Source organism: Balaenoptera musculus, chromosome 16 (genome assembly GCF_009873245.2).
Source record: "Balaenoptera musculus isolate JJ_BM4_2016_0621 chromosome 16, mBalMus1.pri.v3, whole genome shotgun sequence".
NCBI lineage: Eukaryota > Metazoa > Chordata > Mammalia > Artiodactyla > Balaenopteridae > Balaenoptera > Balaenoptera musculus.
In genome coordinates this window covers 46,966,961-47,027,908 of record NC_045800.1, presented here as the reverse complement: position 1 = coordinate 47,027,908, position 60,948 = coordinate 46,966,961, and the positions used below count along the sequence as shown (strand labels likewise).

The 60,948-nt window shown below is 49.3% G+C and overlaps 1 protein-coding gene across 3 annotated transcripts; it reads right to left on the bottom strand.

Moving 5' to 3' along the window:
* Positions 1-3,610: 3,610 nt before the first annotated feature.
* TMEM72 (transmembrane protein 72) lies at positions 3,611-28,059 on the bottom strand. 3 transcript variants are annotated; one of them, XM_036829769.1, is made up of 5 exons: positions 27,773-28,059; positions 14,356-14,422; positions 10,756-10,827; positions 8,990-9,129; positions 3,611-7,554 (listed from the first exon to the last, which is right to left on the bottom strand). In XM_036829769.1, the coding sequence occupies exons 1-5, from the start codon at positions 27,840-27,842 to the stop codon at positions 7,076-7,078; spliced, it is 828 nt and encodes a 275-aa protein (XP_036685664.1). In that variant the 5' UTR covers positions 27,843-28,059; the 3' UTR covers positions 3,611-7,075. The 3 variants fall into 3 exon arrangements, with proteins under 3 accessions (XP_036685664.1, XP_036685665.1, XP_036685663.1); XM_036829770.1 differs by lacking the exons at positions 8,990-9,129; positions 27,773-28,059 and having other exon boundaries at positions 14,356-14,371; XM_036829768.1 differs by lacking the exons at positions 10,756-10,827; positions 14,356-14,422; positions 27,773-28,059 and having other exon boundaries at positions 8,990-9,884.
* Positions 28,060-60,948: the final 32,889 nt, after the last annotated feature.

Here is a 60,948-nt window from a genome sequence, read left to right as displayed (position 1 = left end):
GTCAAGGCTATGGGCTGATGAGGTCTGTGGCCAATCTAAGACTTTGTTCTCCTGATGGCATTAAGAATTTTGGTTCTGGGAACTTCCCTGGTGGCTCAGTGGTTAAGAAACCCCCTGCCAATGCAGGGGACACAGGTCCGTTCCCTGGTCCGGGAAGATCCCACATGCCACGGAGCAGCTAAGCCCGTGCGTCACAACTACTGAGCCTCTGCTCTAGAGCCCATGAGCCACAACTACTGAAGCCCGCGTGCCTAGAGCCCGTGCTCCTCAACAAGAGAAGCCACCACAATGAGAAGCCCGTGCACTGCATTGAAGAGTACCCCCTGCTCGCCACAAGTAGAGAAAGCCTGCGTGCAGCAATGAAGACCCAACACAGCCAAAAATAAAAATTAAAAAAAATTAAAAAATAAAGAATTTCGGCTCCAGAGTCTGGAATGAATACTGGCTCTATGGCTTTTTAGCTGTGAGCCAGTGTGCAAGTTACTAAATTCTCTGTGCTATGATTTCCCATTTGCGACATGTAATTGTAAAAGACCCTGCTTCATAGGCTGTGAGGATTAGAGGAGATGCACCTGCAAAGCACTGAATGCCCCGCACACACTCAGGTCTCGCTTCTGTCCGTTGTTATTGTCTTTGTTGTTGATAGCGCTCTCTGCCTTACGCTTTTTGTACTGCACAAAAATCTTCTTTGTTATGTATGGAGAACATATCGACGGGCTTCAGATTCTGATGGACTTTGCCATGCTTCCCTTGTCCCAGGATAGACAATTACATACCTGGTAATATTCTAGTCCTTCTTTTGAAGCTCAACACAAATCTACTTTCCTAGGTCTCCCTCTGAATTCATCTCTCGTGGCACATTGTCTGCAATTTCATCATAATGCTTATATCTGCCTCATGTCAGCCACACTTCCATCTATGGGGTCAGGCAGTAAGCTCGACTCACCCCTTTAGCCCAGCACCTTGCATAGTGCCTGGCCCACCAGGAAGAGCTTAATGAATATTTGTTGAGTTAAATGGACTCTTGTCCCTAGCAACCTATTCTCTAAGTTTATATTGGTGCTGCTGATCGAAAAGAGAGATGTGTTCCACTTTGGAAAGAGGAACCCACGATTGGGAGCTGCAAACATCTCACCGAGTTTCCTGGAAACTGGATACTGAAGCGATAGTGGGCTTCTGGCCCCCTCACCCCCACTCTGTGCCATGCGCAGCCTCAGACAGAAGCAGCTGTTTAGGGACAAATGAATCATCACAGGCATTGCCTATTTACTTGTCATCTTCTCTTCAAAGAGGAATTTGATTTGAGACTCACAAAGGCTTTCAATATCCATTAGGTGGTAAACATTTCATTGGATGGCCTCTTGCACCTGCCCCAGTATACATCAGTGCACTCCCGCAGTTCTAATGCTCCCAGCTGCCCCAGATCTCTGTCTTAAGAAGTTGTACAAATTTCCCCGATGATCATGTTGTTAAAAAACAACAACAACAACGAAAACCACACAGCCTATCTTTAGACTCAATATTGGATTTTCCTTGGACCTGCTCTGAAGTCTGGGCACATACTCCCTGTTAATGTGCCCAGCTCGGCATCCTTGAGGCTTGGAGCTGGCAGGACCCTTAGAGATGATCTCATTCTCTCACATTACATATGAGGAATGACCCAAGGCCCCAAATCTCAGCAGAGCCCAGTGGGACCATTCTCCTGGCCTCCTGGAAGCTTCTTTTTATAAAGTGTCTTCACCCTTATCATAATGTGAAACTCACAGCATAATGTTCCACTGAAATGAAACTTGGCTTCTCTGAATTCCACTTCTCTCCTGTGCAAAGGTCTTGACTTAGCAGTTTTTCCTTCTTCTCCAGACAATGATGAAATAACCAGCCAGGCAGATCTCATGGGGGCAGCCCCTACCCAGCCAATGGGGACAGTCCCTCTTTGTCTCCCAAGAGCAGTAGTTTTTCCTGCTCTCTCCAGGTGGCCAAATAGCTGGCTTTCCATCCACAGGACAGCAACTCTAATCTCCAGCTGATCCCAGGGTTTTGAGGGGAAGATGCAGGCTGGATGACTGACCAGTTTGCAGAGAAAGCTTGAAATTTTGTGCAGGCAGGGGATGGTGCAAGAGGTTCTCCCATTTGGATATATCAAATAGTATGTTTCCTTTGAGAGAGGTGTGGAATGGGGTAGAACACCAGGAAAAGAGCCTCAAGTTTGTTCCCAGGACATATATACCATTGGCAAGGTTTTGGCTCCAGGCTGAGCTGAAAGGGTAGGTGGGACTTCGAGACAATAACATGCAACCTGCAGAAAGGAGCTGGCAAAAGATTCCAGAATGGCTGTAGGCACCTGCATTCCAAAAATGGAGCATTCAAGGACCAGGAGGGCCAGGGAGCTGATGTTTACTGAGTCCCTGCCAGCAACCAGGTGCTTTACTTCACTTATATCATAATATTTAACTCTCAGTCAATTCTTGGAGGTAGGTACTTTTATTATTTCCTTTTTACAAACGGAGAAGTGGAGGCTCAGAAGGGTTACATGAGCTCTGGCCACATAGCTGGTGAAAAGCAGATCTAGGGCTCCAGCCTACATCTTGTGCACTTGATGGTCAAAGTTCTCATCAATGCATCCCATTTCTTCATGGTCATGGCACAAAAAATTAGGAGCAAGACTTCTAGATTGGCAGTGCAAGGAGCTCGGGGGACACTCTCCCTACAAACCAACTATTTAACTGGAGGAAATTAAAAGTATCAATTATTTAAAATCTCTGGAAATTGTCCTAAGGGCATATAGCAAACGGAGAAAAATTCATTCAAGAAAATCTACTAAATCTTGGTGAGAACAGGGCGGGTATATGGCATTTGAACCACTACCCATTCCCTTATTCCCTCTCAGCTCTATCTCTTGGAAATTATTCCAGGCACTCCACTCTGGGCGGGGATGGCTAATAACATGGGGGCTCCCTCTCCCTCCAGCGTTCACTTTACATTACAGTTTTGCCCCAAGCATTTGACAAATCCAATAACCTTTCGTGATAAAATCACTCAACAGTGTGGAGATAGAAAGAAACTTCCTCAACCTCATGAGGACATCTACAAAAAACCTAGGTAGCATCATATTCAATGGTGAAAGAATGCTTTCCCCAAGAATCAGGAACAAGATAAGGATATCTGCTCTTGTTCTATTCATGTTGTACTGGTGGTGGTAGCTAGGGAAATCAGGCAAGAAAGAGAAATAAAAGGCTTCAAAGGACTCTATCAAGAAAGTGAAGAGGGAACCCATAGAATGGTAGAAAATATTTGCAAATAATGTAACTGGTAAAAGTCTAGTATCCAGAATATGTTAAAAACCCTTACAATTCAAAATAAAAGGGCAAATAACCCAATTTTTTTAAAAGGGCAAAGCATTTGAATGGACATTTCTCAAAGAAGATATATGTGGTCAATAATTACATGAAAGGTTGCCCAAAACCATTAGTCATTAGGGAAATGCATATCAAAACCATAATTAATGAATGACTATAATAAAAAAGTCAGACAATAACAGATGTTGGTGAAGATGTGAAGAAATCAGTACCCTCATTCACTGTTGATGGTAAGGTAAAATGGTGCAGCCCCTTTGGAAAACAGTTTGGCAGTTTCTCAAGAAGTTAAACAGTGATTTACCACTTGACCAAGCAATTCAATCCCTAAGTATATATCAGGGAAATGAATATATATGTCCACCCAAAAACTTGTACGTGAAAATGTTCATAGCAGCATTATTCATAATAGGCACAAAATGGAAACAACCCAAACGTCCATCAACAGATGAATGGATAAACACAAGTAGTATAACCATATAATTGACTATTATACAGCCATGAAAAGGAATAAAATAAAGATACATGTTACAACATGGGTGAACCTTGAGAACATTATGCTAAGTGAATAAAGCAAGTCACAAAAGACCACATATTACAATACAGGATTCGATTGACATGAAATGTCCGGAATAGGAAAATCTATAAAGACAGAAAGTAGATTAGTGGCTGCGTAGCATAGGAGTGGGTTGGGGTGGGGAATAATTGCTAATGGGTAACAGGCTTTTCTTAGGGGCGATGAAAATGTTGTGATCTTAGATTGTGGTGAGGTCGGTCATGAACATAATAAAGGACATTCAATTATACACTTTGGTGAATTTTATGGTACTTGAATTATATCTCAATCAAGTTATTTTAAAAACTAAAAAAATCCTTTAGGACTGGTGGGAGAGAGATTGGAACACTGGTGGGAGAGAGATTGGACCCCCCAGGGCATGGCTCCTCGTGATTGGGAGTCCACTATGGCTCTCTAAGCTGGAGGGTGGTATCCACACCCTTTCCAGGCTCAAGCCCTGGAATCTGGATTTGAGACCTGCATTGGCCTTGCCCTGGAGACAAGCCTTGGTGATGTTTTCTGTGTTTCCTTACTTTGGGGCTTCCTCACTGAGAGGTCCCCACAGTAATAGGAACATGCACTCACACCGACTTGGGTGATTTGTAATCTGAAAAGCACTTTCCCCATCTTTCTTGGAGGACTCATTGCACCCATCCTGAGAGAAGTGCTGTTACTCCCACTTACTAGGGGAAACTGAAACCAGAGAAGTGATGGGGCTTGGCCCAGGTCAATCGACGTGTTAAGGGCAGATTTAACGATCCCCAGCCCAGGGCTCTACTTCCAATAGCTCTGTTCTACGTCTACGCAACATCTGCTCTGCCTTCTGCTGAAAAAGGAAGGCGGGCTACAACAAGGTCAGCCCCTCTAGTCTCTGTTTCTCAGCAAGGATGGGTGTCATTACACATTTGTAGGGATAGCAGTAGCTAAGGATGTGGTTATAGCGTCTTGGGCTGAGAATCAAATGGAGACATGTGGTAGTCGCCTGCTTTTGAGGAAGGTGCCACGTTTCTTGCCTGGTCCACTGACAGAGATGAGGGCTCTGGTCTATTGAATGATCTCACCCAAACCTTTTTTTCGGGGGTGGGTGTGGGGTCAGCAATAAGAGTGTGGAAGAGCTTTACTTTGTTAACCTAGGTAAGTTCATAATCGCCTCAGCCTCTAATGCAACATACCCAGCGGACTCCCTTAACTGATGACAGCCACCAGGAAGCCTAGATGTCTCAGAATCACACGCATATCACCCAGAACTCCCAATGCCCACCTTACCTCTAAGACACATCCCAAACGATGCTATAACAGAGATGTTTATTAAATGGGGTCTGAAAGCTCGGACGTTATGCTTCCCAGTTTGCTTCTTACAGCCTACTCACCCGTCCAGCTCTGCTGACTTGGGCTGAGAATGGGGCAGGACCGTCGGGTTCCCCAGAGGCCTGTGCCACGAGGGTGTCTGTGCCCATCGTATCCTCCTCTCCACATGACAGGTGGGGATCCTGGCTCCTCCCCACTTGGGACTCCTTCCGTGCACAGCAGGCCAGCCTGGGACACCTGGCCCATTCGGAATCAGGGGCCATCCCCGCCTACCCAGACCCATGTTCCATATTACTCATTCTCCCCCAGCTGTGACTCTCAGATCCTGAACTTCTTCCTCGGCGGCAGCTAAAGAAACACTATTGCTTCCACCTCTGAAGGCTTGTGAGAATGTCTTTTCTCACTTGGTTTTACAGAAGAACTGGGTTATTGCAGGGAGAGGTCTGCTTGTTTGGGATACCTGCTGCATTTAGGCACCAAACTGATACTAGCTTCTGGTTGGCTATTTCCATACATTTGCAAAATAACTTGTAGGGAATGTTGAAAAGTGTACAAGAATGAGCACACGTTTCTAATCTAGACCTTAAAGCGTGTGCTCTGAGTTTTGCTCTACAGAACCCTGGTGTTTGCTCACATGCACGAATGAAGAAGCATTATAATTTCTCATTAATTAAGATTGCCTATGAAGAATAATGTGTCTGCTCTGCCTTGTAACAATCCCATGGACCACAGAACACTTTATAGAAATACATATTGCAAATCCTTAACGAGTATCTGATTCATCTTTCTTTGTTCATTCTGGGTTAACTGTCACTTCCGTGGCCCTGTGGCAGAGACCTAGCCTGCTGCCTGCCCACTTTCCTGTCTTCCTTCTTTTCCCGCTCTTCCTTCCTTCTCTCCCATTTTCAACAAATATACATTTCTCACCTATTCTCCCAACAGTCACCAAGCAGGGCAGAGCAATGTGTCCGTATTGTGTGAGTCTCCAGGGCACCGCCTCTGTGGTCCCTGCATACAGCAGGCGTCTTGTCCTGTGTGTTGGCATTCATGGCTGAGGACTGTCAGATTTCAGTCTCTTTCAGTTTACATCATCTACTTGGAATCTTGAGAGTCCATGTAGTGAGGATGTAGGGAGCCCTCAGCGATGCTTCTGGAATGAATATTGCTCATCTGGCCTGGCTCTCCCTGCAGTGAGCACAGAGCCGCATTGTCTCAAGTCACTCTGTGACTCCTGCTGCCCAGCGCCGGCCCCAGAGCGCGCAGAGAATTCGGCCCACAGCTCGGCGCTGCTCCCATCCTGAGGGCTCGCAGCCTTGCCTTTTCTCCCTGCTCCCTGTCCTGAACCATCTCGGTTGGAGTTCAGGACCCATAGCTGTAGTCTACACCTGCCTCTGAGATGTGTAAGCTGCCAACGCATCCCTGGCCTTTCAGAGCTGAAATGTTACATCAGAGATGAGATGGGCCGTGAGTCCTTGCTGAGTGCTGGGTCCTGTGTCAGGAGCAAGAGAAGCCCCAGAGCTTCTGGACTGACGCAGCCTTGTGTGATGTGGGAATGATGGTCTCCTTCGGGGAAAGCACAAGGATTTCTCTGCTCCATGTCTGGGAGAGAGAAACTTGTGAGGGTTCGAGGCAGTGCGAGCTTCGTTTGAGCCACCCTCAAGGTCTCTGCAGGACCTGTCATGTGGCTCGATGGTCCCAGAGGCCCAGATACCATGGGGATGTCTGGTCACCCGTTGAAGAACTGACCTGTGAAGACCCCGAGCTCCCCGGAGGGCCCCTGGACATCAGGAAATTCCAGGCAGGGCTGTCTATCTATACAGACCCCTTGCTGAGCATCCCCCAGCCTGGAACAAGCAGCTCAGAAGAGGCTGGTGCCCGTGAGGGAAGATAGGAAGAGTGGGGCCTCGGGGGGAGGGATGATGGGGGTGGTGTCAGAGGTGGTCTCCTCTGGCTCGCCGTCCCCATCGTCCAGGTCTTCGGCCAGGTCCGGGATCATTCTGACCATACTGTCCTCAAAGTGCACCTGCTTCTTCTTGGCCAGTGGGTCAGCTGGCTCCAGAGTCAGCTCCGTCAGGGCGTCTGGGTGCTGGAGGGCGTTGGGCTTCCTGGTCCCTTTCAGGACGCTCTTCATGTGGATGAAGAGGGAGCCAGGCCCCTCCTTGAGGGCCCCATGGAAGGTGTACGTTTGCTCGGTGTCCCCAGAGCCGGTGGTACTCACGGCGCTGCCAGAGGGGTCTGTGTACTGCTCTGGGGGGGGCAGCACCTCTGTGGCAACTTTGCTCTTTTTCCGCTTGCTCAGCAGGAAGTAGGCCAGGCCAGTGATGATGAGCATAGAGCCTGGAAGAGATCTGGGAGGTCAGGACGCTGGACGTGTCCTGGAGAAAAGCCAGAGGCTGTCCGCGCCCACCGTCCCAAAGGGCCACTGCGGCACGCCTGTGTGGCCACACTCAGGCCCCCAGTGCTCCAGCCCTCACACCTAACTTGTCCTCACAGACCCACATCAGACCCGTGTGGCAGGCCTGATGCCCGGCCGGGGGATGTCAGTGGGGCCAGTGCTGTGCTGGGGCCCTCAACCTGACAGTTAGCCAGGAGACCCTGTGCCCCAGGCCCCCTTCTTGCTGACAGCAGATCCTGGTGCTGCCCGCCTGTCCTCCCATCACCACGCTCAGCCTCCCTCTCAGGGACGGCTTGTTGGGGCTGGACCTGCAATGCCTTCGACAGAGCTGGACTCTATGTTGGATACTGGGCCCAACTGCTGAACTGGGCTTCCTTCCATTCCCAGGGGTAGGGAGATCCTGTTTTACTGCCCCCTGCCCTATAAACATGGAGGAAATTGCAAATCCCTGTGGGTGCAGCTGGCATGGTGTTGGCTCCCCTCCTGGCCCCTCATGCAGCCTCCAGGCCAGAGGCCCCTCTGTCTCCTGCTGGGATCCCCACCCTGTCCAGAGGAAGGGGTGAAGGTGGCTGTCCCGCCTGCCAGGGCCAGGGCCTCCCATGCATCTCACGCTCTCTAAGGAGTGGGAGGCCGTGGCTCGCTGTGGCCTTGGCAGTGCCGAGTCCTGCTCAGGAGTCCAGCGAAGGCTGCACGGAGTGTCCCTGAGAGGCTACGACAGGTACTTTAAGAGAAACAGCAGGAAGGAAGAGGAGGCTCCACCTTTCCACCTCATCTCCAAGGGCGGTCAGCTTCCTGGCATTTTTAGATGGGTTGTGAGGAGGGGTGCAGCTTTCACAGCTAAGGAGGAGGGAGAAGGGTCCTAGCAGAAAAAATCATTGTCAAAACCCAGGAGGTGGAAGCATCAAGTGCTGGCTTCTGAGATCAGAACCTGGGCTGACTAGCAGGGTGAATGGAGTGGGAGAGGAAGATGGAGTTGCAAGGGTCTTTGGGGATCCCATTTGGTGTGCCTTTCAAACCAGGTTGAGGAGTTTGGACTTGAAGGGGTAGGTGCTAAGGAGGCACAGAAGGGTTTGGATGGAGAAGTGACTATCTTGCTCCCTCTGAAAGCTCAGACCACACACAAGCATTGGAGGAAAGGTCAGTTTGCTTCTGTGGGTGTAGCCTCTGGACACCTATAGGAAAGATGCACTTCTTGGGACTTTCCTGCCACTTGATCAGTTCCTCATCCCTATGATCTATGCTAGAAAGGGAAGATGGGCTAGTGGGGCCCTGGAGCCAGCGTCACTGCAGGTCCATGAAAGCGGGATGCAGCCCCTTCTGCTCAGAGCCTACCTGCAGTGGGGGCTGCCTGCCTCCACTACCTCCTGGAGCTCCTACCTGGGATGGTCACGTGCCAGACCAGGACAGGGTGGAGGAAGCAGGCCACAGAGAGCAGCATGTAGGCCAGGAACCTCTGGAAGCAGCCCAGCCAGTGGGCCTTCTCCCTTGCTCTGTAGGCCAGGGACCCTGGCTGACACCTGGGGGGAGGAAGTCCAGGATTGGCAGGGAGTAGGCAGTGACCCAGAAAAGCCCCAGCAATATATAAAGCCATCAGAGTCTGGGATTGGGTCCTATTACGGCCATGTTCCCTGCGGTGGCCTCTGGTTGAACACCCCCAGGGGCTGAAGTCCTCACTGTGGGTTCCACAGTTAGGGGCCTTGCCTGAGCCTCTCCAGAGGGTCTCCAGCACTTTTTGTGAAATGCAGCCCAGACATGCCTGTTTGGCCCAGGGGGGAGGAAGGTAAATGCTCTCAGGATGCTGCAAAGGCAGTGGGAAGAAGAATAGGAGACTCAGAGGCACACTGGGAAGTCCACAGTGCAGTGCAGAAAGTGTGCAGTATAGGAGACACCTGGCTGGGACAGTTGTAAGGGTTGTGCACTGCACAAAGGGGCTGGCCATATGGGTGAGAGGGCTGGAATCCAGCGGCACCCTACTCAAAGGAGCCTTGGCTAGGCATGAGATGGCACTGGCCCAAGGAGGCTTCTCTGTTAACTGGCATGCAAGGACCACACGTGGGCCTGGCAGAGGCCTGAAGCTGAGCAGGTTTCCTTAAGGGAGCTGTCTCCAGGTTGCAAAGGAGGAAAGTGTTTGCCTTTAGGTCCATCTCCTTCATCCTCTGAATTGGCTTGGAGTGGGGCTCTGCACACCGCCTCCTGCCCCGTCTGGCTTTGGAGGAGCGGTGTGAGCTGGTGGATGACGTGTTGGACCAGAGCACAGCCCTCCTTCCACATTCTGCGGCCATAGCTCATTGGTGCCCCCTGGTGGTCATTATTTTGTAACAAACCCTGGCTGGGAGTGGAGGGACGCCAGAGACGGTAAAATGCCCCTTCAGGCCCTGGGCACCTCCCTCCCCTGCCCTGAGAAGTTGCAAGGGTCCTTTAGCAGTGACATTCAGCAGAAATGGGGGAGGCCTGCTGCCTCAGGGCTGGTAACCCTGGGAGGCAGCCAGTGGCCTTGCACGATGCCAGGACAGCTGGATTGGAAGCCTGGCTCTTTTGCTGACCACCTAGAGACCCAACTGTCTAGATTCTTAGAACTGTGGCCAGGGGTCAGTCCTTGGCCACCCTGATGACAGCTTCCATGAACGGAGCATGACTGGGCAGAGGTATCGGCCTCTGTGGCCTTGTGGCCTCCTAAGGTCCTGCAAAATCTGCATTCCTGCCTCACAAACGGGCATAGAGGCGGGCCCTGACTTGTCCCTGGGTCCCAGCAGGAGGCAGAGTCAGTTCTCAAACCCAACTCTGCACGCTCCAAGCTGGCTTTCTGTGAGGTACTCGCCCCGTGGTAGATGACTCAGACAGGGGGTACAGTGACTGGCTGTTTCCAGAGGATGGGGATGGACTCTGTCGGGGGACTCTGGGTGGGGTCAGGCCCTGAATGGACGTGTCAGTCCATTCCCTGGTTGGGAGAAGGGAAAAGGGGACCACTGAGCTCCACGAGCCTGAGCCCATGTCCAGGCTGGGGCTCGCGGCAGGGTCGGGAGGGAACCCGTCCATGGCTGCTTTGGGAGCAGAACATCTACGGGTCGTGGTCTCACGGGTGGCGGCATCTGGGAGTGTCTGGGGCTGGGGGTGGAGGTGGGGCCGCTCTGGAGGTTACTTACTGGAAGCAGATGGCCAGCAGCTGAGCCACGAAGTAGGCCCCTTCGCTCATGGAGACGGCGGCTCCTGTAAACCTGTGGCGGAGGCAGGTGAGGGAGGCCAGGTACCCTCTGACCCTCCCTTCACTTTCCTTGGCTGTCTTCTCACAGTGCCTTGGCCTCCTGGGCCTCTGTGTATAGCCAAAAAACTGACCAGGAGTTTCTTGACCTAATCTTGTCACCCAGTCAACATGAACCAGAAACTGTCTGGACGCCAGGGCCTGTGCTGGGTTGGGCTGGGCCTTGGGGGTGGGGGGTAGGGGTGGAGGCCGGGGCCCAGAGATAGGTGAGGGAGCTGCAGGCCAGCAGGGGAGACGACCTTGACCCCTACACTGTTGCTTGGACACTGGCCGGCATATCCCTCTACCCAGTGTCACCAGGACTGACACCGACTGCTGGTTGTCTGAGCCTTAAAGCTGGATCCCTTCCTGATCCCCTGCCTTCTCATCATCCAAAGAGTCTCCAACAGGGGCTGACTGTGTTCCTTAGACAGCCTGAGAATCACTCCCATTCTTTCTGGTCTCACCTGTATTGCCTGAGTTGGACACTTCCCCCTGAATCCTTGTACCAGCTTCCCCTTTTGGCTTCCTTGACTCCCTGACCCTCACCTCCTGGCCTCCTGTTCCTCCAATCTATCACCACCAAGCTGCCCGAGGGCTCCTTCTGAATCTGATATTCCTCCCCTTCCAGACTACTTCAAATGCTCCTCTGCTTCAAGTGTGGTCCGGGGATCATCCAGTCAGAATCTCCTGGAGATTCCTGGGCCAGCCCCAGACTGTATATATCAGAATCTTTGGAGGGGAACTTACATTTTTTATTGGAGCGTCTCACTGGCCTATAGAAATGAAATTTCTTAGCATGCCTTTGAAAGCCCTACATGAAGCTGTTAGGTGCCACATGGCCTTTGCACAGGCTAGTGCCTCTTGGAGGTCTCCTCCTTTCTTCTCTTGTCCATTTGACAATGTTAGTTATTTCTCTCTTTCTCCCTCTGACCATTTAGTACTTAATCTCTACCTTCTCCCACTTTCTCTATCCCTCCCAGTATCTGCCTGGTTCTTACTCCTCAGCTTTTAAATGGAAATAATGAATTTACATAATGAATACATGGCATACATTTCTAAGAGCTTTACAAATACCAATTCATTTAATGATCTTTGTTAAATCACTGTGATTACCCTCAGTTTACAGCTGGGGAAACTGAGGCACAGGAAGGTCAAGCCCCTTGCTTATGGTCACATAGCTGATCAGTAGTGGGGCAAGATTCGAGCCCAGCACTCAGACTGCAGAGCCTGTATGCCTACCAAGCACACCAGAGCATGTGCTTTGATAAACAAGTGACATTGCCTTTTTCTATGTCCTGGAGCAGAGGGGCAAACTGAGGCTTTGGGAATAGAGTGGCTCATTCAGACTTCCCAACTGGTGCTACAGAGGCTGTGTCTCTTGAGGTCAGGGATGCTGGGCCACTCAGACGAGGCAGTGAATCCAAGCAGAGAGCCCTGCCCTTGTAGCAACATCCTACACATGAAGGTCTCTGCCCAGGGCTCCATGCCGCCCATGTGGACCCTTCAGACACCGTGGGTGGGTAAGTGTGAGGAAGGCGCTGAGGGGTCTCTTTGGAAGGAGGAAGACAGGAGGCAGCAGGGGTAGAGGAGAGTGGAGAAAAGTCCGGAGAATACCAATGACGGGTCAGCTCCTACTGGTGCCTACTCGTGGCCGTGGCCCCTGCTTGGCCCTGGGGACACAGAGCAGGAAGTGACAGTCTTATGGGGAGATGCTCCAGTAGACGGAGAGAACACAGTGGCAGGACTCTGAGATCTGCAGAGGTGGGGGGGATTGTGAGTATGCGAGGAGGATGAGTGGAAGAAGGAGTGAAAAGAGGAGGGAGGGACATTTGGGCCTTTGGGTGTCCCTCGAGGAGTGAGTGGGGTGTGAGTGGCAGGAGGAATGGGCCGGGTGGGCAATGGGTTCCCATCCCAAAGGGTGAGAGCAGGGCATGGGTGGAGAACATAGACTAGTTTACAGTAAGGGGCAGGGGTCTTGAGGGTGGAAGGAACATCTTCTAGGACTGGACCACAGAGTGACCAGATGGGCACAGTGTCCCCTCAGGACAGGGACGGAGCAGTCAGGAAGAGGCAGGGTTCTGGGTAGAAAACAGTCTGCATTAACCAGCCATGGATCTGGACTGTTCTGTAGGATAATACCCTCCACCTCTTACCCGAAGTGGATGTTTGTGGGTGAACTAGGCAACCATGTGGAGAGGAGGAAGGCCCGCCCTGCTTCTGGATTCCAGGCAGACAGTGCACCGCGGCCAGGCACAGGCTCAGTAAGATGTGGAGGGCCTTCGGAGCAAAGAGAAGCCACTTCCAGCCAGCAGGGGCTCCAGGCTCGGGGAGGCTTCCCAGGGTGAAACGCAGGGAGGAATGACAGGCTTTGGGAATGCCGGAGTGGCTGGGAAGGCACTCGTGTGCTCTACAGGATGGAGCAACGGCTTAGAGGGGAGGTGATGTGGGTGAGTTTGAGAAAAAGTCAGAAGCTCCTGGGGTGTAAGTTGAGTGACAAGAAATAAGGTGGAGGCCAGAAGATGGCAAAGGAGTGTGGGCTGGAGGCTCTGGGATCCCCTGAAGGCGGACAGAGGGACCAGGTTTCTAGGTGGCTAAAGTTGTGGCAGTGTGGAGATGGGCCAGAAGGGTGGAACGGGGTTGTGGATGGTGGGTGTGATCCACGTAGCAAACCGAAGAGGCTCCCTGAGGCAGGAGGGCTCCTTAGGACATAGACCAGGCCACCGCGATGAGGGTGGGTATGGAGGGGAGGAGGTGGGGGGCAGAGGATGCAGCCTGGTGACCCTGCAGGCAGGCCGAGGCTCCCTTAGGATGGAGCTGCTGAGAAGCTGGGTTGTAGAGCCCGCAGGGACCCCAGGCTCTCCTCACCCCTCTGGGATACCACTGCACAGCCATCTTTTTCCCACTAGGGGGCGTCTGTAGAGGCAGCTGGCAGAGGAGAAAGGACAGAGGCTGAGAAACTGAAGGGACCCAGGTGGATGAATCTGGGCCCTGCTGTTCATGGGCTTGGTGATGTGGGCTGAGCTGCTTACTCCCTCTGAATTTTTTTTTTTTTTAAATCTGCAAAACAGACTATATGCACTTCTTCTGTAATGCTGCCAAAGGTAAAGGACATAAGGTAAATAAAACATTTAACTGTGCTTGGCATGTAGAGGAGCTCAAATAGGTAGTCCTTTGAACTGATTCCCCAATCTCTAAAATAAGAGCTTGGTTTTGTTTTCTGAATAAAGACATGGTTGAAGAGATGGATGGATGGATAGATGTATGGATGGATGGGTGGGTGGATGGACGGATGGGATGCTAATTGGTTGATTTATGGGATGATCTGGTGAAAGTCCTTCCCAACAAGGGGATATTCCAGAAGCCCCCTCTACTCCTTTCGCCTCTGGGACAGGATGGAGCTCGTGTGGGATGGGGGGATGCTGTGGGTGGGCCTCAGCAGATGGACCTGGGGTGAGCTGGAACAGAACGTACAGGCAGGGAGGGCACGTGCGCACATACTCACAGCAGATAGAAAGCCAGGCTCTTAAACTGTCCCTGGAGGAAGGTCTCAGTGCCCACGCCGATCAACACTAAGGGGAGAAGAAGAGGAGGGAAGAGTGGGCCCAGGTGCTCCAGCCACGGCGCTGCCTTGTGCGGGCTCCTTGGGCATGGAGTGAGCCCTCTCCCGGGGACTGGGAACCAGGGTAGGCTCCTCTCCATGTGACACAGGGAGCTGTGGCTGGGAGGGTGCAAGAGGGCAAGGAGCCTTCTGGATTGGTCTCTGCAAACCAGAGGGGTTTCATGCAGCACCCCAGAGGCCTTTTAATCCAGTCTCCCCAGAGCAGATGCCTATCCTTCTCTGTCCACATTGGTCATGCTGCCACCCCCCTCAGTGCCCCTGAAACAGCCCACACTGACAGGCCACCAAGCCCTGGGCTCCACAGGTGTCCTCCACATGGAGTGGCTTCAAGGGCCCTCACCGTCCTGTAAGCCCATGTGGGCAGTGTTTCTGGGCCCTAGAACTTGGCCATGCGACCTGCCCCCACCTCTGTTCCCTCGCCCAGATCACTGTTCTTGCTGTTTCCGTGCCCTCGTTGCTGGCTTGGAGGCTTGGCGGCTGCATGATGCACTCCTGGCTCGTCACTTTGGACCCAGTGCTGATTAAGCCCCTGGGGTTTTGCTGGGACATGAGCTGCGGCTCAGCCTCATCTCTCCTCCTGTCTCTTCTTGGCAGTTGGTGTCTGTGCTCAAATACCTGACCTTCCATTTGTATGAGTAAATCCATCTTGGACCCACCTTTGTGGACTTGCTGGGTCCTGGCTGTCTCCTCACTCTCACGGCTTCACTCAACCAGCCACAGCCCTGACCCATCCACCCGCTGATGGAAACGTTCCACAGGCAGCATGCAGACGTTCCTCCCGCCGTGGTGACCCACCCATCAGACCTCTTTCTGGCCCTAACTGATTACAGCCCACGCACCCTACACTTCTCTCTCTGGGCTCTGACAACCCATGCTGGTATTTGCCGAACAGTGACTTCAGCTTGTCTCCCTCCCAGGGAGTCAGAGATGGTGGGGTTGAGCTTCTGTTCTCGGCTGCCCGTGTGTGGCCCTTCATCTCTGCCACGCGGGGGACTGCTTCCCTGGGCCTGATGCCTCCTCTTTTCCCTGGCGGATTTGCTGCGTAAGCACCCATGCCCAGGTGACCGGAGCCCTTTGTCCACTGCGGAAATGCTGTCTTCTGAAATGCAGGGTGGAGCCGTTCACTTAGGCGCCAGCACCCCCTCCCCTCCCTTCGTGGGGGGATGCGGAGGTACTTCGGGGAGAAGGGGACAGAGCTCTTCCATCGAGGAAGGGGGTGCCTGTGTATTCTTAGTTATGGGGGTTCCAGTGCTCCCTGTGGTTACGGGCCAGGGAGGTGGAGGACACTGTGCCTCTGTCCTCTCCAGGTCCTAGCCACTTGTTGGCTTGTCCCAGGTGAGGAGTCAGGGGTGCCACACAGCCTCACTCCCCTCTGCAGTGTTAATGTGACCTGTAGGCACTCAGTGGCTGATACACAACGGTCACACGTGTCCTGGTTCCTCACAGCACAGGGAGTTCTATACTCCCCATTTCATAGGGATGGAAATGAGGCTCAGTGACCTTGTGTAGTTCTCCCAAGGACACATCTAGAAAGCAAAGGACCGATAGACCAAACTTGAGCCTTCTGGCTCCAGGGGATGGGCCATTTCCTGGTTTCCACTGTCGACCTGTGTGTGTGTGTGTGTGTGTGTGTGTGTGTGTGTGTGTGTGTGTGTATGTGTTTTATGCAGGCAAATATTCATGTATTTAGTTTTCACTGTGTCTCCTGTCCTGTTCTCAGCACTAAGCATTTATTAACTTATTTAATCATCACAGCAGTCCTATGTGAAAGTACTGTTACCCTCACTTTACAGAAGAGGAAACTGAGGCACAGGGAGTATAAGTAAAACAAAGAAACAAACAAACCAATCATGGATGCCTAGGTCAGGTCCTGCATTTCGATCTCCCATTTGCCAGTTAATAGCTGAGCCAATCTCTCTGAGGATTCAGTAAGTTAATTAATGCCAAGCACATCACCGGTGCTCAGTAAAATCACTGATTTTTTGTACAAGAATCCAGTCCAGCCCGGGGAAGTGTCTTCCCACCCAGGGCCTGGGGAAGGGGTCTTCTGCTCAAGGCTGATGCTTGTGATTGTTCACTTCTGGGGTGAGGCAGGACCTTCATTCACCTTGTAATCTTTGTAGATTTGCATGGGCTTCTGGCGATGACCAGCAGATGGCAGGAAGGGGTCTTGGGAACTCAGCCTCTTTCCCTGATTTGCACCCCTTTGGCGTATGGAGCGGTATTTTGATGTCTTTTGATGGAAACAGAGGGTCAATAGTCAAAGGGACATTTCAGGAGCACTCTAGAGGCAGTTTGCAGTTAAAAAATGAGAATAACAATAGGGAAAAGAGAGAGCTGGGTTGAAATTCCAGTTCTGTGTGGGTAACGGTGGATAAGTACTTAACTCATCTGAGCTGGGTTTACCATCTGTGGAATGGGGAGAATTCGTTGTATCTCCTAGAGTTGTTGCTTGGATTGGAGAAAAAAACAGGTCTGAAAAACTGGGCTTTGTGCTCGTAGATGTCACGTGGCCCATACACACAAGCTCCTTCCTCCCTCTACCTCTGGCCTGGGCAGCTTTCCCAGCCTCCAGGTAGCCCATTTTGCATCAAGAAAAGTGGGGTCACTCTTCCAAAAGCTCTCAACCAACAGTAAACATGCTGGATTCTGCAAGCCCAGGAACAGAGATATGTCCTTTGGTAGGGGGAGGAGAGCAAGGGGGTGAAGTCAGAAGCATGACCTCTCAGGCCAGGAGATCCGTAGGGGATTCTCACGGGAGGCCGTAAGTCCCTTTGACACTGGGGCCAAAGGGTCCCCCGCTGGATCCTCCCAGTTCTGGGGCTCATGTTCTCAGAGGCAGACCATGTGAGGTTGAGGCAATGCTGGCCAACGTGAAGTCCTTCCTTCTGTCCCCCTCATCCGTCTGTCTGCTTGTGGCCTCGACCCAGCTTCTGCCCACAGCTGCCTGCCCAGGCTCTGTGGTGTCTCCTGACAGCTATTCCTAGACTGTGCTTCCATCTCGTCTTCTGTGGTTTCACAGGGCTCTAGCTCCGAGCGAAATGGGCCAACCTGCATCAGCCACTCACCCCAACATATGACGCTGTGGCCCTTGCCCTGAGCTGGGCACGGGGACAGAGGAGCTGAGTTTGAGAATGGAGATGGGGGACAAATGCCATACATGTCCCCAGAATCAGGGCTTCATTATAACAACTTCTCCATAAGAAAGAATTGCTCCAGAAGAGCCTTGATCCTGGGCTGCATTGTTCTTTGTGCCACAGGGGGTGCGGGTGCTGGGCGGAGCCACCTGTGCTACTTTTACACCCCCACTGGGGGCCTTAGACTCCTTCCATCCCTCCCTGTTATCTGTCCCTTAGGATCCTGTTGCCCCTCATCCCAACCCAACAGAATCATATTACAAGCCCACCCTGGCACAGTCCGGCCCACCCCTCTATCTCACTTCCCCTCACAGTCTCCAGGGAGGCATTTTTTCTGGCGTCTGGTTAGAACCAGCATCTGTGGACAAGCCTGGCCTCTGCATCTCATTTCCTGGCCTCTAGTTTCTTTCCCTCCTGTCTGGGCTGAGTCCAACCACAGCACAGTATTTTCTTCTCCCAGAGGCCAGGGCTTTCTTCTGAGTTGCCTTCCTGAGCTGTTTGTTATAGTTCAGACTTAGCAGGGATCAGAGATTCTGGACCTGTGATGCAGGCCTGGGCCAGGCACACACCGGAGCATCTTTCCGGGCATCCTGAGGCTCTGGTCCAGAGTGTGGGTCGATGAAAGCTATGGGCATGCAGTGCTGTGACAGAGAATGTGCGGCTTGATCAGAAAAACAGAGTCCTGGCTCCTCAAGCAAATGATAACTCCCTTGCTTGCTTCCTATTCCAGAAAAATGGGGATGATAAAACATGCATAACTGACTATGAGCCTCAGGCTTAGTAAATTATAGAGATTTGTGCAAATGTAGATGATGGCTAATGGAATTATTAGGAGAGGCAGGTTGTTCCCATCAGTAGTCTCAGGGGAAGGGGAGGGTTTATTCTTATCCTTTCCTTCCATTAATACATGTTTTTATTGTGGCTCAAGAGCTCTTCTCTATGTATTGATGTTGCTCATTGATTTTCCGGTCTCGGGTCCCTTCTGCAGGCCTGATTGATATAAGTGGCCCAAAGCCCCAGCTACCTGTACATCTCATGTGTTAAGCCCCTCTGTGCAGCCTGCTAAAGGCCCATGTGCTCCTGAGGATGGGGCCTGTCTCTGGTACTAATGGCTAAGGGGCTATCTCCAAGGCTTCTGGCCTCGTGCTACCTTTGCCTCAGGGCCGATGTCATGGTTGGCTGTAGCTTATCTGTTCTGACTCCATCACTGGGTTGAGTTTTGACACCTGTCTTGCATTCAGTGCAGTGCCCTGGTGGCAACATAGGACACTTCACAGAGGTCACTAGAGGCCACACTAACTGACTTTCCATGCCAGGCAGTGGTCTTGGCCCTGGATGCCTGGGGAGCTGGGTGAGAATGTCATATTCACTGCTGCTAAGGGCACCTCATAACTCCCCATGTCGTATTTATTGCTTTTCTTCATCCTCAGCTATGGCATATCTCCTACTGGTCTTAGTGTCTGTAGGGACATCTCAGGTAGGGACACACTGATCTGATGACAATGGCTGGGGATGGTTCGAAACGGGTCACAGCTGACTGTAGACGTGAAGGCTAGGTTTGCACCATTTCTAAGAACACAGAGATGTTGGAACTGATTGCTAAGAATCCAATGAGACAATAAAGTAGTAGCTGCAGGTTTCTTAACTCAGGAGAAGTTGTGGCAGATTCTAAGCCTGGCAGGGAAGTTTACCAGCGTGTTGAGAGCCATTCAGGTGACACCTATGAGCCAGGGTTCAGAGATACTATGAGAAAAGGCCAAGATTTTATAGAAGAAAATTCTAGATATTCAGTTAGAAGAGATTTTAGAGTATAGGGTGGCCCTCAGTGCCCTCCAACCCACTCACAAGCCTGCTTAGGGAGAATTTCCTGAAGGTGAGAGAGTCCTCATTCTCTACTGGATTCTCTACTATCGACTATAGTAGACCATCCAAGAGGACTATTTTGTTTGGCCTTGTAGATTGGCCAAAGTGCCTGTAGTAGATTGCAATGATGCCCCTGCAAGCCTTCACCCCTTTGGTATCCACACCCTTTGTTATATGACTTTGCAGTCCCTTGCACTGAAGAGAAGTCTGTTTCCCCTTCCCTTGAGTCTGGGCTCAGCAATGTGACTTGCTTTGGACAACAGGATGTTATCAGGTACCAGGCAAGCACAGATGGGAAACAGGCCTGTGAACTGGACCTGCTTTCTCATGCCTCTGCCATTATCATGGGCACATGGCCAGGCCAGCCTGCTGGAGCACAAGGGAACTTATCATCCGAGCCAAGGCCAGTCTAGACAAACCAACAGCTGTCTGACCCTCAGATAGGTGAGTACACCCAGCCTACGTTAGCAGAGCTGCCTAACCTACTCGCCCAGATGTGTGAATGATAAAAGCTTATTGCTCTATGTCACTAAGGTTTTGCCGTTGTTACACAGCATTATTCTGGCAATAGATAACTGACACATCCACTATTAAAAACAGCTTTATTGAGGTATAATTGACATGCAACAAACTGCACATATTTAAAATTTGCAATTTGGTAAGTATTGACATGTGTATACCAGGGAAACCATCACTCCAATCAAGATAGTGAACATATTTATCGCCCCAAAAGTTTCCTTGTATCCTTGTAATCCTACCTTCCAACGCTTCCATCCACTCCCAGGGAAACACTGTATCTATTTAGATAATAATATAGCTTTTCTTTCTTAGTTTGTTAATATGGTCAATTACATAAATTGATTTTCGAACATTAAAGCAACCTTACATTTCTGGGATAAACTGTACTTGGTTATGTATATTATATTTTTTATATATTTTAATTAGATTTGTCAGAACTTTTAGAATTTTTACATTTATGTCGATGAGGGGTATTAGTCTATAGGTTTCTTTTCTCATGATGCCTTTTTCTAGTTTTGGTATCACTATAATGATAGTTCATAGAATGACTTGAGAAGTACTCCCTCCTTTTCAAATTTCTGGAAAGGATGTGTAGCATAGATATTATTTCTTCCTTCAAGGTTATAAAATTCAAGGTTATGAAGCCATCTGGGCCAATACACCATCTTTTGCTGATGACATCGTTTACATGGAGGGACTCTACAGACCTTCGCTGATGTTATTGAGGATATTGACCCTGAGGCAGAATAGCATCCTTCTTGTAGGGACCCTCGGGGAAATTTCTTCTAGGTCTTGATTTCAGGTCAAAGTATTTGGCTGAAGTATTTGATTCTTATTCTTTCTTGCATTTAAAGAGAATGCATCTGCTCACTCTTCCACATGGCAGCTTTCCCGGCACTAGAAAATAATGACCATGCCTCCAAATGTTCTCTCTGCACATGTTCTCTCTGCACATACCATGTTTCTTTCTTTCTTTTTTTTTATTGGAGTATAGTTGCTTTAAAATACTGTGTTAGTGTATACTGCACAGCAAAGTGAATCAGCTATACGTATACATATATGCCCTCTTTTTTGGATTTCCTTCTTATTTAGGTCACCACAGAGCACTGAGTAGAGTTCCCTGTGCTATACAGTAGGTTCTCATTAGCAATCTATTTTATACGTAGTATCAAGAGTGTATATATGTCAATCCCAATCTCCCAATTCTTCCCACCCCCTCCACCTTTCCCCCTTGGTATCCATACGTTTGTTCTCCACGTCTGTGTCTCTATTTCTGCTTTGTAAATAAGACCGTCTATACCCATTTTTTCAGATTCCACATACATGCGTTAATATATGGTATTTGTTTTTCTCTTTCTGACTTACTTCAGTCTGTATGACAGTCTCTAGGTCCATCCATGTCTCTACATGTTTCTTTGTCTGACCTTTACCCGGCCTATGGCAAGCTAGGAAGGCTCAGGGGAAAGCCCCAGGAGGGCTACATCTCCCCAGCATCAGCCATTTGTTTCTGACTACATTCCTTTTCGATAACAGGCCTCGTCAGATGGTTGCACAGAGCTAAAGAAAAATCTTAAAAGAACTGTCAGCCCATGAAAAATAAAATGAGGTTACCATCTTTCTTCTGGTTTCATCACTACATGTGATGTAGAAATAACCAACGTGCTGTGGGATGATCTTAATGACCCAAGCGCAAAATGTGAAGAAAAATGTTACTCAGTGTAAGACCTTTCACAGTCTAGCCCCTTCCTCCCCTTCCAGCCTCCAGGGTCATATGTTAGCTTGTTCCTTTCCTCTGATCTTTCTTCTTTTTCCATCCTGCAAGAAGATTTCATTACTCACACTGTGCCGTCCCTGTGTCCTGCACGTTCCTCTAAAATTAACCAGCGCTGAGTGAGAATCTATGTGCCATGAAGTTTGCTGCTTTAGTCATTGTTTCACTGAATGCTCACATTCCCAGAGCGTAGACGCACTTGTTATTCCCATTTCACAGATGAGAAAACTGACATTTAAAGTGATTAGCTGACATGCCTAAGGTCACACATCTACTAAGTGGTAGAGAAGGACACAAATTCACCCTCTCAAACACTAGGCTGAAGTGTTTGGCACTGGAATATGTATTTACTAGCTTGTCTCCCTGGTCAGCTCATGAGCTTCTCTAGGTTAGAGGTCATACCATCCTAATCTATGTGTCTACATTGCACAAAGTGGGGACTCAGCCAATGTTTGTCAGATAAATGAATCCTAGGTGGAGATCCAGATTTTTTGTTCTAAATCTAAGAAGGAGGACACAGGCACAAATAAGTAAAGAAAGAAATGCTTGAACTAAATTATATTATCTTCCAGTGGTAAGAGGGAACTAAGGTGGGGATATTTCATTTGCTCATTGGGACAATCAGACTGGAAAACAGGCAACATCCACTTACAGGATCTGAAAACAATATGTTCTTGCCTGGTAATAAATCCAACTGTGGACGTGTTGGAGTGCATGAAGCTTCCTTAGATGGCAGGAGGTGGACACTGAGATATACATTTAAGAAGGGTGGAAATTAGCATGGAGGGCCCAAGATGATTGCCTCAGAAGCATTAGTTTTTCTTCTTTTGAAGGCTTTGAATAGGCCTAAAGTCAAACTATGCATTTGCTGTACTCTTTAAAAAATAATGAGAACATCTGGGTTTAAATACTTCTTTTATCCTAGACTATATTAATAAGCCAAGTCTCCACTTGAACGGAATGTGGCAAGGAATGGGGCTGTCGGGGACGTGGCTCTGTCCTTTATGTAGAGAAGAGGTTAATGGGCCAAAAACCTGGAACAAAGCAAAACTCCTAAGTGATCCCAGGTTGATCGAAAGTAATTGATTTGTGGCAAGCAGGACTTGCTTAAAATGGCTTTGTCTCAAGCCCGGCTCCTGTCCTCGTTGGCTGAGTGGTGCCCTTCTCTTGGGAGCTGTGTGCCGACAGCCCCCAGATGTTCCACTGCATCACTGCCCTGTGAGTGGGCAGACTGGGGCTCTAGCACCAGATCTGCTGTTTACTGGCTGTGTAACTTCTCACAAGCTACCTAAACATTCTGAGCCTCGGTTTCCTCATTTGTAAAATGGGATTTAGCTCAGTGCTCGGCCCTCACAAGCACTGGTAGGGCTGCAGCAAGATAATGGCTTTACAGCATGTTGTCAGTCATGTACCTCTGGACCCATACATGGAAGGTCCTACTGCGATCATTCCTTCTGGAAATTTGTGCAGATTTGTCTGTCCCCAGATGAGGTCCAGGTGTGGGTCTGGCTGGAGATGGTCATGGTGGTGCCAGTCAAAGCATGCTTGGCAATCATTCAAAGACAGAGAATGAGCAGTTGGATCAAATATCAGTGACTTTACAGATTTAGAGAACAAACCAGTGGTTACCAGTGGGGAGATGGAAGGGGAGAAGGGCAATATAGGAGTAGGGGAAAAGAAAAAAAAAGGGTTATTATGGGATTATATGAAATCATGTGTGTGAGACTTTTGAAAGTTGTAAAGCACTCTAGAATTTAAAGAAATTTCATTCAATAAAAAAAGATCATATAATATTGCAGATAAACAGAATATCAGTGTCTTTAGATTTAGGAAGTGTCTGGTCAATCCTTCCTTTGCTTCAGTGTAACTGTGTCCGCTCTCACCATGACCTCACCTGCCTGAGGCTGTGCATGGTCAGGACTGACCGATGGTGGGGGCACTAGACTGATAGGGTGGCCTCAGCCAGCCTCTTTGGTACCCTCTGTGTGTCTTGCACTCTGCATCCCATCGTTTCGCCAAGACATAGAAAGACATGTCCTTTGGCCTGATTTAGGCGGAAGGCATGCTGATGTAGAGTAGGGTCTCAGGAGTAGATAGTCATCAACGGAAATCTTGCCTCTTTGCTTCCTGAGTGTGAGACTTCGAACCAGATACTTCACCAACCAGCCCTCAGTTCCCTCCCAAGTGCAATGGGGATGAGGATGAGTGTGATGGTGCTTCAAAGGGTAGTTATGAGGATGAAACAAAAGGCTACATTTAAAACATGTAGCACTGAGCTAGGGTCACGGTAGATACTCAGGTAATCATGTCCATGAGCAGCTGTTACACCAAGAGCAGAGGCTGGAAGAGTGAAAAAAACGCCCCCGAGGGTTGGGACGGAGAAGCTTGAGTGAGTTTTGTTCTGAGGAAAGTTGAGAGGCCTCCCCACAGGGCCCAGAGACATTTCCTCATCAGTTCCTCTTTGCCGGAAGCCCAGGCCTGTCCTTGTGCAAGGACACAGCTGTGAGGAGAGGGCTTTCTCTCCAGGGTCAAGGCCTAGGGAAATGAATCTCCTCACCTCCCTCCGCACCCCAACCCAGATCTGGAGGGCCTTCAAGGTGTACCATCTACCCTGACACAGGGAGCTCTTCCCACTCTCTCTCTGCAGGCTTGGGGCAGGGGCTGAGGACTGGGGAGGAAGTCCATGGGGATTCACTCTGGGGGATAAGGAGGACAGCAGAGGTGCAAAGGGAAGCCAATCCTGCCTTCCAAGCACAGGATGGGGACCAACCTCGCTGGACAGACCCCTTTCTCATTTTATGGAGGAGGTGCGCCCTGGGCCTCAGAGCTCCCATCTCAGTTGAAACCCATTTTCTCAGGTCCCCCCCCTCCTGACAGTTAATGAGAATGAAACACATGGTTGAGCCTCTCCTGGGGCCTGAGTCTCTGACTCAGGGATGTCATGACCCTGTCTTCAGGTGGACACAGTGAGAACCTGCTGGAGGGATGGGCACATAGGGATCTGGCATCTTTACTGGCAGGTGTGGAGTGCTCCCAGCCCGTGTGCAGTTCCCCGGTTGTGTCTTTTCTTTTTTTTTTTTTTTTGTGTCTTTTCTTTAGGTGGCACCTGGTGTCACATCTCAGCAACAGAGGGACACCCAATGCCTTCCATGGCCAGGCAGGGGATACAAATGAATGACACCAGCCGAGTGTAAGTCAAATAAGGAGAAGTGGGTCTGTGATGACCTGGAAAGCTTATGACTTCAAAGGGAGAGAATTGCCTCATCTTCTAATTTTCAAAACACTTCTGCCTGAGGGCAATCTGCAAGGCCTGTTTACCCTTCTTTGCCGGTGGCAATGCTCTGTCTGTGCCCACTCGTGGTGTGGGGCTGGTCATGGGGGTGGGACAGCAATGACCCCTGGGACCACTGGACATCCTAATGAAGCTTCATTTAAAGGGGCTGAATGGGGAGGAAGAGGTGAGCTGTGCTTCGGCCACAGCCGCTGGGCCTTGCCATCCTGGTGCATGTCCCCAGGTCCTGGTGCCTTTAGAGCTGCTGACAGCCTCAGCTCCATCTGCAGAGGGAAAGGGAAACCAGGGAGGGGCTGCTGGATCAGGAGCTGCCTGGCCCCTGCAGGTGACACTCTGGGTGACCTTGGGTCACACGCTTTTCCTAGTTCCTAGGAAACCCACACTCCTCCCCACAGGCGGACCAGGGCTGCCTTAGGTGTCCCAGAGTTTCTGCAAAGTGACAGCCTCTGTCTCAAGTCTCATTTCCTCTCTAGCAGCAATGCCCCTATAAATGAGGTCTGGACTTCTTAACAGAGGATTTCAACAAAAAAGAGGCTTAAGAGAATAAGGAATTTGCAAATCTTACGCATTGGAAATAGGCCAGCAGTTCAGTGATGCTGAAAGAAACTCGAGATTTTCCCAAGATGACTAAAGCCCCTCTTTCTAGCTTCCCACCTGCTCCCAGCACTCTAGAAAGCCCAAACACAATTATTGGAAAGCCTGGCCATTAGAAGGCAAAATAGTGGCCTATATTTAGCCTGGATCCTATATCAAAACCAAGGGAGAGGACCGTCCTCTGCATTAACAGTGGCCCTCTGCACAGAGATAAGGGCTGTAGTTCAGAGGAGAAGTTTGTGTGTGTAGCGTGTGTGTGTGTGTGTGTGTGTGTGTGTGTGTGTGTGTGGCTGTAGACCCTTCCACTGGCTGAGATAAATTGGACTTTTAAACTGTCTATAGCTAATCCATTAAAAGTTTATATACCTCTTAAAACAGCTTCCCGACAGGAGCCAGGTCTCCCCTCCGGGCAGAGCGTGGCAGGGGGAAGTGTCACTGTGATTTCTGACAGATGAAAGGGGTGCGTTTTACATATTTAGAAACCAAGGCGTAGAGGAGGGCAGGGTGTAGTCAAGATCAACAGTGGTAGATGAGGACTCAAACCCCAGACACAGAAACCCTACTGAGGGTTAACTCCCCTTCCCCAGGATGGGCATTTAGGGGCCTTGGAGCTCATGTAGGTGACAAGGTGGTTCTGATGGAGGCTGGACCTGGATCCCCTACTCATTCACTTACTCAGGGCCCTCAGCAGAGCAATTCCAGACTCTTCCTGGTGCCCACTGGATGGGGCTTCCTGCCCTGCTTTCTTCTTCCTGGGAAGAAGGAGCTCTTTGGGCAGAGTCCTGGCCTTTTCAAAAATCGAGCCATCAGGGTTCCAGGCCGGCTATCCCTCTGACCTGTAGCATGACCTTGGGCAAGGTCACTGCCCCTATTTGAACTTAGGTGCTCCTTCTTGTAACAGGAGGGGTGGGATTAGACCATTGACAGCAGGTCAGGGCTAATTGCTAGAAGAGCCCACTGGCCAGCATAGCGTGAAGCTGGCCCTGAACCCAGGGAACGACACAGATCCCCACTGAGCTCTGAAGTATGTCCTGGGGCTTCTCCTAAAAGGTTTACATCCTCAGTTCTACTTAGCTATGCTCAGTTCATGCATCCTCGACCCTCCAAAACACCTGGCTAGCAGGCTCAGTTATCTCTATCATAAAGACTAGATAGCGTGATCCCAGAGGGCCCAGGTGGCTCTCCCAATGTCACACATCGGTGAGCGACAGGGCTGGAGTAGGAACCAGCACTGTCTGGGTCTGAGCTGGGAGACAGTCCCCATTTTCCAAGACCCATTCATAAGATTGTGTGTAATGGTGGGCAAGGACTTGATCAGCAGTGGGTGTCTCTTCCTTGTCCCCAGGGGACAGTGGGGGCCAGAGCCAAGGCTCAGAATGCTGCCTGCTCACCTTCCCAACACAGATCCTGGCCACGTGGGGGGCACGGGGCTAGGGTCCGGGTCCGAGCTGGGGAAGTTAGCAGGCAGAGCTCAGGGTCACAGCTGTGCAGGTACTACTGTAACCATCTGTCTTCCCAGCAAGTCGAGCAGCCCCCGGATCAGGCTGGGTGAGGAAGAGCAGCCCAGCACGGGGAATCATTTCTCCCCCCAAACCCAAGGTGTTCTAAGGGAAGCCTGGGATCTCTGTGTCCAGCTCTCTAGCTCAGCCTGCCCCGTGTGCTGGGAATTCTCTCTCCATGAAGTGGGGCTGTGGTTTGCATCAAACAAGATGCACTCCAGTGACCATTGACTGTCCAGTGAGGCAACTGATCCTTACATTTGCCCAGCCCTTTACACCTTCACCTTCAGCTCCCACCTCCACCTCACAACAGCCCCCAAGGAGGCGGGGCAGACCCTTCCAACTCATTTCACAGATGACGATGCTGAGGGTTCCCAAGGTCACAGGGATGGTGGGTTGCCAAGCAGAGATTCTGTACCAGGCCCCTGGATCCCAGCCCCAGGCTCACCCCACTGCACCTGCTGCTGCCTTGAAGAGCAGTGTTTCTGGGGTTTGGGGAAAGAAAGTGACGAACACGTGGCCAGGTGTTTCTTCCCATCCCTCTCTGGCCGGCTCCCACCCCTTGGGCAGCCCTGTCTGCTGTGCCCAGTACACAGAGGACCGAAGCTGGGGGGCGGGGTCCTACCTGCAGCAGTGGTGATGCCCAGGAGCCGACAGGTGTATTCCAGCCCCGTCCAGAACACCTGCAGTTTCATGGTGCAGGGTCCCAGAAAGGCAGGCAGCAGAAGCTCTGGCCCGAGATGCTCCAGGTGGTCCGTGTGCAGTGGGAGGCTGCGGCTACCAGCTCCGGGCTCTTGCACCCTGGAACCCTGCCTTCCCAAACCGGTCCAGGTCACCTCGGCCTGGCCGAGGTGTGAATAGGGCTCACCCTCCCAGCTTGCCAGGTGCTCGGCTTAATCATTACCTTGGAAGAATGTCCCCACTGCTCCACGCAGCCAGGGCCTGGTCTGGAGCTGCTGCGGCCCCAGCGTGGCTGCCTGAGATCAGGCCGATTAGGGCTGGGCTGGAGGCAGCGTGGAGCTGGCAATTAACTGTTTCTGGCTGGGAGGGGGGAGCCGGCCAAGGAGCCAGCCCAGGCCGTGCCCTACTGGGTAGCAGAAAGGCGCAGAGAAGGTCACACCTGGACCTGAAGCCTTCAGGGTCTGAGAGTCAGTGTCTGGAGGTGACGGTGTACATGCAGGTTTGTGTTCGTGTGTGTATGGGAGAGAGGGATGTGTCTTTAAATCACCAGCAGAAACAACTTTTGAAATGAGTTCCAAGCCTCTATTCTGCTGTATTTAGGTGGATTAGAAAGCTTCCAAGTCTGTGGCAGATTTGGACTCTGACCAGACATGCTTAGCTCAGGCCCATGCCACACACGGACCTTTCTTTATCCCTGACATGCATCCCTGACATGTGGATGTGGGAAATTACTATAATCTTTGGGAGGTGAGTTGCTATGTCAATAATTAACTAGGTGACCTTGGGGAAACCCAAAGATATGCGTGAGCCTTAGTAACTTTTGCAGAAAACAAATGAGCGGATTTGGCTGGATTGGTGGTTCTCAAAGCATGTTCTGAGGGCTGCTCCAAGAAGCCTATCCTCTAAAATTGGACAATGGTGGGCTTTTACTAATTCTTACTTTACTAACACAAGGGATTGAATTATATCAAGTTTTAGTTTTCCTCCTAGGCATTTTTCTGGAACTTTTTATGCCTCTGCCCATATGGGGTAGACATCAAAAACAACCAAAGTAGGAGAAAAAAATTCCAAACTAAATTCTAATAATAGAAAACTCAGGCATAGTCCGTTTTGCTTTTTTCTTTGCTGAGCATGTGTAAGCCCTCATATAATAAATATTCTTTGCTGATTGATTTGATTAATCAATTTGATTGATTAATTTGATCAAGATTTCATAGCGTTCCATAAAGACTACTAATTTTCCCGCTTTGCATGAGTTTAAGAACTTCTGTGTTCACGTGATCTTTAAGATCAAGTTTAAAAATGTATGATTTGACGTATGCGTTTATTTCTTTGGTTAGCTGACTGAGTTTAATAGCAGACTATGTTCATCAACTCCAAACTTCCCAACTTCGACAGGTCGTGACACTCACGCACATCTCCTCCAGTGCTGGTACCTGAGTCTCTGTGGCACAGGCTGAATTGCACAGGTGGAGGTGCTGGGGGCTGGGGTCAGCAGCCTGTGGCTCACGTCCTTCAGGCACCTGTTCTGCCCCACAGCACGCCTGGCTTCTTCCTTGCTGACAGCAGCTGCTTATGCTGTAAACCTGGCCCCTCCGTGCTCGGGAGACATGGTGTCCTTCCAGGCCTTCGTAGGCGGGGTCTGTTCAGCCCACTGGCCCTGGTTACAGCCTCCCCTTCCTAGCAACTTTGGTTTAGGAATGAGCATGTAACCCAATTCGGGTCAAAGAGCCTGGAAGGGGCAGGTACTGCTGCGCTGCTGGGAAAGCGTCCCTGACTTTTAACGCAAGGCCCGAGGATGGGCTGCACTCTCTCCCTTTGGATATGCCTGTGTCGGGGTGGGCCGCTATCTGGTGTTGAGGGGATGAGGTGAAGGGCATAACCAGCAGTACTGGGCACCGGATGTCATTACGGAGCTGGCTAAATTCACCTGTTCCTTGCTGGTAAGCCGGTTGACGTAGGTTCCATTTCTCTCCACAGCCTTTTTCTTGGGAAGCTCTTTTTTTGTGCACTGGGCTTAGGTTGGGAGAGACTGAGAACTACGGGGGCTGAGCATTAGGAATGTTCTTCCATCCCTGAGGGTCCCCTTGCTTCACCGGGGTTGCACCCCAAGAGGGATGGAAGAGGAGGGGCTGTAGGGCCTGTCATAAGGGTACAATGTGGAGGAACCCCAGAGAGGGCCCTTTTTCAAGAAACTGCACAGAAGACTCTGGCAGAGTTTATGACCCCTCTTACTACGATTCAGTGATCTGTGAAGCTCCACGGGGAAAGGAGAAATCTGGTTGGGCCCGATTAGACCTCTCAGAATTCAGAGAAAATATTGCCAGGAGCTAGGGGCCAGAGACCTTAAAATAGAAGCTGGCTGAGAAGGCAGAGAAGCTCCCAGACATCCAAGTCTGACCTTGCAGTCGCAAATGGGTCCAGAGGAAAAAGAGAAGGGGTGTTTCCTGGGGAAATTGGGGGACTGCCCAGGCAGCTTGTGAAAGGCCGAGACGGGGACAGGACAGAAGGAAGGACCGAGCACTGTGCAGGGCTGAGGAACCTGCATAAAGAGTGTGGAAAAGTACTCTGAATAACAAAAAGGGAGTCTCAGATTACAGAGGCCTAAGAAGCAAAGTGCTAGAGACCCCACTGCTCCAGACAATGGTGTGACCTGGATCTCGTACATAGAAAGCATTGTTTCAATTGTTATTGCATCCTGCGGAGTCCAAGCTTGCACTAGTGGCTGGAAGTTATGGGGGGGAAGCTTTCAGCTCCAAGTAGGGGAAAGTGTTCTAGCCATCATTCCCCCATTGGTAGGATGAACTGTTGCAGGAGATAATAAGCTCCTTGGAGCCCACGTGAATACTTGGTGGGGGGAAGTGACATGATGGGCAGTTCTCAAGCACTGATTGGATGATTCAGACCCGGAAGCCTGTGATTCTAGATGATTATGATTCCTTAAAGAATCCAGACAAGGACTGTGAGATGTGCCAGGGATGCCACCTAGAATTCAAAGGAAGAGAGCTGGGGTTTCCTACGTTGCCTGGTTCCTCTTTCGCCCACCTGCCTGTGGGCCCTGGATGCCCAGCCTGGGAAGAGAAGCAGTGTGGTGATTGGCGGGGATGGATTCCAAACTCACTTCTGCCATTAACAGCTGTGTGGCCTGGGACGTTCCTTACTCTCTTTTAGTCTCAACTTCCTTATCTGTAAAATGGGTCTACTAGCTGTCTTACTGGGTCAGAAGTGCCATGTCAAAAGTACCTGTCCAGAGCAGATGCCAGTAAATGGGAGCTAATACATAAGTGAACAAATTGACTGCACTGTGGCCCCCCCTGTGCAGGATTCCACCCACTAAACCAACGATACCCCAAACTGGGGCACAGCCTGGCCTCAACATCATAGAGAACCAGGATAAAAGGAGTAGCTGTTCTTTGAGATGACAGGGCTCATCCAGAGCTTTACTTACTATATTGTTTTGTTTCATGATACAACAACCAGAGCCCCTGTGTGTCGCAGCCATAGGAAGGTAGGTTGACTCAAGAAGCTTACAATAATCCAAGCCCTGACTCCAGGGCTGTGAAAACTAGTGATGATGTCAGTGACGATTGTCATAGCTAGGTGCTGTGCTAAATGCTATATACACAACCCTATTCTTATTATTATTCGCATTTTACAGACGAGGAAGCTGAGTCATGTTTGGTTAAGTGCATTTGCTCAAGCTCACACAGAACAGAAATGAGGAGATTTTGAGTCCAGTGGTCTCAGCTTGGCCCCCTCTATTGCCCCCTCTGGTTTTACAGTTGCCTCTGTCACAAAGCTGCCCCAAGAGAGGACACCATCCCAGTACCCTTGGGCAGATCATTCAGAAAGGCTTTGGGTGGAAGCTTGGTGTTGATTTCCTCACTGCTCCTCATCCCAGGAGGCAGAGGTGGGCTTGGTGAAGCTCTCCACCTTGTTCTCCCAATGGTGGTCCATGGGAATGAATGCTTCCAGTGGTGCGCTGCAGCTCTCCCTGGGTCTTGTCTAGAGCTTCTGTGTATTGCTATAAGTGGATACTTCACAGATACTCCTCACTACGTGGGATAGCCAAAAATTGTGCACAATTAATAGCAGCAAAAAAATTCCAGATGCTTGGGATGGCTCTGGGGAGCATAAGTCAGGAAAAGATGAAATGTGGGTGTATACGAATCTTCATCTGTTGGGGGTGAGGAAGCTTCAGCAAAATAGTAGGAAGCTCACGGGCATAACTCAAGCAAGTGCCTGGCACTGGAGACAAATCCCAGGATCTGGTCTAAGCCTTTGACCTCTTCAGATGCCCTGTCACCTCACCCCCCATTTCAGTGTCTGCAGAAGAAAATAGACCCTCAGACCTGCACCCCCAAAACCCCTTGCATTCCTCTTAACTGCATCCTCCCCCTCACTTGTTCTTTCCTTCCGATGGAGGCACCGGGGTTAGTCCTCACACTTGTGCTTTCAATCGCTGTCCTTGTATGTCTCCTGAGCCCTTGGACCCATGTCTTCCACTTTTGCCTCCGCCTTTCCCATCTACTCATCTACAGCTAAGAGCAAAGCTATCCTGCAAGACGCTGCTTTCCCCTGCAAGCCACATGCAGTCTTTCCTCCCTTCACCACCTAGACTTTTGAAAGGGCTCTAAATTTACCACTCTCTCCCGTTGTTTCGTTTTCTGTCCAGTTGTTCACCTACTAAAACGTGGCTTCTACCCGGGTACATGTCACTGCAACTATGCTGGCCTGACAGCTGACCACCAGACCCAGTGGGCTAATTGTTGTGCTCATTCAACTCCACCTCTTGGATTTTTTTAGCATTTGCCACTGTTAACTCTTCCTTCCTTCTGGACAACCCCCCTATGACGTTAGCCTTTGGCAATCATCCTACGTGCATTAGGGCTTGCGTTCTTTCCTTTTCCTATGTGTCCTTTACTGAGTCCTCCTTCTTTGCTGTTTCCCTGGTGGTGATCTGCGGTTGGCAGCCTCCAAATGGTTCCAGTGATCTCCCCTCCTGGTATTCACAACTTTGTGTGGTGTTCTCCCGCATTGGGAGGGTTGGTCTGTGTGACTGAATATGAAAGAAGTGGTAGTATGTCAGCCTGATGTTAGGTTATAAGAGACATTACCTTGGCCACTTTCTCTATCTCAGGGGAAGCCAGTTGCCGTGTCTTGAGGAGCCCTACTGAGAAGCCACATATTGGGGAAATGATACCTCCTGCCAACAGCAGCAACGTGAGTGAGCTTGAAAACAGACCCCCTGCCCCAGTTGAACCTTCAGATGTCGGGCCCCGGCTGACAGCTTGACTATAACCTTATCAGGATCCTGAGCCAGACACACACCACCACCACCCCCACCGCCCCCAGCTGAGCTTGTTGTTTCAAATTGCTAAGTTTTAGGGTAATCTGCTACTCATCAAGAGTTAATTAATACATGCTTTGGAACCCTCTTTTCTCTCATCCACTCTCCACTCTCTCTAATTGCCTGGCTTGAGTGTTACCAGAATGAGAGTAATTCCCACGGAGGCCCTCTGGCCCAAACCTCTTTTCCTTAGCTGTGGAGCTAAATTTCCACCTGTATTTTGGTCAACTATACATCAAACTCATTATGTCCCAAGTTGAACTTAGTATTTCCACTCCATTCTTTTCCTTTTTCCTGAGTTTTACATCCTGGATACTAGCCTCATTATTAGTCTAGTCACCAAAGCTAAACACATTAAAATCAGTTTCCCTCTTTCCCCAGTTCTTCTAATTCTGCACTATAATTGCTCCTCATCTGCCTCCTCTTGTCTGTTGTTCCTAGTCCTCTTTGAGCTTAGCCCTCATTATTTCTTGCTCAGCTAATGGCCACAGCCTGGTCTTCCAGCCTCCATCCTATGCCTGAATTGTTGGTGGAGACTGCAGATCTTCACAAGTTACAACTTCGCTTAATACCTTCAAAGATTTCCCACTGCCTAAAGAATAAATTCTGAACTCCTCAGTCCAGGATCCCAGGCCTTCTGTAAGCTGCCCCACGCCATTTCTCCAATCTTTGCCCCCTCCCTTCTTCTCTTTCTCCAGACTGTCTGGGGCCTCAGCCTCAGCCCCACCAGACACACTCACGCTGCCTTTCCTCATGTTGTTCTCTCTGTAATATCTTGTTTCCTTTTGCAATAGTCTCTCCTCCTCATCACCATACACTCATCATTGAAAGTCCAGGTGAGTAGCACCTCCTTGAATTGTTTTTGATCTCCAGAGTCAATTACTTCTCCTCCCAGGCCCCCAGGACCGGTCACATTGTGTTTGAATTATTCCCTAATTCTTAGTGCTGCTCTCTCCTACCAGCTGACAAGATCTGTGGACTCAGGGATGGTAGATGCTTGAATGAATGAAGGACACTTGTTCAAGGGGATCCTTTATTTATATTTTAGTTCTTTAGGATCAGTTTAGCCAAAAAAGCAGGAAGTAGGCAAAGCCACATACCCAACAGTGTGAGGGTGTGCAGTTGATACATTTCAGGTAAACTCATCTTTGCCCCTCATCTCTCCCTCCTTCTCTGAGTTTGGTGCAATCTGTGTTTGCTCCCTTACAGTGCAGGGGGGTACCCAGAATCTGTGCACAGCTTGCGTGCAGGGTTGTGTTAATGATTTTCTTGCAAGTCTTGAGCTCCCAGGGAGATAGAGCTGCCCAGGGTCCACCAGGCGTTGCCTGTGCAGGGTGGGGTGAGATATCTGCTCTGAAGTGGGGTGGAGAGGGGCTACCCAAGCTGCATGGGTCTGTCCCCGCTGCGGCTCAGATAAGGGCTTTGGCAGCTGTCATTTTGACACCCTGGTTCTGGCAGAGGGATGGTACCGTGGTCTTCAGGCCAGGTTACCTGGGGGTGAATTCCAACTTGCCTCTAAGATCAGTGTGAGCTTGGTTAGGTCATGCTTCCTGGGTGTTGGTTTTTCTGTGTTTATAATGAAGCAGTTGGACTCTTCAGATCCTTCTGAGTCACTGAGGCTGAGGTCTTTATAGCCTGAAGTCCATTTCAATGAAGACATCTTGAAAGAGAGGAAGGATAATTTAAACCACAAAATCAGAATGTTCAGAATGTTCAGAATCCCTCACAGTGTGAGGGATTGCTGTTCCTGGTGGGGGTCTGACACAGGCACCACCTGCTTTGCTGAGTAAGCCTCATCAGACATGGTCAGGTGGCCCTGCCGGTGCAGCTTGGGCTTCTGGGACCATCTGTCAAGACACAGATTTATGGGGTGCGGCTGTGGAAGGTTTTAAACATTCCATGGGCTTGGCCTTCTTGATGATCACAGATTTCTGGAAATTGGTCTCTGACATCAGTCCTCCCAGGGGACACAGTGAGACTAAATACCAGTCCAGGTTTGTAGCATTTAGGAGGTTAAATGCCCAGTGTTCCCGGGAGTGGGCCCCAACATGCAGCGGAAACAGTATTTTAGTCAAAGGCGTAGAGTCGCTTTGGACAGGGTCTCCCTCTGCTGTTGCTGTGAGGAATGGGTTTTCCTCATCAATCAGAGCCACAAGGGAGGCTCAGGAGAAAGAACACAGGCTCCTTCATCAGGGTCCTGGTTGTGCTCTCCCAGAAAACCACACCCACCCTGAAATGGAAGTGCTGGAGTGAAATTAGGAGGGGGAAGCTACAATTTCCGTTCCGTGTCAGTGCTTTTAATGATTGTGTCTCTGAACATTCTGATTTTGTGGTTTAAATTATAAAAAGATGTTCAAGGCTCTGTCAGGAAAAATGAGAATTCTGTTCGTAAGTCAACCAAAGTCATTTGTAACTTCCCATAAGTACTAAATCATGTTTTATTCATTTGTTTCTGTTCAGTCACCCAACATCACCCAATTGGTCATCCACATACCAAAAATATATATTTTCTGATATAACTAAAAAAGAGTTTATTCTTGAAAACACAGGGGCTTCCAGGTGAATGTGGCTCTTTAGTGGTAGACATTTGGCTCCCCTCTGCCCCCATCAAAGTGCAGCATGAGAACTTTAAAAAGTGTTCACTCCAAGGACACAAGGTAAGAGCAGAGAGGAGGATTCAAGTGAAGGATGGAGGCATGGCAACTGAGTTTTCAGAACATGGGAAGTTTCGAGCTACTTGCCTGCAGTAGGTTTTTCCTGTCAGCAGTGTGCCTTTCACCCTGCAAATCCCTGAGGGGCTCAGCACCCAAGGACACCAAGAACTAAAGAGCAAGGGTCAGGTGCGGGGCTAAAAATGAGTGGATAGTTGAAAGTCAGTAAATAGGGACTTCCCTGGTGGCACAGTGGTTAAGAATCCGCCTACCAATGCACTGGACACGGGTTCGAGCCCTGGTCCGGGAAGATCCCACATGCCACGGAGCAACTAAGCCTGTGCACCGCAACTACTGAACCTGCGCTCTAGAGCCTACGAGCCACAACTACTGAGCCTGCGCACCTAGAGATTGTGCTCTGCAACAAGAGAAGCTGCCTCAGTGTGAAGCCCGCACACCGCAAAGAAGAGTAGCCCCCTCTGGCCGCAACCAGAGAAAGCCCGCGCGCAGCAACGAAGACCCAATGCACCCACGTCATCTGGGGACCCCCATCCCTCCTCTCTGCCCTGCCCTTCTCCTGCATCCTCAGCCAATGGAAACCAGAGGCTTATTCTCCAGATGAACTGAATGGTAGCAGTGTGTCAGGCCTTGGAAGGCTAGGCAAAGCAGAGGACAGAAGACAAGTATTAAAGTCAGACTTGTGCTGAATTGTGGGCTCTTCAGACTTTTTCTCCTCCCCGACTCTAGAATAGCAGCAGGCAGACCTATATCCCCAGGCAAGCAGCTGGAGGACTCTTTCTGGAGAGTATGAATAGCCCCAGGGAAGACCTGGACCCTAACTTATGAGGAACCAAAATTCCAATGACCTTCTGGTGAAACCCACAAGTCCTTGAAATCTCCACAGAACACGTCCAATTACTGTTGCAGTACCTTGTCCTAGGTATAAGGACAGCGCAGGGCCATGAGATATTTGAGGAAGGTGCCTACGTGACAGAGAGGGCCTAAAACAAACAGAAAAAGAGGGCTCAGAGAGAAGGTGCAGGCAATGTAGGAAGCATAGAAAACTTAAAACTAATAAACCCTCTTATTACCATCTTGAGAGATACGTGGGAATATGTTACATCTATAAAACAAGGACAGAACACAATGAAAAAATAACCAGAGCACAAAACTTTTGAAAAGAAAAACAAAGAGAACCCAAACAAAATAAAGCAAACAAAACAAAAATGATAGAATGGTTGGAAGCTAAAATCAAGCAGAACAAAAGACAAAGAAAGAGAAATAGAAGGGAAAGGCTGAGGTTCATCTACTGACCTATAGGAGTTCCAGACAGACAGAGCAAGGGGAAAAAAAGTATTGAAGATGTAGCACAAGAGAGTTTCTCAGAAATGAAGAAAACAAGTATCCAGAATGATTATATTTTAGGAAGATGGGAGGAGAGGTAGTGAGGAGGATGTCACAAGTTCATGCTTACAGCTGATCAGTCAAAAACTGCAACATGAATATTACCAAATATATGAAAGTGAATATCAGAAGAATTTGCCAGAAGAGTTGACATTTGTCTTTGGGGAGTGGAACTGGGGAGAGGAATTAGAGAAACAAATAGTTGTTTGTTATTGTTGCTTTATTAAGACACTGATTATTCCTTGACATATTAAGCTTGGTTACTTTTTTATTACTTAGACAAAAATAAAAGTGTATCTTGAAAAAAGAAACAAGGATAAAAATTAAGGAAGTACCTCCCTCCAGATGCTAATATATTAGAGAAAATCCTTCGAGTTATATAGTTGTGCATATAGGGAAAAACATATTACCACAACAGGATTATAACATGCATGCTGCTAAATAATTGATTTTTTAGGCTAAAAATATACTGGAATTGTGCACCTGCCAACAAAAATATATAGAATGCCTATATATGGAAGGCCCCCTGTTAGGTGGTACAGAGAGAATGAAGTTGTATATAGTTAAAAACTATTGTATAAAAGCTGCATGAACTTAGTGCTATGGGAGAGAAACTACATGGCTGAGCCCATCCAGGGAGGCTCCTTAGAAGTGGCTTCCAGGAAGCACTTGAAGCCACAGATGTGGAGACTTCAGTGATGGAGAGGACAAAGTGACCCAGACGATGCCAGCCCCATGCCATCCACAGCTATTGAAGCACGTGTGTGAGACTTGCTGGGCCCACATCACTCATGGTTGTAGCCCTTGTAGAGACCAAGGGACAGGAAACTCCTTGCTTGGTTACAGGGGGCTCTGTCCCTGGCTGGGAAGGAACGTGGGTGGGGTCAGGCCCCTTCCTCATCTCAGTGATGACATTCACCATGTGCCTCACCGCACTAGACCCACATCCCTTTTTCCTTGCTGGGAAGTTTCCATCAATTGTCACACTGTGAGCTGCGTAATGGTGAGCCGAGCTGTCTTGAGCATGGCGAGGTCACATCACTGGAGGTTTCCAGGGAGAGGCTGCATTAGGGCAGTGGGGATGCCAACATAATCTTCCACTTGGGATCAAGTCCCACATTCTGACCGCTTCCTTTGTCAGTTCCTTACCTATCTGTTCTCAACTTTAAAAGCTAGCCTCACTTTTCCTCTGTTTGTTTTTCCTGTGATACCTCACCCTTCTGTTCCTTCCACCTACTGTTTCTACCTGTATAATTCCCACCTGTTTTACCTGGTCCAAAAGACTACCTTGGAATGGGGTTCTGGAAACTTTGAGACAGAGGAGACTGCACCAGGGCACACACACTGGACAGAAGCAGCACACAGGGATGTAAAACCACAAAGTTCTGAGGCTGCAATGGGAGCCCAATTATTGAGTACATGTGGGGAACCCAGGTACATGGTTCTCCTTATTGAACTGAGCGGGAGCCATTGTCATAACTAAATCACATGCGATAAGTGTTAGTTCCAGTTATTGTTTCCATCCCTTCTGTAAAAATTCCTATTGCTGTTGTAATAAATTCCCACACATTTAGTGTCTTAAAATGACACAAATTTATTACCTCATAGTATTGGAGGTCAGAATCCCCATACAGGTCTCACTGTGCTAAAATCAAAGTGTTGTCAGGGCTGGGTTCCTTTCTGGGGGCTCTGTGGGAAGATCTGTTTCCTTGCTCATTCAGGCTGTTGGCAGAGCTCAGTTCCTTGCGGCTGTAGGACTGACAGCCCCATTTCCTTGCTGGCTGTCAGCTGAGGGTTGTTCCCAGCTTCTAAAAGGCACTCACATTCCTTAGTTTCTGGCCCCCTTTCTCCATCTTCGAAGCTGTCAAATGTGGTCCAGTCCCTCTCACCTTTGAATCTCTTCTTTTGTCTCATTTCTCTCCCAGATGGGAAAATGGCTCCACTGCTCTTGCACTGGGTGTACCTGGATAGCTCTGGCTAGTATCCCTAACTTAAGGTCAGCTCATTAGCAACTAAATTCCATCTGCAACCTTACTTCCCTTTTTCTATGTAACATAACACTCACAGGTCCCAGGGATTAGGACATGGGCATTGTGGGGGACCATTACTCTGCCTGCTACACTGTCCATCCTTCCACTGCATACTCTGACTTCTACAGGAGATTGGGGAGGGGAACCAAAGCACAAGAAGTTGGGCCATTTTATTTAGCCTTTCAGAGAATCCTTAGAGTAAAACTGCAATTGCGAGAAAGGTAGAAAGCTGCAGCCTATGGACCAGTGTTTCTCAAAGGATGCTCTCCGGACCAGCAGCACAGCATCACCTGTTAGAGATGCAAATCCTGCCCCCCACCACCCCAACCCTGCCACCCGACTGAATTAGAAACTCTAGGGGTGGGGCCCAGCAATCTGGGGTTTAACAAGCCCACGGGTGACTCTGATGAGACCCCCGGCCCCAGATCAACCATCCTTCCCTGCCTCACTGTGCTCTTGGGCTGGACCGTCTCTGCATTGTGCTTAGGTTTCTTAGGCTGCCAGTGCTTCCCAGTCACTGGGGCCTCCCCGGAAGACTGGGAACTTGATTTCCTCAGAAGTCAGGCTGCTAATACTTTGCAAAGGTAACATAACCCAGAAAATCTACCAGAAGGAACTGAAAGGCCTCTGGCAGGGTCTTCTGGGAAGCCAGCTGGTCTCACAGTTCACACAGGGATGAGGGAAGTCAGGATGCAGGAGAAGAGCCTCAGAGGCGGTTCCAGTGCAGGACACAGGCCAACCTGAGCTCTGCAGCACCGGCTGCAGGGTTCTCTGTGTGGGAGGGTGTTTGAGGAGCAGGTGAAACCAGAGATTTTGACCCTGGAGAATGAGGTGGGCAGAACCCTATGGGGTTAAACATCCAGAGGATGGGGTCCTTGGACTTTTCTGAGAAATCCAGACTCCCTTTCCCTAAGTGTCACCTAAGACATTGGGTCTTTTTCTTGACTGCACACAGGAATCAACTTGGGGAGATTTTACACATCCTAATGCCCGGGCCGCACCTCAGGCCAATTCAATCAGAACGTCTGTGGGGGGATGGGGGTGATGGGGGGGTTGGACTCAGGCTCAGTACCCCTTTTTAAAGCTCCTCAGGTAACTTTATTGTGCTGGTGATGTTGAGAACCGCTGGTCTAACAGTGGCTCTCAATCCTGACTGCACATCAGAATCAACTGGGAAACAGCAACAGCAAAGAGCAGGCGGCCTCAGTGCCCTAAACCAGCTCCTGAGGAGATCAGCCTGGGCCTTGTAGGTGTTAGAACTCAGACAGGGTTGGAGGCCGGGGTCTAATGGGCACGGGGCTGTTAATGCTGGCAGTGTATGGTCTGAGGTTCAGCTCCACCCTCCATCTATGGGGTGGGGGGGGTCTCACCTTTTAATTTCAAGGCGTGAAGCTCCCGGCCCAGCCTGGGCACATGGCAGTGCTCAGTGGATAGTCCTTTGTCTCTGTTAAACTGGCTCTTATTTTTGTCCAGCAAGGAAACGTGTAGCAGAAGAAAGGCCCTCCAATATGAGACCTGGGAGGGATCCCCGGACACAGGGGACTCAGGGAGCAGAGGTGTAGCTGCTACTCAGGACGGCTGTGGGCCTCCCCAGGGGGGTCACTCCATCTCTCTGGTCGCATGAGCTTGGGGTGTGTGTGTGTGCTTCTAGGAAGCTGGCCCTGTCTTCTTCCAAGGAAGTTTCTCCTGCCTCACAGGAGGAGTTTCAGTTTCTAGTCGCTTTATGATCAGTGTTTGGCTTTTCTCCTTTTGAGCCTGCCATATGAAATACATCATTATGAAATACATAGTACATAATGATGTATTTCATATTTGCACTGAAGGGGGTCTCATGTCTGAACCCACCCATTGGCATGTCAATGTTTTGTTCTTGCTAAAAGAATCAGCTGGGACTCAAATGTCAGTTAAAAAAAAAAAACCGATTTGTCAATAATGATCTCAAAGTCTCCCATTTGAGGAAGGATAGGTGCCGCCCTTAATAGATGTTGGTGGGCGTGTCGGGGTCAAGGGGCTGGCCTGGGAGTGACAGGCTTGGGGCTGCTTACTGCATGGAAACCCTGGACCTCGATGATCTCATCCGTATGATGAGGTGAGAAGTCCAAGGATCATCAACATCCCCCTGGCTCTGATACCCTGAGACTGTGAAATGAGGTGAAATCTTGCTGAGTGGGAAGACGACCTGTAGCCAAGGACACGGACGTCTTTCCCCCAATCTCCGCCTAGCTTTCGCTGAAGTGCCGGGAAGTGCTCCTCCCTGGGAGTTCAAGACCTCGCTGTGTGTAACTCTTACCCAGGCAAGCATCTTCTTGCTTTTCTTTTTCAGACCATGGAACGTCAGCGCGTGAATGAGCTGGGATTTATATCTGTAGGCTTGGCTGCTTTTTGGAGCTTGCTTGGATTTTGAGATATAAATTACACCTATGAGTGTGTCCTGCTCCAGGACCTGTGTAATTTATTGTTTGAGCTTGAGGATCACAGAGGATCAGATCTGGGGGGCCAGGTGAGTCTGGCCAGGGACTGTTTAAAGGCTCTATATTTCCACTGTTCTTTACCCACTCACAACTGGTTCCAGTTGTTTTGAAAAAGAGCAATGGCTCATAAATATGAGTGTGAATTTGTAGTCAGCCAGGCAGAAGGGCAGGTCTGGGGACTTCGTTTGCAACTGGTATCTAAAGTGGGGACAGTCTTGTGGGACTGAGCCCTTAATCTGTGGGATCTGCATCGGCTCTGGGTAGTTAGTGTCAGAATTGAATTGAACTGTTGGACCCTCAGTTAGTATTAATGAATCAGAGACCTGGTGTTGGAACGATGTATGTGACCTCAGTTAAAACCATGCAGGCTGACTCTTAGCTGCCCCTTCCCACTGCCCCTCTGTTTTCTTTGGGCACATAGTACTAGGTTGCCCTTTAAACAGTGGGACCTGCAGGTGTTAGAACTGAAGAGTGACGAGAGCCCTCCTCTGAGCCATGTGAATGTGCTGATGCTTGTGTTAAAACAGCAGAATCATGACGTGAGCAGACATCTCCAGGGATTTGCCAGATACAATTTATCAAGCTTCTCAGGACAGACACTTACCAAGACTGAATTCCAGAATGTGTCACAGAGATAAGGAGGGGAAGCAGACAACATAAATTGCCAACTGTGAGTTGACAGAGATGACACGGAGAAGAAGTCTTATAAGAATACTTTAATGGAAATAGAAATGTCATCAGTGAACAAGACTAAATGGCAATGGAGTCGTATTTAGGGACATTTTATGAGTTTTATTAAGTTTTGTGCATTTTAAAATGCTAATAATGGGAAAAGAGGGATAAGATTTTTGTCTCTCATTATTATTTATACATAATAAAAATATCCATTAACGTTGTTGGGACTATTTGCTAGTTTTATCTTTTTCAGAAGTGATGTTTTCCCAGAGTGTCTAAGACTTCTTCTCTCATACTGAGTTGTTGAACCTGGAGTACATTGCAGTTTAGACTCTGAAGCTGACTTTATCACGAGGATATCTGGGTACTGACACTAAGCTGTGAAGACAACCCTTCCCATTACCTGTGCATGAAAGCCGCTGGAAACTCCTGATGCCTTGAGGCTACGCAGCTGCGTGAGCACATACTGTGGAGAACCACGCAATGCAGAACTTTCAGTTCCATGCGTTTCTGCAGGAAGTGGCCCCGCACATCATCTCTTTTCACCACTCGTTAGGAGAGGAGAAGCTCAGTTCTGGAGAGGTGAAACACTTGCTTAAGTCCAGCTGGTCACTGGCAGGGGTGGGAGGAGAATGCCATCTCCTTGGACTTTCGCTGCTGTGCGGGATGCAGTTTGTGGGGCAATGCCTCGCCTTTAGATAGAAAGGAAAGAAAGAGAGAGTGATGTCTTAGGAAAATAAAAGCTCCAACCTATCGAGCATTTACCATGTGTCAGGACTCTGTCAATGCTTTACGCATCCACAACCCTAAGGAGAGAAGACTGAGCCTGGGAAAGGCGAAGTGAGCTCTCCAAGGTCAGAGGTCAAGCGAGTGGGCATCTGCCATGTGATCTGTCTGTACAGCAGCCCAGTGTTGTAAATGCTGCCTTCCCCCTGGTTCAGAGTCTCACTTATCCTCATTGTCCAGACGATGACATGATTTGGGTCTTCCCGGCCTCAGTATTCCAGAATCCGTTGTCAGCTCATTTTTAGGCTGGTCCCTGATCACCCAAGGACCACTTCCCAGTTGTCCTTGTGGGGGAGGCTCAGGCTCACCCTGAATCATGCACCTTTATTTTCTCGGGTTTTTGCTGAAGCTCTGTAAAGGGGATGGGACACACGGAACACGACTGTTCCAGGGTGACCGTGTTCAAGCCCACCTTTTACGCACCTCCAGCGTCGGCAGCTTCCTCTTGGTCTCTCCATGGCTCTGTTTTCCAGTGGCTGAAGGAACACGTGCCGTCTGTTTTGACGCACGTTCTGTGTCTTCCCAGAGCCCCCGTGCCACGCGCGGGCCTGGGAATTGCGTAGTCCCCCAGACACAGAGAAGTCTTCCAGCTGCAGGCAGACAGCCTAGGAAGGGAACATCCCTGGCCCAGCAATGAGCCCTTCTAGTTCCTGGAGCCAGGAATCAGAGCAAACCTGCTTTTAACAAGGCTTTCCTGGCCTTGGCTTTAAATCTGCAATCTGGGGAGAGAAAGAGTTGGATCCACAAGGACTTGGAGGCCAGAGCAAGTATTTGGTGAGGCTTTCACATTTCGTGCTCCCTTTGCACGAGCCCCACCTTCCATCTAACACCCTGACCAGGAGCCTGGGGGGTGGGCTCATCTTCCACACCCAATTGTTTCCTTGCCTTCTTAATAGCCCTTTGATCCATCCCCTTCTCAGCACACTCACTGCTCCTGCCTCAGCTTAGGCACTAATCATTTCTCACCTCGATGACTGAAATGGCCTCAGATAGGGTCCCCTGTGGCCTGTATTCCCTGCTCCCTGTTGTCCTGGGTGTCTTGCCCTCTTCACTCATGCAGCGAGAGTTCTTAGGTTGGAAGCAACAAGGACCTATTCTAGTAACTTAAACAGAAGAGGATACATTGGAAGGATGCAAGTTTGTCCAGGGGTTGGAAGGGAGGGCTGGTAGGCCAGGCCTGGAGCAGGCAGATAGATGTCCAGGGTCTCACTGGAGAGAACAAACCCACCTCCCCTGACTTTACTTTTGCAAATCAAATGTCCACTATAGTTGCCAACTTTCAGATAGTGTCTGGGGGAGGGAGCAAAGCCTGGCTGAGGACATGACTTCCCAGGGCCCTGAGTGAGGGATTTGGGAGTAAGGGAAGGAGGTGATGGGCAGTGTCTTTGGGAGTAAAATGAAATCAAAGCTCAGAGGGCCATGCAAACCATTCATCAACTGGAAGAAGTGAGGCAGGGAGAGAGAGGGAGGGAGGAAGGAAGGGTAGGAAGGAGGGAGAGAGAGGAGACAAAGAAGGCAAAAAGATTAATGCGAAAGGAAGGAAAGAAGGGAGTAGAGTGGAGAAAAGACGAGCTCTGAAACTTGAGACAGTGGCTAGAACCCAGGAAGCCTGGCCAGGCATCAGGAGGTTTGAAGCAGAGGGTGGGAGGTGGCCCCAGGGGAAATTCTTTGACCTGCAGGGAGGGGCCTCTGGAGCACTGGGTGGGGGATTTGAGGCCTCGGGTGTGGATAAGAAGAGATTCTCTAAGGACACCCACCCAGAGCCACGCTGGGCACTAGGGGAGCAGGAGGAGTGAGTCACAGGCCTGTCCTCAGCGCCCACAGGGTGGCAGGGACCCCGAGACCAGCCAAGAGATTCGAGAGCAACCGAGGACAGGACAGGATGCAAAGAGCTAAGTGTGTTGAGCCCTACATTGTTCTCGGTCCTCTGCAAGGTGGGCATCCCCGAACCACCTCACAGGTCAGGACGAGCAGACCCAGAGAGCTCGAGAGCCTTCCTCAACACCCACAGCTAGACAGCAGCACCACTGGGGGCTGGGCGCAGGGGTGTCTGCTCCTGCCAGCACTGTGCTTTCCTCCACACTACGTGTGCAGCCTCTGAACGACGCTGATCCGGATCTGAGGCTCAGGGAGGCCGAGGCAGGAGGTGGAGAGCGCAGCTTCGCGGTTAAGGGGGCGTTTGTGCTGGGCAGCGGTGCACTGCATCGGGGCAGCCGTCCCCTCCCCGGCCCAGGTGCGCCCGGCTCCTTCTCAGAAACCCCTTCTCTGCAGGTGGGTGTGCAGCCAGGAAGTGGTGGGGGCGTCCTTACCTCCCCCAAGCTGGCCTTTCAGTGTCACCAGGCTGCTCCCTCCCAGGTTTCAGCACATTGCCCAGCCGTTGATTGCTCCAGGGCCTGCAGGAATGGGTCCCATGACCTGGCTGTTTTCTCAACCCAGGGCGGTCACAAGGGGTTGTTTTGTTTTCCGCTGCCGCTATTAACTCAAACCGTGCTGTGTGGCATCTCATTTTGGCTTTCAAGCACCTGTTTTATCCCACCCCCCAGGCTTGCCTCCATTGTCATACCTTTTAATATGCCATCTGGAAGTCCTATAACCATTCTGAAAGACAAGGGACCTTGTTCTTTGGAATTCTCTGCTCCTTTCCTAATTAGGAGTCAGTGGATTGAACATAAGCGAGCCCTTAGATCTATTGGAAATGCCAAGTTCAGATGATTCTGAATTTTCACTTAGATATTTTCTCGGTCTTGGCCCAGCCTTACAAATAAATAAGCATTTGAACGTTACCCAGTTACTTGGTTTGATATGGTTGGATAGAAGACCTGTCTCTCACAATTGATAATTCAGGCCTCAGTGTGGCTTCGGTGAATTCTTTGATTTGACTATGGCTCTGATTAATCAGAGAATTGTATGCTTTCTTCCTTTTGGAAAGATCCTTCCCACGGCCCAACTTTACATGTGTGAATGTAAAAATGAAACTGGACTTGGTGACACAGAGCATCGTCACTCCCACGGCTGGTGAGGGACGTTTCTCCTGGGGTCTCCGCTCCACGCAGGAAGGAGAGCTGCAGCTCTGGGGACTAGAGCCAGGAGTAGTGACCCTCATGGTCATGCACTCACTGGGGTGGCAATTTGAGCAAAGCCTTTGCACGTGGAAGATGATCATGAACTGCAGTGGGTGGAGCTAGGACCCCACATTGGTGGGGTGGGGGGCACAGAGGGACCCTGCTGGCCTGGGGGCTGGAGGTTGTCTCTGACCCTGTGGGGCTGTGGGTTCCACCAGCCCGTACTGTGGCAGCATCGCCACAGACACAGAGGTCATCGCTTGTATTTTATGATCGCTCACATTTTGTCCGTGGGTCCCCCCAGTGTGCGGAGTAAGTTCTGCCTGGCTGATTCTCCTGCTCTTGTTTTCTACATCTGCTTACTTTAAGGGAGTGAGAAGAACTGGCCACAAACAGTGGGTGCGTTTCAAGCGCCGTCCTGGGCGGGCGGGAGGACAGGCCACTTTCACACAGGTGCAATTTTTTTTTTATTTTTTATTTTTATTTATTTATGGCTGTGTTGGGTCGTCGTTTCTGTGCGAGGGCTGTCTCTAGTTGTGGCAAGCGGGGGCTACTCTTCATCGCGGTGCGCGGGCCTCTCACTATCGCGGCCTCTCTTCTTGCGGAGCACAGGCTCCAGACGCGCAGGCTCAGTAGTTGTGGCTCACGGGCCCAGTTGCTCCGCGGCATGTGGGATCCTCCCAGACCAGGGCTCGAACCCGTGTCCCCTGCATTGGCAGGCAGATTCTCAACCACTGCACCACCAGGGAAGCCCCCACACAGGTGCAATTTTAAGTTTCATTCCTAGGCCAAGGCCTTGGCCCGTCCTCCACTGCTTCTGGTCTTCTTCTTCCTGGCCCATCAGCAGGGACCGAGACTTTCCTCCGCATTTTAAAGGTCCACACCCTGCAGACTGTGCTGCTGATTTTTCACCCCATCTCACGCCCCAAATCTTTTCTTCTCTCCTCTTCCTGTAACCATATTGCTTTTACAAACCCCGGCAGCAATGTTGTGCTCACTCAAGGCACATTGAGAAACTAAAGGGCCACCTGTAGACAAATTGGGCTGATGTGGATGGAGCCAGGCCTAGAGCTGAGATCTGGATGCATCATACGTAAGCATGTATGGGAAAGTGGAAAAGCACCTTTAGGTAAAAGAGGAACTTCATTCCCTGAAGAACTGGGAGAGAGATGGGGGGCCAGATCCCAGTTATAGAGCCCCAGACATGGCTGGGGACCACGGTGGGCCCAGGCCTTATCTCTAAGGCAGGATAAGAGCTGTGGTTATCCAAAACGCTCCTCTTCCCCAATTCATTCACCTTATTATGAAGATGCGGCTAATCTGATCTCGGCCTTTGTTTTCATCTAACAGTCTAGGAACGTAGGTGAAGCCCACCGTTTTTCTTAGTGCTGTCCTTTTTATTAATCGACATTTACTCATCATCCCTGGAGGCTGGAAGAGCAGAGTTCATCAGAGGCAAAACCACTCTCTGCTAGCAAGACCGGGTGGATCTAGTTAACTGAAATGTACTTGTCTATGTCTATGTATAAACAGACATTTATGTCTAGATGGGAACATGTCACTGCAAAAACAGGACCACGGTGCCAGATCTGAAGTTAGAGTTCATCCTTGTCTCACATAAGCAGGAGGAGCCAGCATGTTCCCATCAATCAAACATCTCACAGCTTCCCTTACCTGCTCTAATTGGACATGGAATACTTTCTATTTTTTTTTTTAAGTTTTTTTGAAGTATAGTCAATTTACAATGTTGTGTTAATTTCTGCTATACAGTAAAGAGGTTCAGTTATATATATATATTCTTTTTCATATTCTTTTCCAATATGGTTTATCACAGGATACTGAATATAGTTCTCTGCGCTATACAGTAGGACCTTGCTGTTTATCCATCTTATATATAATAGTTTGCATCTGCTAATCCCAAACTCCCAATCCATCCCTCCTCCACCCCCCCTCCCCCTTGGCAACCACAATCTGTTCTCTAGGACATGGAATTCTTACAGTTACTCCCCTTAGGAAAAGTGACTTCTGTGTACAACATCCAGCTCTGAGGGGGGAACAAAGTCTCTGCTTTGCAGAACACGTAGAATGCATTGTATCCAACACACAAGAATGTTTTGGAAATGACAGATATGAGAAATGTCAGAAATTATTATTACTATTATTATTATTATGCCTACATGTACGTATATAGAGACCCTAGCTTTCATCCTAAAATGCATTGACTTTTAAGTACGTATAACCAAAAACTATCTGGGCCTGCTTGCCTTGTCGTGAAGGTCCAGTCTTAGCACTGTGATGAATCAAAAGAAATGCAGTTTCAACTCCAAAAGCATTTCAGAGTAACAGAAGACTTGAAGCCTTTTGGTGGGCTAGCATATGGGAAACACAAAACACAGCATAAGGTCTCACAAAATCTTCAGGAGTGTTTCATTGCGGTCCTTGCCATCACGGTTTCTCCCTCAGCCCCTCTCACAAACCACGGTCCCTCTTCTGGTCTCTCCTAAAATCTCGGGCCCACCCCCCTTTCACAACCACTTTCCACCTCCACAGCTACCGTGCTGGTCCCCTGGCTGAATACATAAACGATTCAGGATCCTGCTCCCATTCACGCTGCCAATAAAAGTGAAATACAGGAAAGGTTATGAACACTTTATGCCATATTTTTATCTTTGTGACATATATTGCAAAACCCAGGCAAGTTGGGTCCAAAACTTTCTTTGGACCACATGTGAGGAGTTGCATCTTAATAATCCCTTGCAAAGACCTGCTGTGGGGCATACAGGGACAGGAATTTCAGCCCTATTTACCCATGAGGAAACAAAGGTTCAGAGGGGTGATTTGACTTGTCCAAATCACAGAGTCCTCCAAGGGCGGAGCCCGGTCTTAAACTCAGGTCTTCTGGCTCCAAGTTTAAGGCTGTGTCCACTAACTCTCAGAAAGCAGGAACTGAGCCTTAGAGTTGATCTTTGGGTCATGCATGGTACAACGGGAATCACAGCTGCACGGGGAATACACGTAGTTTTGTTTTGCTGCACAAGCTGGCGGTGTTTCTAGCAGTAACACTGGCTGAGGGGTGAGCTGGGCCAGGCTGAGAGTGAGGTTAGGGAGCTACCTTTGGGATTCAGGCTAGTGATCCTTAACTCACTCACGCTGCATAAGCCCACCAAGAGGAACACTACCTTCTAGCCACCCTAGTCAGGCCCCACTAAGACTACTGGTTCCTTAGCACCCAAAGCAGCTTTTCTTGATGGAATGCAAACAATTCCCTGCCTGGGGCCCTGCCAAACCTTAGCAGAATTAAATGTGACATTCAGTTCCAGATTAATGCAAGTTGGAACAGTTTTGCTGAAGGCGTAGACTTTTGTTTGTTTGTTTATTCATTAACTTACTGAGACCCCGAATCTGCTTTAATGACCTGGTTTTGGATTTCTGCATGAAAGATGCATGAGCACAACTCGTGTGATTTTTATAAGGGCTATCCATAATAATTATATTAACTCTGGCACCTTCTTCTATTTCTTTAAAGTTTGTTTCTTCCTTTTAAGCTTCATCCCAGGAATTTGGGCTGGAATTCAGGGATTCATAGAACTTCACAGTGTGAGAGGAAAGGAAGTGTCCTAGCTGCTCCCTGAATCCTCTCTATGAAATTCCCACCAAGGGTCCTCCAGCTTGAATCTCCCGCTGTTCATGGGGAACTTCCTACCTTACAGAGCAGTTCATTTCCCCTCCAACAGCACTGTCTGAATGTCTGTCTCGAACTGATTCAAGATATGTAAAACTTGGGTGGAAGAGTTACTGGGTCTGTGTTTTCACAAGCCCTCCAGGGGATTCCCAAACATGCTAAAGTTTGAGACCCACTGCTCTACAGAGCACTGTCTTTCTGATCTATGACCGTGTGATAGTTACTTTTATGTGTCAACTTGGCTGAGCCATGGTGCTTAGTTGTTTGGTCAAAAACTAGTCTAGGTGTTGCTGTGCAGGTCCTTTTTAGATTTAAATCAGTAGACTTTGGGTAAATCAGACTACTCTTTATAATGTGGGTGGGCCTCATCCAATCAGTTGAAGGGTTTACGAGAAAAGACTGAGGTCCCCTGGGGAGAAATGAATTCTGCCTCTGGACTGCCCTGGAACTCAAGACTGCAGTGTCAACTCCCGCCAGAATTTTTTTGCCAGCCTGCCCTGTGAATTTCAAACTTGACGGCACCCACAATCATGTGAACCAATTCCTTAAAAATCTCTTCTCCCTTCCCCTCCACTCCCCTCCCCTTCCCCTTTTCCTTCCCTCCTCTCCCTATCTCTCTTTCTCTCTGTTTCTCTGTCCACCTATTGGCTCTGTTTCTCTGGAGAATTCCAACAAATACGAACAACATTAGAATCCAGTCTGCAATCTTTCTCACTTAGCCCAAACTTGGCTGCACAATCTTCGTCGGTACAAGACTCCAGACAGCTATTTTATTAGGCAGGAGTTAGTACAGGCATGAAATTTAATAGCGATCCAGGATTTAAAATATTAACTAGGAGCTTAAATTTTTGTAGGTAGATTTGGCAGAAACCATTTGATTTGGGTCATTCCTTGGAAGCTTCTTTATGGAAAAAAATTCTAGCTTTCTGTGAGTAGTTTAAAACCAGATGGATCTGAATTGGAATCCCCACTGTCACTTAACATGTGTGAGTCACATTTTCCTCATCGGAACACGGTTACTAAGTTTCTTTTTCCTTTTGTGGCGTTAATAAAGCTTGTAGGTAGCATATCCAAAGCGACAATTTATGTCAGGCTTAAGGTAGGCATTCAGTGAGTGGGAGCTATTATTATTTCAGCTGTTACTTCTAACAGTGGAGGTAAACTAGAAAGATAGTACTGTCAACTGGGAGTTCTAGGTAACTGTTCTCTGGTTAATCCTGGATCTATTGTAATGTGATACCTTTTTCTGCCTTTTATTTCTTTCCCTTGCCCTGTTGGATTTACTAGAACCTCCAGAAGAATGTTGAGTAGAAGTTGTAAGAATGGACATCCTTGTTTTGATCTTGATCTTAGGGGGAAACATTTAGCCTTCTACCACTAACTGTAATATGAATGGTAGGTTTATCATAGAGGTCCTCTACCAGATTGAGGAAATTCCTTCTCTTTCTGGTTTTCTTAGAGTTATTATGAGGAATGGAAGTTGGATTTTTGAAAATTTTTTACTATGTCTATTGCGATGCTTATATGGTTTTTCTTTATTAAATTTATAAATATGGTAAATTACATTGATTGATTTTTCAAATCATAAACTAACCTTGCATTCCTGGAATATACCTCACTTGGTCATGATGGATTATATTTTTATGTTGCTAGATTTCAGTTGCTAAAGTTTTGTTTGGCTTAAAAAATTCTTTTTTCTTTTTTTGCTTTCTTATTCATAGGGATATCATCGGTCTGTAGTTTTCTTGTAATGTCTGTGTCTGGGTCTGTTATCTGGATAATGCTGGCTTCTTAGAATGGGTTGAGAAGTATTTCCTCCTTTACAATTTTCTGGAAGAGTTTATATAGAATTGGTATTAGTTTTTTTCCTCAAATATTTGAGGAATAAATAAAGCCATTTGAGGAGTAATAAAGCCATCTGGACCTGGAGTTTTCTTTGTGAGAAGATTTTGAAGTAAAAATTCAATTAAAAAATAGATACAAGGCTCTTTCAGGTTATCTCTTTACTCCTGAGTGAGCATGGATAATGTCTTTCAAGGAATTTGTCCATTTTATCTAACTTGTTGAATATATGGGCCTCAGGATTTTCATAATATTCTCTTATTTTATTTTTAACATCTGTTGAGTCTACAATTATGTCATAACTCCCATTCCTGATATTAGTAATTTGGACCTTTTCTCTTTTTTTGGTCATCAATCCGACCAGAGGTTTATCAATATTATGATTTTCCAAAAAAACAAAACAAAAAAAAACCCAACAAACAACAACAGCAAAAAACCCCAAAAACAACCCCTACAGCTTTTAATTTCATTGATCTTTTTCTCTTGTTTTCTGTTTTCTATTCCACTGATTTATGCCCTGATCTTTATTTTTTCCTTTCTTCTGCTTACTTGGAGTTCAATTTGCTTTTCCTTTCTATTTTTTTTTAAGATGTGGAAGCTGAGATCATAGATTTGAGACTTTCTTCTTTTCTAACCTATTTTAGTGCTATAAATTTCCCTCCAAGTATTTCTTTGTCCACAACCCATCAATTTTGATATGTTATGTTTTGGCACTCGATCCAGTGATAGAGTTTTCTTCCCAGTATGAGTCATTTTCCCTGCCTCTTTGCATGTGTGGTCATTTTTTACTGGATGCCAGATATTGTTACTTTTTTCTTGTTGTGTGCAAGATGTTTTTGTTTCCCTGTATGCATTTTTGACCTTTGTCTGGGACACAGTTAAGTTACTTAGAAACAGTTAGATCCTGTCAAGTCATGCCTTTAAACTTTCTTAGGGGGAATTGGAGCTGCGTTTACTGTAGGGGTACTTGTTTCCCACTCCTGAACCTAATGCCTCATGGTATGTGAGGTTTCCAGCCTGGCTGGTGGGAAGATACACTGTTCTGGTTCTGTGTGGATGCTGGATCTTCTTCTCTCTCATCCTGTCAGGCGGTTCTTGCCCAGGTTCTGGTACACTTGTGCCGATCAGTACTCTGCTGGATACTTTGCGGTTTTTTGGAGTTGTCTCTCTATGCAGTTCCCTCTTCCCTCAGGAACTCTGTATCTGTCTTGGTTTCTTTGGACTCTCAGCTTTGTCTTCTCAACTCACGGAGTCTGTGAGCTGTCCAGGGTCCCCTCTCTGTGCTGTGGCCTGGAAACTCTCTGGGCAGTGAGGTGGCCTATGATAGGAATCATCTGTTTGCCGACTCTCAGGGATCACAGTCCATCCGGTCTATGGGCTTTGTCTTAAAAACTAAGTTTCAGATTGGAGGATAAATCTGGTCCCTTTTACCCCATCTTGGGCATTTAAACCTCTTAACAATCTTACAGGTAAGGCCTATTTTACCCCCACTTTACAGATGAGAAAACTTCTGCAGGGCGATTTTAAGTGACTTTCCAAGGTCACCAACTAGAAAGCGGCAGTGTCTGAGTGGAGCCCAGCTTCAGGCGGCTGTCAGCGTCTGGGCTCCGTCAGCAGGGGTTGTGGTATGGCCAGTGTCCACTAGAGGGTAGCAGAGGTCCAGTATGGTTTGGAGAAACGCAGTGGCTTTGTTTCCCTGTGGCTTCTTTCACTTTTTCTTGGCTCCTATCCTCTCACTGCTTTTGTGTCCTCTCCTGGTGATTTCTTAGCTTTAAGCTTTATTGCCTCATGACTGCTTCTTGGATGGTAGGCTGAGACGAAGCCCCAGAACCACTGCCCTGAGGGCAGCAGGTTACAGACCCTGGGCAACGGGGTCTGAGCTGAGAGGTAGCTGCATGAGGCCAACCACAGAGGACACATGGTGTGGAAAAGCTGGATTTCCCTTCACTCTCCAGCGTAACTTATACAAAATGGTATGGGTTTTAAAAACAGGTTTACAGGCTTTCACGAGCTAAAGTCTGGTTACAGCTTCAAGTGGGCGTGGCTGACTAGTGGTTCTCTGGCTCCGTGCTCTCCACCTCACGGTGATGACAAGGTGGGATAGTTACTGCCCTTATTTTAAAAAGGTTTGCTTTACTAGACCTTGATGAAATATATAAAAATGGTTAAGTGCTATAAACTCATTCTTTATGTAGACTGTTCAAGGAACTGATATCAATCAGTTCCTCTTGTTGAAAGTTCTGGAACTTCAACAAGCCATCTGCTGAATGCAGAGGCAGCCCTCCTGACATCTGGGAGTGGACGCCTTCCTGTCACTTTTCTCCAGGCACAAATGCAGACCCTAGAGGGACAAAGGGAAGCAGAAGTCACTAGAAACCTTAACAGAATGCAGCTGCACAGAGACCACCAGACTCCCAGACACGCATGTTCGCCCCTCCTGGATCTGGGCTCCTGCTGGGTTCACCTTTTACCCCCTGGAGCTCACCCAGCTCAGAGCCAGTGCCAATACGCATTCTTAATAAAACAACGTATTTGAGAGACATTATGTTCGCTTTCCTCATACCCACGGCATCATGACCTCAAAGACCTTCAACGTTTATTTATTTACTCATTAATGCAAATGTATTTATAGATCCCATGCTGATACAGTGGTGTGCAAAACAGACACCGTCGCTGTGTTTATAGAGCTTGACATCAAGCAGGAGGATGGATGCAAAGGGTGCAAGGGGCATGGAGCCAGGAGGCCCTCCTGGGGCCTGGGGTCAGGAAAGACTTGCTGGAGAAATGAGCTCTAAGCCTGCAGGTGGGATGCGCAGGGTGGGGGGCAGGGAGGAGCCTGGGGTGAGCAGACAGTTCCTGCAGAGGGTGTGCAGGGAGGAGCCGTGGACGGCCTCTCCAGCCGGCAGTGCCTGGGATCCTGTGAGCTTCTGCTGAGGGCCTTTGCTCAGGGTTTTGCAGGGAAGCAAAATCACTCTAGGTATTTTGAGTAGAGAGAGATTTACTATGGGCAACTGGGGGCTTTTTGAACCGTGGGAGAGACTGGGGGAGTGAAGGTCGGGAAGACTTCCTTAGGGCTTCCGGAACAGATAGGGAGGGGAACCTGGGGCCTCCAGTTCCAAAGCAGGTGTTGTCAGGACACCTGCAAACCTGAGAGCTGCCTGCCTGTGGGTGTCACCTACCTGCGGCACCCAGAGGACGATTCTCAGGAGAAGCCCTGGGAGGCAGAGAGAGCACCACCCATAAGCAGCTGCAGGACGAGTTTTCTCCACTTCCGCACCAGATCCCAGTGCCCGTGTTACCAACTGAAGCTAACCTGGACCCAGTGGGACAGTGATTCTGTGGCCCCAGGTGTATCCCTGCGAAGCAGAGGACAGTGTAGCAGAGACAGGGAGATGCTGCTGACAATCGACAATCCAGAAAAATCAGTTTTGGAGGAGGAACTGGGCTCGTGTCCCCTGTCACTAACTGACTGTGTACCTCTCTCCAGATCTCAGCTTCCTCCTCTGGAAAGTGGGGTGACAATACTACCTGCTTAATGTGTGTCACCAAACATCAGACAAGGTGACATAAGTAAAGTTCTTAGCACAGTGCTGGGCATGTAGGTTTCAATGATTTCTGGTTATTATTATTATTATTATTGTTAGTAATGTTTATGTTATTATATATTGAAAAAAAAAGTTGAAAACCATTAATGGATTTTAAAAGCAGAACAGAAATAGGCTCAGAAATAGGCAGTAGTTTTAGGCTGTCTCCGGGAATGACAACCACACGTGCCGAGCTGACTAGCTCTGTGGCCAGGACCACCAGGATGAGGCCCAGAGCACATCCTGCGGGGCCATTTAACTCCCACAGCCTATCAAGTTCTTGTGAGTCTTCAACACGTTCAAATGGGCCACGTGCATGAGGCGTGTGGAGTGGGCAGGATTATTTCCCCCCTTTTGGCCCAATGAGAATTTGCCTTTCTCCATGGGCCACTGTTTCTAAAACTCTGTCCATGGAGTTCAAATGGTGTAGTTTGCTTAGTTCCTGAACTGTTTCAGGAGGTTGCTCTGGCTTACTTCTTTTTGCATCTGGCAGGTGGCATGGGGCCACAGGAGCCTCTGAACGGGATTTGTACTCCTAGTTTGGGGCATGGTAGCAATGCAATTCTGGGAGTATCTGTTTTGGAGAAACAGCCCCTGAACAAGGGTGGGGATGGGATGGACCCCTGAACAGGGCAGATGTGGAGTCACGGCTGAGCCTGATGGGCAGGGGTCCAAAGGCAACGTTCACAGGCCCAACAGGGAGATTTCACTCAGAAAACTAAAAAGGAACCAGCTCCCAGGGGCACAACTACACAGAAACTAAAGGCCCAGACAACTAAAGGCTCCAGACTCCATCTGGAGTGTGGCTGCTGGTGGGAAGGAAGATCTAAACCCTCCGCTGGCTCAGAGGTCCTGGGGGTCTGAGCCTGAAGGAGGAAGGTCTGGAGTTCCCGTGGGAAAGATGCTGTTCTGAACCCTGTTCTGTTAGGACCATTTAACCCCCACACCAACTCTAGGAAGCAGGTGCTGTTATTATCTCCAGTGACAAATGAAGAAACCGAGGTTCAGAGAGGCTAAGACACCCACTTCAGGTCACACAGCTGGAGAGTCGGATGGCTGGTGCCCCAGTAACCTGGCTCTGGAGAATGAGTCGGGCACCATGCTCCCCCGCAGATGCATCTGTGCACTTTCTCATCCGCATGCTCTAGAGTCGTCTTGAGGGCAGTGCTCTTCAAAGGCACATCTGCGGAATTTGTGGGCCTTCGAACCATTCATTGATCATAAAAGACAATCAGCCTGGAGAGAGGGCAGGGCTGTTCTGTGGGGAAGAACGTGCCTAAGACAGCGCCAGATGTAGCCCAGTACAGGGCCCTGAGCGCTGCGTGTGTGTGAGTGTGAGTGCATGTGTGCGCACGCGTGTCTATACACTCCGGAAAAGGCAAGCACCAGCTCTGGCAAAGGCTGGAAGCTAAAGATGCAAACACACTGGATATCTGCCTGACAAAGCCAGTTATTTCTGTGTATTCATTTGTTCTTTATCATTTTAATGGAGGCAACATTGACCCTGAGGGAATAAGTTTAGAAATGAAGTCCCTGTGTTTTGTGATTTTACTGGCATTTAGTAATCACGCGTGTGCACACCCCCCTTCCCCCTCCCCCCCCAACATACACACAGAGTGTCAGAGACACAGGCAACTGGAATCACAGAATCTCATTTCTAACTTGAACGACTTTTCCTCTGAATGAGCTTAAATGTGTCTTCCTGAATTGTCCATGTGTTAGGCCTGGCTCCTGGCTCCAAGCCTTTGCTTCCTTATCTGAAAACCTGTTTCTCAGGGGTGTGCTGAGGGTTAGTGAAGGAGCAGGTGTCAGGCCTGGCATCCTTGCAGGCCGCCCATGTCGGCTCACTCTACACTCTGTGATTCCCCACCCAGCGCCTGGCGGTGTGTGTGTCACTTTTCTAGGGCACCGTGAGAAGCCTGAGTGCCCTATAACGTAGGGTGCTGCTCTTCTTACGGAGGTGATAGGCCCCCCAAGGCGTTAGAAGAGGGACTCAGCGTGTTCAATAGCCTCTTCTTTCCGACGTCCCTTTCTGCAGTCCTCTGGCCATCTTGCCATCTCTGCACTGGGCCTGCCTGCTCAGAAGTGGGAGAGTGGAAGTCCAGCCATCAGGAGGAGTATCTGCTCCCTTTCTTCTTTCCTTCTATCCCAGGCTCCAGCCCTGGTCGGCCTGTCCTGACCCGGCAGGGGTCCCACAGTAGGGAAGGGGAGAGTAGGTTGGGGTGACATGTGTCCCATCACACAGGGACTGCCAGGGTGAGGCGGGAGGGGCTCCCCAGCATCACCTGCCCTGCACTCCCCAGTTCTAGTTCTCCTTTAATGTTTCCTTTATGAGGATAACCCAGCCCGTGTGTGTATAGGCACCTTGATAGTTTTCTCCCAGTTAAGAGAAAACTCTGCTATCTTTTATTCTCAGGGCTCCTGTTCTGAGGAAAGATCTATTTAGCCTGAATAACCTTATTTATAACCTTATTTATAACCTTATTTCAGAATGTTGCCAAGGGCATCTGAGAGGATGTGACCCATAAGAATACAGGGCAGCCCATCCCCGCCTCTCCATCCCAGCCACAGGGACGGGAGAGCTCAGAGAGCTCAGGTTGGTAAGTTCTCGCTACTCAGACCTCTGTGCCTCCTGTTGCCTAAAGTCTAGCCAGTACTGGGACTGGGACTTGAGTTCCTGTGGTCTGAATGAGGCCCCCGGCCCCTAGAAGGGCAGTGGGCAGGCAGCTCTCCTCGGAGTGTGCGTGTAGCAGGTACTGGACAACGCAAGCTGAACATGACATGGTCTGATCCCTGAATTTCATCTTACAGATGATCAAACTGGGACCCAACCATCTCTACTTGCACTCTGCCGTGGAGTGGATAAAATGTAATCGTAAAGTGGCAGGGATGAAGGTCACCGCTGTCCAGTCCCACCAAGTTCAGAGGCTGGGGGCTTCCCACTGTATCCCACGTCTGTTCCTCTGGGTGTCAGGGATGGCAGCCTCCGTCCCAAGGGACATGTGAAAGTTGGAAAAGATGCTCAGTAGATGAAACAGTCTGGGTGAGGGGCTGCAAAACCCCCATGGGTTGGTGGGAATCATTTCTGCGTGCAGCATGGGGACCCCTGCCTCCGGGTGGACCTCACTTGTCAGCAGTGAAAGCAACAGCTCACTTAGCTTTTCAACCCAGGGGATGTGCAGGCCACTCAGAAGGTTACCATCCAGTCAGTGGCTCCCTGGCGCTGGATGGAAGTTTCTTTCAATATTGACACTTTGTGACCTTCTCTCTTTTTGGTCCCCCAGGCCCCAACCTCCTTCCTTCTAGGCCAAGGGCTGCGGCTCATCTATTCTCCCCAGATCTAGGCCCACCTCTTTTTTTTCTCTCTAATCTGCTGTATGGGAAGAAAGTTATCCCTGCTTCCCAGAGGGTGAGGAGTCCCCTTTAGAGGCCCAATTTGTCTTACCATGACTTGGCTCTTGTAAATCAACAGTTTTGCCTTTTTCACTGCTGTCTAATATGTGAGTTTTGAGACCTAGCTTAGGAGTTCAAAAAACTGAATACTGAATATTTTATTTTCTTGTGTTCCAATAACATATGTAGATAATCTGAAATGTATTGGGGGGATGAGCTGAGCACAGTGACTGATTCTCCTGAAGGCTCTAGTGCACAGTCCTGTTTGTCATGGCTGGCCAACCCCTTTGGGAAGTGGGCTGCAGCCACCTCCCCGCAGACCATGGTGCAAGTTCAGTGCAATTATCTCTACCCCACAGCTCATCTGGCTCTCCCCATTGTTTCCAGGGATGTGTTTATAAGCCACCTTAGACGGATGATAGCTTTGTAAAAGCCTCATGAAGAACCCCCGCAATCTACCCATAACCTCTAATGCACAGATAATAATGTCCCCAGAAGGCAATGTGGTGGAGTGGGGCTGGCACCGCCCGGTAGCTGCCAGCCTGCCTTGGCTCCTCCCCGCCCCTACTCCGCAGCCTTGCAAATTGCATGCACTGCTTAAGCCTCAGTGTCTTTATACGCAAAGCAATTATAGTACAACCTCGATCTGTTGGATTCACAGGATTGTTTTAAGAATCCAGCCATTGTGGACGGAAGGTTCTTTGTAAACTGCACAATGCTGGGCCACTTGCTCCTTTATCCATGATCTCCTGGCAGCAGTTGAAACACTGGGCACCTCCCTTCCTTACCCTGGGCACCCTCCTTCCCACGTAGCTCACTCTCCTGACGACAGGGGGCAGCAGCCCCCGCGGATCCGTCCTGGGGGTGCCCTGTGCTGGAGGCCTGCTCTGGGCTGAGGCTTAGCTCAGAATGCTGGCTAATTAGCTGAACAATTTGCAGTCTTTCTCAGCAAAGCAACCCTTGGGGGAGCGCGCGGAGTGTGACTCACATTCCAACTTCCTCATAAAGGAGAATGTTTTGAGAATCATTCTAGCGCTGCAGCCTGGGGTCACACAATCCAGACATTTGGCTTCTCTTCCTTCCCCAGCATTCCTTAAGACCTTTCTTTTTATCACCCTCCCCCTCCCCGTCCCGCCCTCCACCCTCCATGCACCAATGGGCTTAGTCAAAGTGAGGAATCAAGAGTCCTCCAGAATAAAGACTCCTCTGTGTCCACAAAGACCCATGTCAGGCTCCCCTTCCACAAGCAGTCCTGGCCAGACCCAGGGTCTTTCTTACAGACACGTGAACAGCAGAATCCAAAGGGCCCAGCAGAGCATCTAGTCTAAGGGCCCTGTTTGTAAAGGGGTAAATGGTGCCCAGAAGGGAAGGGAGAGGAGGAGAATGGACGTGTCTTGGTAACATGCTGTGTGCAAGCCTTGTGTGAGGCTCAATTAATCTCTGCAGCAACCCCGGGGAAGGGAAGCCCTGCCCATCTCACAGAAGAGGGAAATGGATCTCAGAGGGGAGAAATGGTTGCCCGAGACCACACAGCTTCCAGAAGAGACCAGCTCTGCTGGCTCATGAGGTTATTCTTTGGGCGGATGTTTACTAAGGACCAGGAAGCAGCAGAAAGAGACAGCTTGGCTTCAGAGACTGTCTGTCCCTCTGGGCCTCCTATCCTCAAGGTGGGGAGAATCATGCTGTCTGCTCTGTGGGTCAGGAAGAGGAGGAGATGGATTCCTATATATAAAGATGCATCTTCCACAGATGCAGTGCTCAGGAAACGTGTCCTCACCTCTACCGACTCCACCGTTCTCTCTCCCTTCAGGAGTGGGTTCTTCTGATTGTGACTTTGAATCTTCAGCCTCAGCCCATCTCCCTAGCCCAGAGCTGGTGCCAGCAGAGTCCCCATGGCCTTGGCCATTCTGACAGTGGCCCTGGATGTTTGGCCACAGGACTGCTCTCCCACGAGGCCAGGAAAGATCTGTGGCTGCCTGGTGATGCCTACGGCGGGTGTGGGCTCAAGGAAGGAGGCCTCTTGCAGACCCGCACCCTGTAGATATGGGAGCATTGCTGAGCCCTCCAGGGCGTCTGTGCTGCTGACTGTGTCCTTGGCTTGAGCAACTTCTTTGACTCTCTTTCCCTGGGGGACCTGTGTCCCCTTGTAAAGTAGTTATCTCAAGGTTGAAAGACAGATAGCTCCAGTGT

Excerpts from the sequence above, each read along its gene's own strand:
- TMEM72 (XM_036829768.1), bottom strand. The coding sequence starts at position 9,551 with ATGGCCAGCCCCTTTGTGCAGTGCACAACCCTTACAACTGTCCCAGCC. Across the intron at positions 7,555-8,989 it reads CTGGCACGTGACCATCCCAG|GCTCTATGCTCATCATCACT; the intron begins GTAGGAGCTCCA and ends GATCTCTTCCAG.